Genomic DNA, 70,901 nt, shown 5'->3' with positions numbered 1-70,901 from the left:
GAGTCGGTCGTTCAGCTGAGAATATCGATTTGGTAAGCCAGAACGTGGTAGATGATCCAAACCTGTCTGTTTCACGGCGTTCACAACAACTCTTGACTTTCACAGATGACAACATGGCGAATTTTGCACAGATTACGAAACTACCTGCAAGCAGAAAGTAAAAATTATTGAATAAAAAACTTCTTCTATAAAATATATGGTCTACCAATTTGAACATCAGATCTTTAAAATTAGATAGAATGAAAACCACCCGTGATAATGACATATATTTTTTATTTTATTTTGAAGAGCAAACAATGGCATTATGTTATGAACAATATGTCGTTCAAATGTCCAACTCTGCTTCAGTGGGTGAAATGGATTCTGAATGTCCAATGTTTGACATAACCCCATAGAAAATAATCCAGGGGGGTTAGGTCACACGATCTTGGTGGCCAGTTCACGTCACCCTTTCTGGACAGAACTCGTCCGGGGGACTTTTCCTACAATAATTCCATTGTTTGGCGAGCTGTGTGGCAAGTTGCACTGTCCTGTTGGAAAAACACATTGTTGATGTCAAGATTTGCCAGTTTAGGCCACAAACACTGCACCACCATATTCCTGTATCACTCCCCATTGACAGTCACTTGATTTCCATGTTGGTCCTGAAAAAAATAAGGCCCAATCATGCCATTGGCCCAAAAACCACACCACACAGTCACTTTCTTAGCATGAAGGGGTACATTCAGAATCACTTGTGGATTTTCATCTGCTCAAATCCTACAGTTTTGTTTATTAAAGTAGCCATGAAGAAAAAAAAGTGCTTGATCGGAAAAGATGATTTTACGGCCAAAATCTGGATCGCCATCCAACTGCTGTGGAGCCCAATTAGCGAAATCCCGACACAGACGATGATCATTAGGCTTAAGTTCTTGAGTCAGTTGCACTTTATAAGCTTTTAGGTGAAGGTCGTGATGCAAAATTCGCCATGTTGTCATCTGTGAAAGTCAAGAGTTGTTGTGAACGCCGTGAAACAGACAGGTTTGGATCATCTACCACGTTCTGGCTTACCAAATCGATATTCTCAGCTGAACGACCGACTCGACGATGGACAGAAGTTGGCTTGTTTACTATTGAGCCTGTTCGCTCAAATTTCTCTATGAGGTAGTAAATATAGCGTTCTGTCGGTTAAGCATAAATTCCTCTCAATGCATGAAATGTCTGTCGAACTGAACACGAATTTTGATAATAAATTTAAATAATTTCCATGCATTGTTGCATTGTGTATCTCTCCATGATAACTTGCCACAGACTACTGCACATAGATGTCACAGTTCCATCACGCCAATCCAGTCAGTGTTGCCATAACACTCTTTCAAAGTTCTGACGTTCAAATTGGTAGACCCTTTATATGCATGAAACATGTGATACCTAGAGGTACAATGTACATGACTGGCAAACTGGTCTACACAAAGAAACTTCCTAGCCTCTTACCAAATTGTATTTCTGGTAATATCATGGCCACGGATTGTGGTTCTTTTCAGTTTTAGCAAATAATGAAAACAAGCAGCAGCAGCTAATCTGATCGTAACCATGGAGGAAGAAGAGGTTTTGTCCAGAATTTTCCATTTGAGACATGGATTTCAAGGAGACGTAAAATTGTTGCCAAAATGAACATAAAATAGACTTGAGCATGCAATATTAATTGGACGTTATCCATTATCTGGTACTTTTAACTATATTTAACCTAACAGTACATTTCGATTGATTAACTGAATTAGGATATTTTGTCGCTTTTCTGTCACTTTGATTTTAACTCCATGGCATCCTCCAAAATTCTGTACTAACTTTTTCTATTCTAATTTTGGGGGTCATTGTGGAGCAGTTGTTTAGCGCAAATTAACATTGTGTAATATCTACCTGTCAGTTTACAGAGTACTTTAACCACTGTGTCTATTCTGCACTTTCTCCATGTTGCCAACAGTCCCACGCACAGAATAGATTCTCAGGAACTTGCATGTATATGGGTATAAAAACTCCTCTCACATAACCATATGCACTATGAGAGTGGTTCCCAAAGTGTGTGCAAAATGTTCCAATATTTTCACTGAAATGACCTTCCTTGTTAGTCTACACAAGGTTTTAGATATGATTGTTCCAAATATGTGCTTATTTAGTACTTTTTACACAAAATGTTTCTGAATTTGAAATATGCGTTAATTTTGAATGTAAGGTAAGGCACCTAACCACACTAACTGAGCATTGCAAGTGTTAGATAGGCCTACATTCTGTCTTGGATGCCACGGAAAACTCTTTAAACCCTAAGGCTGCCGTGAAACAAGAAAGATTGGGAACCCCTGCACAATGACATTACCATTTAGTGCCATTAATCAAACTTACACAAGTTGGTTACCTCACCGATGGTGGTCTTGTCGGTAGGGTGTCTACCTGCCATGCAGGAGACCCGGATTTGATTCCCCGCATAGGCGATCCTTGTACCCCACATCAAGTGGCTCCGTGGCCCACCCAGCCTCAAATTAATGGGTACCTTGAGTGTAAAGGTGACTGGGACATGGTGCTGATCTCGATCACCTCTAAAATAGCACAAGATCAAGAATGTGTGGGGCCCCACTCCACATCCCCTAAATGTCCCTTTACCTTTTACCCCCTCTTGAGGGTCTGAGCTGTTAATACTGGTTCTATTTACACGCGCAAGTAGGATTTCAAAGACATGTAAATGCATTAATTTTGTCCATCTACATTGCACTGAAATTCTAACAGTTGGGCTGAAAAGTTCGTAGGCTAACATAGTAAAAAATATTTTTTTGACAAAATTCGATTTTATTATTCAATATAGTTGCCTTCGAGGGCGATACAACGATTATAGCGGTCATACAATTTTTCGATGCCATTTTTATAGTACGATTTCTCTTTAGCCTCAAAATAGGCCTCAGTTTCGGCGATTACCTCTTCATCAGTGCTAAATTTCTTTCCAGCGAGCATTCTTTTAAGGTCTGCAAACAGGAAAAAGTCACTGGGGGCCAGATCTGGAGAATATGGTGGATGGGGAAGCAATTCGTAGTCTAATTCATATAATTTTGCCATCGTTTTCATTGATTTGTGACACGGTGCATTGTCGATTGTGAGCACGCGCGGCACCCATTTTGCACACAGCTTTCGCATGTTCAAATATTCATGCACAATATGTCCAACACGTTCCTTTGATATTTTTAAAGTCTCAGCTATCTCGATCAACTTCACTTTACGATCATTTAAAATTATTTTGTGGACTTTTTTGATGTTTTCGTCGGTAACAGCCTCTTTGGGGCGTCCACTGCGTGCATCGTCTTCGATGCTCATTTCGCCTCGTTTAAATTTAGCAAACCACTTCTCAACGGTTGATTTTCCTGGTGCAGAGTCCGAATAATGTTTATCAAGCCAAGCCTTGGCTTCAACAGTATTTTTTTTCGCCAAAAAGCAATGCTTTATTAACACACGAAATTCTTTTTTATCCATTTTTTCACAATAACAAAAGCAGCTTCACTCACAATGCTATATCTCACGAACTAATTATCCGGCAGCTGTGAAATTTATACACGTATCTTTTGAAGGTTAGTACTAAGTAAAAATCACATGGATTTAATTCTAGTAACGCCATCTATGAGTCAGCCTACGAACTTTTCAGCCCAACTGTTAATTCAAGTAAACGATGAGCAGATTTTTACATGATTTAGAAGTTGAATTTCAAGTCAATAGTGTTTAACTAGGTTTTTTTTCCAGACATAAAAGCTCCAAAAAACGATTACAACAGTTTATACTTCTTAAGAACTCATTGAGTCCCGAACTCACCTAGTCCCTGTTAATTATCAAACACGTGTACAGTGGGATACACAAGTATTGCTCAGCAGATTGTCCACTACTTCTTAAGGAATAGATTTTGAAGAATACTGATGCAGAGGCATAGGCGGAGTTCTGGAGGGGGCAGGAGGGGGGGGGGGGGATTGGATAGGACTACATTATGACTTGGACGCCGCAGGAAAATCTTGAAACACTAAGGGCGCTGTGAAATGAAAAGTTTGGGAACCCCCTGACGTATGCATTAACTTCGAAAATTAAAGATCATATTACTCGTAACTCTTTTTATACTCAAAAAGGAAGTGATAGGATAGTTGATTGAAAAGCCTAACTTAACTCACTGCTAATGTAAATGAAGTCTCGAAAAGATGGGAAATTTTGAAACAGGGGTATGGAGAAGAGAATAAATAGTTGCAAGATATTTAAGGTGAATAGTGAGAGTTTCACATCAGATATAAGTTTATTTCAATATTGTCAAAATGGGTACTGTCACTAGAAAAAAAAAGTATGAGGGAGTATGAATTTCTCCCCATTTTGCAACTGAAAGCAAGTTTGTTATTAAGCTAGATACAAAAATATAATGAATAATTATTTACAGACTTCCATGTATTAACTAAAAATTCAAGTTATAGCCAATCAAACGGAAGTTTAGACTTTTCGGAAGTAAAATAAAAAACTTGTAAGCCTAATTTTAAGTTTTCTCCGCCTACTACAACCATCCAGCACACAGACCTCTTTCCTCAGCTTGCCGCAGGAAATGGTTGGTGGGGGACAAGCAGTTCAGGGTCCTTGTACTTGGCTGGACATGGAAACTGTTCCTAGTGCTCTTAATCATGGAAATGAATAGTGGAGAGGATGTCATACCACTGAAGAGATAGGTAGGTATATGACGATGTCCAGTAGATGATGACCTTCTCTAAGCAACCATTCCTGCAGTCATCGAGAGAGAACCTGCATAGCCCAGTGTAACATGTTCACAGGAATCTGGGCGATTTCTTCACAGATCCTGCTACAACTGAAAAATCGCTCAGATTATGCATGTTATATATGGAACTGCGATATTTTTCTTCATTACAATTACATCAGAAAGATTTGAAAATGGATATTAAGTTATTGTGTTTTCTTAACACCTTTTTGTCCTTTTACTTTAAATTAATCGCAAACAAAATGTAACACCCATGACCAGTGGTCTTAAGTAGCACCCTACTTGTAGCATCGCTACTGTAGCTAGCTTCAAAATTTGTAGCTGTAGTGGTGCTACATTTTGAAAATTGTAGCTGTAGCGAAGCTACAAAATTTCTGTAGTTGTAGCGAAAATTTCACTACAGCTACATTTCTTCTCAGCATTTTGAGATAAGTTTTGAATGGAACAGAGGTAAAATAATAATAAACGCTTACTTTTGCAGGAGACTCCTAAAGACAAAGTCTATTACATGGAAACACAGATAAACTACGAGGTGCATGTAAATATATATCAGTGGTCAGAAGTAGCGAGCTACTTGTAGCGTCGCTACTGTAGCTAGCTACAAAATTTGTAGCTGTAGCGACGCTACATTTTGAAAATTGTAGTTGTAGCGGTAGCGAAGCTACAAAATTCCTGTAGTTGTAGCGAAAATTTCGCTACAGCTACATTTTTCTCAGCATTTTGAGGTGAATTTTGAATGTGGCAACAGCGTCAGAAAAAAATCGACAATAACCCTTAATTTTGCAGGAGGTTCATAAAGACAGTCTATTACATGGAAATACAGATTATCTAGATTGTAGATTAAAGATATCTGCTTAATTTATTTAATTAGTATCTGAATAATTCAGATATCCAGATAACTAACTGACATATATGAATATATTCCTGCTAACAGCTACGTTTTTTTAGCTGCATCGCTATTTTGGGGAGAAACATGCCTCGCTAGCTGCACCACTGGAAAAAAGTGCCTCGTTTGCGTCACCCCCTGAACAAATCCTGTGGATATTCATGGTGTAAGAGACACCAAATTGTCATTAATTGCTGTGTAAGACGCAACTTGCAGTGCAAACACGAGCGATGGATATTCCACTGACCTGACAAGGGAATAGTGCCAGCAATAAATGGCTCAGTACGTTAACAGCATTGATCATCGTCAGTATATAGGATCTCGCCAGCAAGATATTATTGTTACAAGAATGATAGAGTTTCTGGAATTACAATTATTTTCGCGATAGTATTTGTTCACAAATTTTAAAATTCCAATACGTTTAGAACACTCAGGTTTACACGACAGTTTCCTCAATAATTTCATCATATTGCAGAAAGTATGTACGATTTATTGACTTTCCTGCAGAAACGACAATTTTCTTTAGTTAATATACATAGTTTTCAAATTTATGTATTTCTCCTACTTTTGCGTTCCTTTTCTGTAACTTTTGCTAATCATGACATCATTATCATCATCCTTTGCTGTTTCCTGCCTCTGACTGGGTCGGCATAGAAGTCTAGCCTCTCCATTTTTTCCTGGTCTTCCACCACTCCTCTCTTTCCAAGGTGTTCCAATCTTGTCCTCTTCTCCTAACACTCTCTGCTATCTGCTCTTTCCACCCACATCTTGGTCTCCCCCTTGGCCTTATTCCCACTCCTTGTGCATTGTAAGCTCTTACTGGTAGTCTTTCTGCATCAATCATCTTCATGTGTCCGAACCATCTCATCTGTGCCTTATCTATTGTGTCCTGAAGCTTCACTACACCCACTGTCTGTCGGATCTCCTCATTCCTTATTCTATCCCTCCTAGTCTTCCCCAATATACTCCTTAAAAAATTTATCTCCACTGCCTGCATCTTTCTTTCATCTCTCTCTGTCATTGTCAAAGTCTGATCCTTACGTAATTATTGGCACATAGTATGTGTTTCATAGGTACATCCCTGTTCCATATTAATCTTCGAACGCTTTGATATAGTCCACCACCCATTTGTCCTACCTCCTCATCTATTCTTCCACTTCTCTCAATCATGACAATGAGGATGAATGGTTTATTTAAATATTATATTATCTATACTCGCTTTCTGCCACTTTCGGCTAATTGTTAGAACGAGGAAGAATGATGAATGATGAGCAGAGTGGGGAATGGAGGAGCAGGAGAATCTCATCCTCCTAACTTGGCATCTTTCCTAGTTTTTGTTTTGAGTCCATTTTATGCATAGATAAGCTGATCGAGACTGGATCCTAACCACTATGTGTCTCCGTTGGGTATCGAACCTGGGGCCCTTTTGTAGTCAAAGGGCTCCAGGTACTTTTCATTCAAAATGCTGACTTCATATGAGTCTATAAAAAATGAAATATTTATTCTCAAGAAAAATATGTTGATGTGAACATAAATATTTAATCCTACCAAATTTTATTTGTGTATAGTTGTAATAATTAATTTGTGTAACACCCTAATTGCAATATTCATTATCAAATTTGAATTGATATGGCACTTGCATAGGTATGGTATTCTCAAAAACTATAGTAAAAATAAGTAACTGAAGTAACACTGCTATCAAAATTATGGAATGACTGGAATCATGATAATTAATAACAGAATCTATTTACCAGCAGTAGGGGATTTTTTTAATACCCATATGGTTGTTTTCATTTTTTATATGCAGAAGTAGCGCAAAAAGTAGCGAAGTAGCGAGTAGCGAACAGGAGTAGCGTAGCGAGCTACTTTTTGGTAAATGTAGCTGTAGCTGTAGCGAAGCTACATTTTGGAAGAGTAGCTGTAGCTATAGCGAAGCTACTTTTAAAATGTAGCGTTCTGATCACTGATATATATATATATATATTACACGGGGTTGGCAACACTGATGAAGTTGAGCATGCTCTTGCAACAGAGATATAATCGTCAGAGTGGGGTTGCGTATGTGCGAGTAGCAGTAAGCTGAAATGGCTGCCGTAATACAAAATCCCGCCAAATGTGAAGTGAGATCTGTCATACGATTTCTGAATGCCAAAGGGCAGAATGCAGCTGACATCCATCAGGAATTGTGTGCCATTTATGTGAAGGGAAGGTCAGGCAATGGTGCAGAGTTTCGGGAAGGGTGTTCAAATGTCCATGACAATGAGCGTAGTGGAAGGCCTAGTGTTCAGACGGCCGATCTGGTGGAACGCATTAACGAGAAAGTGTGTTCCAATCGCCGTTTCACAATATCTGAACTCTCCAAAGAATTTCCAGAAGTGTCTGCAAAAACGGTGCATCGAATTGTGACTGACAACCTGGGGTATCACAAACTGTGTGCGAGGTGGGTACCAAAGATCAAAGAAGGACAGCTGCACGTGATTTTTTGGCCCGTTGGGGGAGGATGTGGATGACCTCTTTTCACACATAGAGAGGGGGGATGAAACGTGGATATCGTACGCCACTGGGAAGTCGAAGCAGCAGTCAATGCAATGGCGGCACTCTGGTTCTCCTAAAGCGAAGAAATTCAAACACCATCAGTTCACAAAATCATGGCAACCGTGTTTTGGGACCAAAAGGGTGTGATTTTTGTGGAATTCTTGGAACCAGGACAAACAATTACACCAGAGGTGTATTGCAAAACACTGAATAATCTGTGACGTGCCATCCAAAATCGGCGGAGCGGAATGCTACGCTCTGAATTTTTTCTGATCCATGACAATGCCCGCCCACACACAGCTGCTCATACTGTAGAGACAATTCAAAGATTTCGATGGGAACTACAGTCCAGCCAAGGGAAACGAAACTAGCTGGAAAGTACGATTCCAAATGCGAGAGGGGAAGCAGGTAGAACACTCACCAAACGTGGCATTTTGCTTGTATTGGTACGCTTATTGTGTTCATTACTGTTTGCTGTGTTGTGTGTGTGATGTCTCTTATAATTTGTAACAAACAGTTTCGAAGTGGAACAAAGAAAACTGTGTCGTAGGTCCCTGTTGCACATTCTACAAAACGCCATCGATATAATACACAATGCCACAAAGCATTCAGTTACTACATTTTCTTTATTATATTTATAATACTATGTATAATACATACTATTATTAGTGAATACTATCCTGATTACTGCTGTGTACATTTGTGCAAATTATAATATTTACTAAGGAGATCAATTTAATTGAATGATCTATAATACAGCTACTGGTCTACAATTTTACAAACAAGTTTATCTACTAATGTGACGTGATGAATACTTTCCTGATATATTGTGTTTGCTTATATAGTATATGGATGGCTATTTTTTCCATCCTGTACCCTTACATAATTCGTAAACATATCTACGTATTTTGGCGGATGTTAGTACATTTGAAACTTCATTGTTGTTTCCACAGCAGACCATTTTCACGGAACCCGCTTCCTGACCCAAGTGCCATCACCCCTATTTTGCCAATGAACACGTCCAGTTGGCGCATGCGCACTTCCGTCCATGGTCTCAGCTAAGGCAGCCAGACAGTATTCAATCATCCCCCTTACACCAGCAATTTTTTTTTCTTCACCTGAAAAAGTGGCTTGCATCGAAGCGTTTCAACGACAGTGATGTACTCAAGACATCAGTTCTGGACTGGCTGCACTCTCAGGTGGCAGATTTTATATGCATAGGGTATACGGAAGCTTGTGCCACACTATCAGAAATGTCTGGAGGTTAATGGTGACTATGTCGAAAAATAGCCAAGGTATGTACTTGTTTATCAATCACAATAAATTTCATTTCCTATCATTTTCTTGTTTTTTAAAAAATATCGGCCATTTTTTTTTTTTACATGCGCCTCATAGATTGTAAATATCCTGATATCGCAGATTATAGATATCCACGTAATTTATTTCATTAGTGTCTGAATAATTCTAATATCCAGATAACTGACATATACGAATATATTCCAACTAACAGCTACATTGTTTTCAGTTGCATCACTATTTTGCGGCACCTCTGGGAAAAAATGCCTCATGGATCCTGTGAATATCCATTGTTAAGGGTCAGCAAAATGTCATTAATTATTGTAAAATACAACTTTCAGTGCAAAAACAAGAGATCCACTTTCCACTACAATGACAAGCAATAGTGCCAGCCAGTGGCTGCGATTTTGCCACTTTTGCCCTTGCACTGTGCTAAACCTTATCTACGAGGGAAAGTAAACTGTCAGATTTTGAGGATTGGCTTATTAACTCCACTAAATGTACCCTCAGAGTTAGTGGTTAGCTCAGAAATCAAACTTACCCATTTGTTTTCTTATCCATTTCTTCTGAATTTTAAGTATAAAAACCTGCATGAAAACTTGAAAAATTGTTAACTACTTGTTCATAAAAGATTAATGATAAAAACACAGTAAGAATTCAAAGTGATTTATGTTTTAACAACGTGATACAATGATAAACATTGAAGTCAAACCTCTTTCACATCTTTCCCTTTTTAACACCCTTCTTCATTTTCCGTTTCTTAATGTCCTTCTGTAAGTTCTTTTTCCACTTCTCAGTTTTCAAAATTGTATCTGTTCTTGCTTCTGCCTTCTTCTCACCATGTTCCTTGTCATACCACTTTCCCCCCACTGCATTTTTCTGTGCCTGCTTCTCAGTAACCTTCTCCACTCGACCTGCCATTTTCATATGCATTTTCTCCTTCCGCTCATTGAGTTTTTGTAAGATTTTCTGTGGATTCTTTATACCCCTCTTTATGCCAAACTTCGTGGGTTTTCCACTATCAGAATCTAATTTGCCTTCACTATTGAACACTGGCTTCAAACGTTGCTCCTTAACTTCTGTCCTCGAGGATTCCTGAATGGTTTCTTTCTTCGCCTTCTTTAACAACACTTTCAGAAGATCTGCTTCTTTCTTTTTCCGTTTCTTCTTTTCCACTCTTTCTCCATGTACCAGTCTTCTAGCTGGAAAGATACGTCAAGTGTGCAAAATAGAAATTATTAATATTTATGTTTGAGTAGGGTTAGCAGATGACAAACTTGAAAAAATATGACATTTTAAGATTCACAAAAGATTTTACAAAAGTGTTATACTACATTATATATGCATATAAATAATGATTTCTGATGTCATGAAACTCAAATCATAGGAAGCTGCGGAGTTTCGCATATTCTTACCTATTGTTAGAAATTTGCAGCTTGGTATGTATCACCAATGCTTTGAAATAAACCTCACGCAGCATGGTGGTGACAACAGAAGAGGCGCAAAGTCAACAAATTTTCTTTGTTTGAAGAAAAGTTTCTTGTCTTTGTGCTTGCAACTGAGAGGGTTGCATTTCCTTACTTTGAAATTGAACACAGACAATATTAACAAATAAAAATATAAAATTTTGTTACGAATCTTGAAGTTCAAGCAGTTGTCTATACCCCAAAAAGAGGAAATTTTCCTAAAAACCTACCAGGACCATTTTTAGGACCATTTTTAGGACCCAAAAAAGAAGACATGTCCAGGTAAAAGAGGATGTCTGGTATGACCTATGTTTAAGGGCATGCAACCAATGAACTATATACACTGGAAAGCACAGCACCATACTGTTTTATTGGGACAAGGAAGGGTGTGAATTATGAAGGAAAGTGTAAATTCAATTAATTATATAGCCGGCCCCCCATGGCAGAATGGTTAGCACATCGTGCTACAATGCCAGGGGTCCCGGGTTTGAATCCTGGCCTGGCCATGGATGTTTGCGAGTGTCCATTCATCAATTTCATCATATCATCACTCATCCCCATCTTCGCAAATTAGCCAAAAGTGGCACAACAAGTGAAGTAAAATAAAGCAAATCAATCAATGAATTTATGTGCAAGTGCACATGTTCATTTATTAATGCTGCATTTTCAGAAATGTCATGCACCCAAATGTAGCAGTGGTACATAAATGGTGCCAAACATACTGAATAGAAGTTGCAGATTTAAAAGAGAAAAATGGCACACACTACATTCTCTGTTTACAGTGAAGAATCTACCCAATATTGACATTGGAACAGATTCTTATGCACCTGGGTATACAAGTGGTACAGTATGATTATTTTTTTATAGATGTATTGGGTTGGTGCGAATGAAATGTCCGCTTTGACGTCTGGTGGGAAACTCACCTCAACAACACAACACAGGGATTGACTGAGGTCACGGGTCTAACGTCATAAACTCTGTATACGTCCAGCAAACAGGCTGGAGCACCCAGACAGTCAGGAGGCAGTGTGTTGATGGACAGGGTAGTCTGAAAGTGCGCCATGGAGAACACACAATTGCGAGTGATTTGTCTTTACGAATTCAAACTGGGACATTCTGCTCAGCAAACTGCCAAAACACTAACAGTGCATTTGGGCCAGGAATGGTAAATGATCGCACCATTCGCCGCTGGTTTGTCAAATTTCGTTCCGGTGACACAGCATTGCAAAATGAACCCCGTGGCCATCGACCAACATCATGCTCGGATGTGCTCCTCAGAAACCCCGTGGAAGCGGACCCTCGGAAAAGTGTTTGTGCCATTGCAGACGAGTTAGGCATACACCATACCACTGTCGTTCGGCGGCTCCGTGCGATCAGTAAAGTGAAAAAGTTAGACTCATGGGTACCACATGATTTGACACCGGCCAACAAGACTCGCCGTCTGAAGGTGTGCAGTTCTCTGAGTGTAAGGAATAACCGGGATGGTTTCCTGCATCGGATTGTCACTTCAGATGAAAAATGGATCTGCTATGACAATCGTAAACGATCAGGACAATGGTTGGATCGTGGTCAACGTCCAGAGCGGTTTCCAAAACCACCTCTCCACCCACGGAAGGTGTTGTGGCTGGGATGGTGTTCTATGGTGAGTGTGATCCATCTTTTCTTTCTCAGGCGAGGTGAAACCATCAATGCAGATCGTTACAGTGCTGAACTCTATGAAATGCACTGGAAACTTCCCCGCAAGCATCCAGCAATGGTCCACAGACATGGTGTCCTCATGTTGCACGATAATGCTTGCCCACATGTTGCGAAAAGGACGGTGCAGGCTCTCCATGAGTTGCAATATGAAACCCTTCCTCATCCAGCATATTCTCCCAATCTCTCTCCCACTGACTACCATCTCTTCCGGCAGCTCGATCAATTCCTGACAGGGAAGACCTTTGCAGATGATCTGGCGGTTCAACATGCCGTTGAGGAGTTCTTTGCGTCGCAGACTCCAGACTTCTTTCGCCATGGAATCCAATTGTTGGCTGAGCGATGACAAAAGTGTGTGGCTGCAGACGGTGATTATTTTGATTAACCAGGTATTGTAGTTTTGATTTTTTTGGCCTTTGGCAATGACGCACCTGGGCCGGACATTTCATTCGCTCCAACCCAATATTCTTTCAGCAAAGAAAGTCAACTGCTTTGTGCAATTTTCTTTTGCAGATCATGTGCACAAACAGGAGCAGAAAAAACAAAATAATTCAGGCACCAGACCATTTTTTTCAGAACCCAGTTTTGTTGTAAATACACAACAAGGAAGCTATGAATTCGACTGAAAAAAGATATGAAATGCGATATATAAACATTTAATTTATTAATACAAGATTAGATTAAAACCAATCATTTCTTGAGCCTTCCTAAAGACAACTCAACTGGTAACAGCAATACATTCTAATATGTGGCCAATTCTACCATATCCCTGCAGATTTTAAAAATCAGCTAGCACCAGTGCAAACATTTATAATGGCATGTTTATTTAATGACACACGTGCCACAGAAAACATACAAACGTTAGTAAAAAACACATTAAGAAAAAAAAGAATGGAAAATTTTCACAACGAACTTGAAATATTAAAAAAAAATATTTAGAACTAAATTTAAAAATTCAGGCACCATGGTGACTGGATGCTCTGTATTTTTCTAACCTCATGCACAACTACATTATAATTGCAGAGTTGGTAATTACCTGGGAACACGATATTTAAAAACGTTTGTGTGCTTTTCCTCTATAAGTGCAAAATATTAAGCATTACAGTAGCTTACATAATAATACTCTAAAAAAGTAATTCAACCAAATGACCACAGGGAGATAAGACTGAACAAACCTAACAGTCACACACTACATAATTTTTATTCTTATATTACTTCAGTTTTCTACTTCTTGGGGTAATCTGTGTAGACAATGAACAAGAAATTAGGGATAAAAATAAGTTTTAAAGTGCCATCTACTTCCTGCAATTAAAAGCCAGAACTCCTGTCTTTGCAGGGCAGAGGCAAGCTACCAAATACGCAAAACTGACACTGTGTTAGGGAACCAAAATAGTAGAATTTCTTTTGAAAAGTTACTTTGCTTGTGCATGATTATGAAGCACAATTACTTATTTCTAGGGGCATGAAGTTTTCGATTTATTTTCCCCTAAATTTCGATGTTATTTTTAGTGATTTAGGGCAAAATTCAGTGTTATTAATTTTAAATCAATGCTATTTTTACATGCATTTTTGCTGTTTCTTCTACACTTAAGATTTTCACATTGTTTCAGTTTTGAAAAATTGACACAAAGATTAGTTTTAATGACAAAAAAAATAAGGTTCCCTTTGTGGGAAATTACCAAATTTCTTGCATTTTCAAAACTATTTAATTTCATCGACCACTAAATATGGAATAAAAACTAAACTGCAATAAATTAAGCATGACAATCCCTTTTGAACCGAACTTTCACCAGCTAGGCTAGAAATAACAGAACCCATACTGCTCCTTGAACAGAAGAAACATTATCCCCAGTTATATTTCAAATTCCGCGGTGTGTTTCACGTGAAAGTGCAAAATTCGGTGTTATTCTGAAAAATGGCATAATTCGCATAATCAAAAACACTGAAAATTTGTCTCCTTAACCTACCCAAATACATTTTAAACACTTCATTACACTTTCCTCGACTTTTCAGTGTCATCGTTAAAACAGAAACTTCACGTCCCTACTTATTTCATGCATAACCATGCAAAATGACATTGTATGTGAGATCATGTCAAAAGAAAAAAACTAAAAATTAAGTAAAGAACTACAGAAAGCCATTTTCATTTTTAAATCAATCAATTCAACTCACTGGTGCAGTATGTAACATATAGCTTACTTTCAAATATTATAGTACAAAGTGTTGAAAATAACTATTTGTACAGTCACGGACACTCTTGGGTTGTAACGATCACATTGAAAGTCAACAGAGTTCTCCGTGACTGTACATAATCTTGATAACACCATTAAGCCTTGTTTCCATGATTATGAAAAACTAAATATGATGACCAAGGCAGTAATTTATTGAAACAACATAGGGATGATGTACGACTTAAGAGCGAGAGAAATGCGATATTTAAACACACAAGAGAAACAGGACATGACATAGAGTGGGATGAGGCTAATGTTTGTGTATATATATAATGCCCTGTTTTTGTATCTTGTTACATTTGTACTTGATACAGTGTCTGAAGAAGACCTTGCTAGAAGGTTGAAAGGTTACGTTTTAGTTTATGTTTTTAATAAAATTAATTACTGCCTTGGTCAGCATATTTAGTTTTTCATAATCTTGATATACATAGTACATAAATTGAAACACAATTTCTAAGGTTCAAAAAATAATACGAAGGATATCCACAAAGTTAGTTGAGTTTGCAAATATTGCTACTGAGGCACTGTGGTACTGTGGTAACCTTGGCACTCAAGGTTGCCAAGACATGGATGGATGCCATTTGTTTGATTTGTTAACTTTTCTGTCACTTTTGACTAATCTCGCCGATGAGGGTGAGTGATGAAATTGATGAAAGGAGTCACAAAGAAAACCCACGTCCAGGTTGGAATTCAAACCACGGCCCCTGGCATTGTAGCATGCTGTGCTAACCATTCTACTACAGTCCCGTGCGAATTAATCGGAACAAGATATTTTTATGCATGATAGCGTCTCAAACTTGACTATGATTTCATGATGATGAATCTATGACAAATCGTGTAATACAAATTATATAACAGAAAGAAGAACATATTAGCTATTAAGAAATATTACGAATATGTAATTTATTGTTTCTGAACAGTTTAAGTGATGAATTAGGGTATAAGTACAAAAAAATACATAGTGTGTGTATTTATTGTCGTATTTCAATTAATTCGCATGGGACTGTACATATTTGTGAATTTGCCCACTAATAAATATATGAACATTGAGAAAATATTTCAAATAAAGTAGGCCAATCAGAAATGATGCCTACAGTCCCGTGCGAATTAATTGAAATACGACAATAACTACACACACTATGTATTTTTTTGTACTTATACTGTTCAGAAACAATAAATTACATATTCGTAATATTTCTTAATAGCTAATATGTTCTTCTTTCTGTTACATAATTTGTATTACACGATTTGTCATAGATTCATCATCATGAAACCATAGTCACGTTTGAGACTCCATCATGCATAAAAATATCTTGTTCCGATTAATTCGCACGAGACTGTGTGAAAGTAAACTGGACAACATTTGCAGACATTCTAATAGAATTTTAACGAAATTTATGCACTGTACCTCACAATAATGAAATTAAAGGGAGAAGAAGGTAATTTAATTTTTTAAAAAAAATGGTATTCGTCATGCTCCTGTGAAGCTGTAATAATATAAGGAAAGCAATGTTGCCACCTTAAAGAAGAAAAATTCTGGAAAATTGCGTTTAGCGTCAGCCCTATGGATGTTGTATGGACCAAATTTGCAGGTAAGCACAACAAAAGAAGAGACTCTGAGAACAACAAAAGAAGACTACTCTCTGAGGACAAGTAATGCATGTCCTCCAATTTTGAAAAAGAAAAAAAAAAGCTGAAAATAGGCACAACTTCAGAAAATCATAATTTCTGGCAATTTTAAAAATTGGACATTTCTCGCTAGACCTCCAATTGTCACAAGCTGAGAACAAGTTTTTTTCATTATTATTACACACAGAAATAAAGTATATGATCAAAAAGCAGTGTTTGAAGAGTGATAAGTTCTATCCCATACCTACATTTGTTAATAATAATAATAACAAATATATTGTTTTGCAATTCAAGTATGTCATGCCTTCATAGTATAATGTATAAATGATATATAAAAAAAAGAGAGAGAACTGAAATTATTGTGTAGTTTTGAAGAAATAATGTGTTTAATTAATGCCACATGGTGTTTCATCTGAAGTACAATACATGTGGCAGGACATACAGTATTGGCCAAATTAATGGACTCGTAAAAAAAAAAGCATATTTCCTTCTTTTGGAAGTGTTCTAACTAAAAATATTTGATTATCGTTATAACTTTTTATGGGATTAAACTGTTTGCTTCAGTATAATCTTGTTTCCCACAATCCTTTCTTTTACTGTGTCCCAAGAATAGGTGGCAACACGATTCTTTACATATTCCCAAAAATGCCTGGAACAATACATATATTGTTTACGGTGTTATTTATGCTATTTTTTGTTATAACAAAGGAAATAATATTAATTCTGTTGATGTAAGAGTGTTCTTTATTTGTATCTTCGGAGCAACGCATAATTTCATAAACCAAGTGGTTTGAAGTTTAGAAAAAAAAAGTAACAAGAAATTGTACACAAACGGTGATTAAAATGGGCTCAAAAAGAGTCAAAGGTGGTCATACGAAGTACTGACAGTACTTGTAGTGTGTATAACATAAATCTGTCAAATTTCTCTACATAAAGTGAGTTAATCTGTGTTCCATTTCTTCAACTAATGAGTCCAATAATATGGCCAATACTGTATATCCTATTCGTCCATTGACGTTAAAGCACACTAACACAGAAAACAGGCTCTAAAGATCAACCAAAATAGGCAATTTTAAGCAGTGTGAAATTTACACAAATTGTTTGTTATACACTGAAAAATGATTAGTATATATTTCAATTTTTCTATATTGAGGGCAAGGTTCAGGCTATAGCTGTTCTCCCACCTAACCCAGTATATACATTTAACTTGTGCACATAAATCAATTTAAAAAAAGAAGAAAAATTCTTACAATGAAAGGAACAGACAAAAAAATGAAGAATACACACAAATCAAGAAAATTGAAAAACACACATGATACTAGACATTTCTGAGTAGGAGATTCAGACAAGGATATTGAAATTAATGTAAATAATTAAGCTTTTTTTTAGGCAAGAGAACAATGCATAGATAATATTACAACATTGTTAAAGATATGTCAAGGATTGGCAAGGCTGAAAATCTATGAATTTTTCACTAACAAAATAGACAATTAGGGTAATATCCAGGCTCTACTGGATGCAAAACAAGAACGATGAAAAAAATGTGTTTCAATTCCCATGCCATGTATACATTATGTAAATAACTTGGCATTATTATCAATATTTTATTGGATCAGAACTTAAATCATTGCAGATTTTTCATATTGTCACATTCGTAGTAGCCTTAATTACTTCTGTACTTCTTTTCATTTGGTGACTAAACCTTTTTATCTCTCAACATTTCAACACAGTTTCACATGTGTCATTTTCAAAAACATGAAGTGCAATTCATTCAATTTCAAGTCAGGCAGGTAAGCTGCACATGTGTAACATGACCACCAAAGATTTCACTGAAAAATGTCTGTGACTGGGTGTTCAGACATAAATTAACGGCTGAAATAGTTCTTTAGTGTAGTATCGGATAACAAAGTTGAAGATTTGTAAAGAAGTGAGGAAAAGTGTGTATCTTTGAAATCATATGAAAAATTCTGCACTGATCGGAAACAATATATTAGTTGTTCAGTTTGATTTTGCAGAAAACTGGTCAGTTGTCCTACCAGACAAAATTAGAGCTACCACTCGCAAAATTCCCCAGCATCCATATTTACATGTGTGGCCCATTTTCATGGAGAAACAATATTTTTGACATGAAATCAGCTCTGTGATTAATGATGACTTGCTCCATGATAGTGCACATGCTCGAAGAAGTACACCTCATTTACTACTTGATATTACAATAATATGGGGCTGCCTCACATTTCAAAAATAAATGTCAAATGTATGAACTTGATCAAATATCCCACACAATATCACATGAAAATAAATATTTTCTGCAACTGGCCATAGTAAAAGTGCATGTAATAGAAAGGGAGGTTTATGTAAACATTATGCAATAATTAAGAGCAGGGTGGGTAAAAATCACAATTTTTAATTTAAAAAAAAAACATTTTAATGGATTTTATATTTAAATCAAGATTATTTTTAATTAAATAGATTTTTAAAAATGCATAAAATTGCCAGTATGGTTTTTGGCACCACACACATAGAAATATGTTTATGTTTTTATAGAAAGGCTTTTTCTTAGTAAACAACCCTGTAAAATATTTGAACAGTTTGATTAAAGCAATTATAAAATTATATACATTTTTATGTTTCTGATACTGTATATATGAACCTATTATGAAAATTTCTGTTGAGTATGTTAATGAAACTATAACCATTTCAACAACTTTTCTTTCAGTGAAAATGAAACATTCTGGATGTACTCTAACACCATAACTTAAAATATCTTTTATAGTCTTTCTAGACGAATTTTGACAATTTTGTAATGATAGTTTGCAAAATATCAGCTGCCATATTTATTTACAGTTTAATGATAATGACACTATTAAACGGTTTAACATTAATATTTTGTATTATTTTTGCCTATAAAAATTTTAAAAAGACATGCAAAATTTCACTTATTCCCCAAATTTTTCCAGAATCTCACACTACTCCTAAAATTCTTTTTTGTTATTCTCATGTGTATGTTTCAAATAATAAAACTGCAAGTATTTTTCTCTTAATTCCTTTGCAGCATAATTTTGAAGAAAATATGTTTTCATAATTGCACACTTTTCCATCTCATCTTTACAGACCTATAATTTGGTTATCACGTACAACAGGGAAAAACACTATTTCAGCTTTTAAGAGCCATTATTTTCAAATTCAAACAAAGTGAGATAGTTGTATTTTTTGATCTCCGTGATTTTTTATATGTTGAAGTAGGTCATGAAAAATTAATATTGTGCAATTTTCAGATGCTGAAAAAAAAATTCCCTGCCCTGTAGAAAATGTCCTAAAAGGCAAACTGTTCATTTTTCATGAAAAGTGAAACATGAGTAAGTTTGGAATGCTGTATCTTTGGAAAGCAAACAACACCCCAAACTTTTGTTTTTTTGATATACTGTTAGTATAGGACAGTTTGCTTGTATACATTCAATTGTTTTGAGTGCTATTGCTGCTTGCCATTGTTATGCGGCAACAAAGAAGGTCCAAAATGCAGTTTTTGCCTGTTTTCGGCCCTTAATATCTTGGTTAAGCAACAATACCCCAAAATTTTGTTTACTGGGCATTGAAGCTCACTATTAGGACAAGCTACCTGATATAGCACATTACTTAGATATTGACGCTGTTAGCAGATATAACCATTTAAACACTCAAAAAGTGCAACATCAGCAACTTTAGAATTAGGCTCATCTCAAAACAGCAGAAGGGTAGAAAAACTTACTATGCCATCTTGTAGCTGAATATATGTACTAACACATGGAAATAAAAAATCATTGGGGCCTCGTCCTACTTGAGAAAAAAAATCAAAATGTTAAGAAATGCCAATGTAAATTATCACACTTCCTCCCCTACTTTCTTTGTTCCAAATGGAACAGTCCGTGTCTTTAAAAGTTGTGGGACAGTTTTAGTTTTTATTTCTTTGATGGATAGTGTAGTGGTAATGTCACCTCCTTGTAATCAAAGGGTCCATTTTTGATGCAAGGTGGAGGTACAAGTGGTACGGAATCCACTTTAAACTGCAAGTGCCCTTCATGTGCATAAAAACAAAACTCTACATAGAGTGATGTACCATGGACTTTCGAAATTGGGGAAGGGGGGGGTAACCTATAATTTTTGTAATAGTCAGCCATCATTTCGCCACCTTTTCTTGCCTTTGACATTCTTTTTACTGGGCCGAAGGGGGGGATTATGATCCCCTCCTCTTCCAATTTTTGGCATGCCACTATATATTTATTTTGGAATTTGTGCAATAAGATAATGTTTGTAAAAGATTCTGTATTATTGTATTCCCAAAAATAAAACAATTTTTCAATTCAGGTAGGCTTAGGAGCAGACCTTCGTGGCAAAGTTGTTACCACAACACAGTACGCCACCAGGGGTCCTGGGTTCGAATCCCTGTCATGTGATGATTGTTCTTTGTGAGTCTCCCTTCATCAATTTCATAATATCATCACTCATCCTCATAGTCACAATTAGCCAAAAATTGCAGAAAAAAGTGTAAAATAACCTATCAAGCTATCAATCTCAAATAGGCCTAGGAAAAGCAGGTTTATGATATTTCCATCATATTTAATATTGTTACTGCAAATTATCAATGTGATTTTGTCATAATCAAGGCCATTGCTTGAATGAAATGTTAAAACATCAGACAATTTATATTTTCGGGTGCTTTACCTTGCAAGTATAATGGCATACTCCAGATGTGCTTGGTTTGCTTTGGATTGTGGTGTGGAGAAGCAAACTGTCTTATACTAACAGTATATCAAAACAAAAGTAAGGGTTTGGGTTTGAGTTGGTGTTTTAAGTCCACTTTATGCACAGTAAGGCTAATCGGGGCTGGACTTACGGTTTAAAGTGGGATCCAAACCACTGTGCCATGTGCCTCCACCGGGTATCGAACCTGGGACCCCTTGATTACAAGGCGATCCTGCGCTATCAGGGAGGCCAAAACAAATGTTTGGGGTGTTGTTGCTTTCCAAAGATACACCACTCCAAACGTACTCATGATTCACGTTTCATGAAAATGGACAGTTTGACTTTGAACTTTGACATTTTCTACAGGGCAGGGAAAATTTTTTCAGGGTCTGAATATTCATTTTTCATGACCTACTTCAACATATAAAAAAATCACAGAGATCACAAAATACAACTATCCAAATATCACTTTTTTTGTCCGAATTTCAAAATAATGGCTCTTAAAGCATATGGGGGCATTCCAGCATTACATGTGTGACATTTTTCACACAGAATGTAAGGATGGATGAGATTGGATTAAAATATTCACAATAAACTGATTTCTTAGAATAATGAAGTACCTTTTGGTGTCTCCTAACAAACTAAAAAAAAAAAGAACTTGAGCCTGATGACAGACTGAATACATGACACTTTAAAAATGTGGAAAAATTTGACTTCATTTGTTTGTGAAGCATATAGGCTCCAGATGAAATACGTAAATTACATTCACAAGCATTTAAACCTTAATGCAACTACAAACAATAATAATTTCCAGATTAATTCATTTTGTTATTTACATGGAGTAGTATCACTTTCCGTAGAATGCATCACATGTGCAAATCCTGTCCCATTTTTTCAGGGGAATTCATGACGGTCAAGAGGCATGTGCTGCCTGATTTGAAATAGAATGAGCCAATAATTAAATACTAACAGTAATATTGTCATTAGCAATACATGGTCAAAGGCTGTTGCAATGTTAAATACGAATTTAAATTTTAAAGTAGAAAAAGTAGTAACAATTGGTATTTCTTTGATCATTATCACTAGTAATATAAACATCAAATATGAGATGCACATACCTTGCTTCTTTTCTTTGATGCTTTTAACTTGGATAACAGTTTCTTCTGAAAGAAAAAGGATTACATGTTTACTTCAATATGTCCATTTTAAAATGACAATACAACCACACACACATATTTCTTCATAAAGTTTACTGTCAGCATTAGTTCATATTTTAAAAACTCTGAGACACACAAAATATAGCTGAACTTAAAGTCATCACAATATATTACGAGATATGTTCACGCAATTTTCTCTAACTTTTTATATTGTAATAAGTAATGAGACGTATCCGCCAGTGGAGGGGTCTTCCCTACATTCCACCGCGTGACAAGAACCACCAACTAATATTTCAACCTTGCCCGAAACTCCCAACTAAATTCCTAAACCATTCAATGTGTTCTCGTACGTCTCGCCAGTAGCGCTAGAAGCTATGACTGGAGGGCCACAAGTTAAACTTATGTTCGTATAATGTGATTCCAAATAAATTTAATAAACTTCCCACGGAAACAACCTTTCGTTGTCGAATAAACGCTCGTTACAGGTAATGTGGAGCCTAACTTCCACAATAAATCACAAAGTCTTTTATTTATTAATTAATAAACTATACCTTTCCTTTAGGTACACCCTGTACGTTAAGTTAAGCCAAACCTGATTAAGTCTTCAAGTTGGTAGTTATCAAATTACATAACACTATCCAACTTTCTCATTTAACTAAAATGTACCCCCTTTTTAGGCACACCCTGTATGCAGAATTAGACCTAACTCAAATTAACCTTCTGATTATTCATACGAATCTCGTGCTTCGAAATTTCATTTCTCAAAGTGACAGGTTATACTAAACTGGTATGCCACCTGGGATTTAAACCACTGACAATTCCCGCGAGAGATGAAACTAGAACTTTACTTAAGGCCTATGCCACCATACTAGATTCCCTTGAAATTACCATGGAACTATCATTCCGATGATTGAGAACACCATTTCAATGTAGTACTGGTTAACAACTTAACAGTAATGTATGCCCCTAGATATCCTCATGATTCAATTATTACTGACAAATCTCAGGATGAAAAGTGGGAGGTGGGCTTCCCCCCTTCTGGAAAGAAACTGGTATTAGTACACAAAATGCTAATATGTTCTACACACTGAGGTACCCTTTGGGTTAAATTGCAACACCGCGAGTTAACAATAGGAACTTTATTCACCAATTAACATGATAAAGAATTCGTATATTAAGGTTCACAATTATTAATTAACGCTGAACAAAGGCCATATGTTAATAACAAATACTACGTTTTTACTCGTGTCGGTATGAAACAATTAAATTGACCCTGCTCAAAACTTTCTGGAAGTACACCGATCTGTGACAGACAACACTTTAATATCACTCAAAGGATGGCGGTGTACCTTTTATTCAATCTTTCCCGACTTTATGCATCTCTTACAGATATGGATGCGTAATAAAATAAAAATAAAAAAAAAATCAGCCGGAGTTCAAAATGAACATATCATAAGACTTTTGTTTTTAAATGAGACGTTGGTTACATAAACAACGAATTTTACTGAGACATCAACATCTACTTTGATAAGAGCTAAATCATATGATATCATGCGTCACGTGACCTTGACCTAATTACGCCTTTGCGCTACATACAAGCCAATGAATGAAAAATCAATACTCTTTTACAGTCAATATGAATAGATTACCTATGTTGTTCATAAATGTTTATTATGACTAGTCAACGATATTCTTTCACGTAGCTATTCTTAGAATCCTTTGTTACCGACCACGTTATGCGGTATTGCGTTAACGCGAATATGTTATGGCCATAACCCGTTGCACACGAATGCTAGCATAATACAGAATGCGATGATTGGTGGTTATCTCAATTATCCTTACATCAGCATCTGGTAGTCACTTAGATAAAAGAATTTTACGTACTTACATAGTCCCTGTGCATATCAACCATCAATTCCTGTAAGCCGAAAAGAAAATTCACTTATCCTTCGTAAAAGCGTCCATCGGCTTCATATTATCATCAAATCGGCAAACATCATCTTTCGTGCTCCAATCTTTCTATTTAGATCAACTCGTACGTTTATGATTGAGCGGATATCCCTCGATTTCCATCATCATGTCCAATTTACTCGTCCATTTCGTTCTCCATCTTCCCTCCAGAATCCTTTCGTTCCGTCCTTTTTTCCGGGTTTTCCAAACACTCCGATCCTGCCGTACTCTCCACCTCAGATCATATGCACATTCATTCTTCCCAAGATGAATGCATAAGTCCCAGATGATTTCGTATTAATAGTACAATTTGCATAATGTCATTACTTAATTAAATTATAATTCACAGAAGTATTTTTATAACAAGCGACTAAAAAAAAATTAAGAAAGAAGACTATTTCTTTACAAAGTGTCAACCGAGGACATCTATTGAGTACAAATGGTATTACTAAAGAACTTCAAATGTATTACCGCCTGATGCTGCCATCTCACGTGCAAACAATAAATTAGGTAACTTGTTACGCTAAATAAGCAATTTGAGGTTGGCAGTCCTGAATTAAATATCTTACAAATACTCACTTGAGTATATGGCAAATTAATTCACAGCAGAATGTCGCTTATGACAAAGTTTGTCATAAATGGCGCCCAACAAGGGCTGAACCCATTACACTAACATCCCTTCTTGAAATTCAACACCTTACAAACATCTCACTTCAAAGTACACACATAGACATTAGACATACTGCACAAGATTTACATAATAGCTAATTATGAATTATAATATACATTATTTACACGAATCTGATCTTGCTACAAGATAAAGTTGCATGCCTTCTACCAAAGAGTAAGAAGCCCAAGCTCGCACTTGTCACCCTTTCCTGAAGTACCTCAATATAGATACTGACTCCTGAATAACCCCTTCAGTCATATGTTGACCTGTCGTAAGATTATGCCCACTTGACAAGACTGTCCGCCGCTGGCATAAACTCACATGGCCGTCGCAATCACGAACCTTCCTTCGCCACTAACCCTTACAACTGAACTACATCTTTATTAGAATAATCAGTTTTGCACAAGTCTAAAAGATTAGGCTTAATATCTGTAATAATATCCAATCCCATAGCCATAACCTTCTGCAACCAATATTTTAATTTCTCCTCAGTGCAACTCCACACTTTACAATTTTCAATGGAATGATTTTCCAATATATCTCCAGTTAAGCAATCTACCAAATTCAACGTAGAATCATTGGTGTTTTTTATACATAAGTACGGTCCTAAGTAAAGTTCACAATACTTTTTTATAACCTTGTCACTCAAGTTGCCAAGTTGATGGTTTTTAACAAAGACTAAATTCCCCATTTTAATAGCTGGTCTGTTGAATCTTCTCTTATTGATTTGATTCAGCTTATTTCGTCTTTTAGAAGAACTCGACCAACTTGCCATCAGCAATTTTGAATTCCAAGTGCCATTCCCAACATCGTTAAGTATAGAATGAAAATCTACAAGTTTTCTACTCACATTCAGTCTCAGTTCAGCAGGAGTGAAACCTGTTTGCGATGATACTGAATTATTCAAAAGGAAGAGAGCTTGCTCAATTCTCTCAGGCCATTTCGCATGATTATCGAAACATAAGACCCTCATAAGCCTATTTAGTTCACTATGGTAACGTTCTACCATATTTGAGGAAGGATGATATGTTGGAGTATATGCAACCTTTACTCCCCGCTTTTCCATCGCCTCCTGAAACAACTTTGACCTAAATTGTGGTCCGTTATCTGTAAATACCTGCATAGGTATGCTAAGATGTACAAAATAAATTTTTATCAATTTCGCGATGACAGTTTGAGCATTACTATTTACAACTGGATAAGCAACTAAGTATCTGGATGCGGCATCCAAAACCGTGAACAAGAATCTTTCCTTTTTAGGCCCCGACGCGAACGGTCCTTGTAAGTCCAAAAACAAAGTTCCACCTGGTCTATCAATTATATGAGACCTTGAAACAAATTTTGACGGATGCTTATTGGGTTTCGTTCTTTCGCAAACATCACAGTCCCTGACAAAATCTTTGATGTCATTCTTCATGTTCTTCCAATGAAAACTTTTGAAAATCAGAGCGAGAGTTTTAGCTACGCCGAAATGTCCCGAGTTATCATGACAATGTATTAAGATCCTACCGATCAAATTTATTGGTACACAAATCCTCAATTTACTCGGATCATGAAAATCCTTGATATATAAAATTTCGTCCTCTACAACATAAGTTTGGCCCCAAGACCTTGAGCGAGACACACTGGACTGTACCTCTCCCAATACGTGACAGATAATTTCTTTCAGGTAGGGATCTTCCCTTTGCGCCGAAACCAATTCCTCCTTGGTTAAGTTTAAGCTACCTAAGGACTGAGCACCTGAACAATTAACGTTAAACTCTGAGAGGGTCACACCAGGAAAACTACGACTAAGAGTATCAGCCACAACGTTTTCTGATCCCTTACAGTACTGCACCACAAAAGAATATTCTTGTATCTGTATAAACCATCGGGTGAGTCTGGCGTTCCAGGTATGAGCGGTCTCGAGCCAGGTAAGCGCCTTGTGGTCCGTGATTACTATAAACTGCCTTCCTTTGAGAAAGGAGGAGAATTTTGATATCGTAAAGAGTATTGCTAAAACTTCTATCTCAGTCGAAGTATAAGATTTTTCGTACGATTTCAGCAACCTGCTTACAAACCCCAAGGGTCTGATATGTTCGTCTACCATCTGATAGCAGAAACCGCCTATGACCATCAAAGACGCATCGGTCTGAATGTAAAATTTTTTCTCAAAGTCCGGATAAAACAAAGTAACCTCCCTTTTGACTACCTCTTTTAATTCTTTAAAAGCAACATCTGCTACAACACTCCATTTCCACTTACTTTTCTGTTTGAGAAGTTCATAAAGGGGGTATGCCAACATTGAATAGTTACGAATATACTTGCTCAACCAATTGAAGCAACCCAGAACCCTCTGTAATTGTTTTAGGTTCGCCGGCTTTGGTAATTGTTCTATGCTTACCACATAGGCTGGATCTTTATGATAGCCTTGAGTGGATATGACATGGCCAAGAAACTTTAACTCTTGTACCACAAATTTGCACTTTTCCACTTTCAATGTAAATCCTGCACGTTTCAACCTGGACAGCACTAACCTTACATGTTCAAGATGGGACTCGAAATCTTGGGATTTAATGATTATGTCATCGACATATACAACAGTGAAGTCGCTAAAGGATCCAAGAACACGGTTCATCACATCGACAAACACTGAAGTCCCATTAACTGACCCAAATACCACTCTCTTGAACTGGTATAATATCCCATCAAACGAAAAGGCCGTAAATTTTCTACTGTCTGGATCGAGAGGAACCTGCCAATAGGCATTTCCCAGATCAAGGGATGTGAAGTATTTGCACCCTTGGAATGATGTCAGTAACTCGTTAATCTTCAGCGGTGCAAGTTGCTTGAGTTTGACATGCTGATTGATCTTTTTTAGATCAACACATAACCTGATAGCACCATCGGGTTTTGGAACAACCAGCAAAGGTGAATGGTATTCTGAATCAGAAAGTTCTATTACGTTCCATTCAAGCATCTGATTCAGCTGTTCCTTTACCTTTGCACGATACGCATATGGAATGGGATAGTTTTTTCGTACAATGGGTTCGTTCGTGTCTAGCTCCATCCTATGCACATATTCCTTGCATAAACCCGGTACTTCGGTAAACATGTCTTGAAACTCTTGTAACATTGCAATTAATTGCGAAGAATGAGATTCGTCTAGAACTAAGGATCGTTTAATTTGGTCGCCGAATTCAGAAAAACATTTGCTCGAGGAGTCTTGTGAACAACGAACTTCTCTTATACTTAAATCTTGAGGACTTGGATCGACCTGTTCTAGTGGAGTAAACCTCAGGAAAACCTTACCATTGGGTGTATTATAAAAAAAGGCATTTAAATCAAAATTTAGCTCACCGTGAATTTTGTAGATAACATCTAAACCCAACAACAAAGGTACACTTAAACTCCTTACCACCACTAATTGAACAAATACGTCATGCCCACCTAAACTAATCATTAACTTAGTGAGTCCATCTACTGCTTTTGATTTGGTTCCAGTATAATCAAACAACCTGATGTGTGAAGCAGGCTCCAATCTTGGCCTAGAAATAATGGAAGACAATTCTTTCCACGCATCATAGGACAGCAAGCTCAGTTCAGCCCCACTATCACAGAGTGCGGTAAATTCCCTATCAAGAATTTTTACTTTTATCAGGGCAGAACCTTTATCATGAAAATCTACATTAATCGGTATTTTAGAACTAATCTGATCACAAAAATCTGAATCAGAATCACTATTGTACATATTTACAAATCGAATGGCAGGAATGGTTACTGTACTCCCGCCCCCTGCGCATGGACGAAAGTTCCCCTGACGTTTTCCGAACCTCTACTAACAACTGACTCCCGGGATTGCACACCCTCATACTGGACACCTGACTCCACTACGCGTTGAGCTTCACGATTAGGTTGATTCCTACCTAAATTCTGTAAGACCCCTACTTGTCTCAGATACTCCAGCGCTAGTAACATGCCATATCGGTTCCAGTGCACTTTATCTATTCTCCTATGAGGAGGATTGCCTAAGAAACTTTCAAACAGCTCCTCACGAATATTAGCATTATCTATCAGAAACAACGAACTCAGGTCATGTACCTTGACAATATCACCCTCCTTAAGAGAGCGAATGAACTCGTTAATTTCGTGCCATTTCCGCCAGACAATACTATCTTTGGATTTCATAACTTTCGGAATGGGTGGAAGACAAAGAAGCGTAATATCCTTAACTCTTTCCTTTAAAAGATCAACAATCTCCTTCAAATTTCTTTTAATTTCATCACCAGGCCTAAATTTTAATATATCATTTGTGCCCACCATGACCACAACAGAATCAGCCAATCTAGGAGCAGACCTTATACGTGCTTTTAATTGTTCGGAAGTTTGACCACTCACTGACAAACCGATTCGACGGTTACCGTCCTCATCAATACTGACTTGATGATCACCAAACTTTTGTGCTAATCTGACCAACATGCTGTCACCAATGAACTGTTTGTCTTCCAACATGGGTCCAGACAAGTCAATCCCAGAACCCCTCGCACCCCTATTTACGGACGAGCTGGTATTTACAGGAGGATTACTTTTATGATCACCCACATCACCCCCTACGATGTGAGATCTGCTTCGTTTCCCTGCCACGAGTTCTCAGGAATGAAGGTAGTACTAGATCGAAACATTTTTGACTTTGGACTAGTCCTCCCATCTTTCCTGACCGCCAACGGTGACCTTTTCTGAATTTCAGATTCACACTTAAGAGAAGCATCAGCATCCTGAGAATTTATAGACACCTTATTTACCCCTACCTTGTTGCTCTTTGGCTTGGAGAAAGGATTCGGCTCCCTTTTCAAATTTACCTCTTTTAAGGATTCGAAATTCTCGATTGCATGGATCGCATCAGAGAATGAAGAAAGGTCAGCCATTACAAAGTGTTCTCTCAATTTGTACGGTAACAACGTACTGAGCTGAGCAATGATTTGTGTCTCCTCTGCATTAGGTTGAATTGATCTAAGTAATTTATAGTTCTTAGAGAAGAATTGCAAGACACTCTCCTCTGAAGAACGAACATAAGGGGAATTCAAGATCTTAGCTAGGCAAGAGCTACGCCATCTCGAACTTTCATAATGGCCAATAAACTCCTCCTTAAAGTGCTTGTATGAAAGAAGGTCAGCCTTTCTTCCATTGTACCATACTTTAGCACTATCTAGCAATAATTTTGGGACATAATTAAGATACTCATTTTCGTCTAAATTGTACAAACTCAAAAGTTCCTCAACCTTTTCTAAGAACTCGGTTGGAGTGACATCTGTGATAATACCATTGAATTTAGGAAACTTCAGTAAGTCTTGCGGCTTAACCTGAACTACATTCCTGGGTGACGAACGACAAACCTCTCGAACACCTGAATTATCATGATCACCACCCTCTCCTAGGTCTACCTTATCCTTATGCTTCAAAGATTTTCTGTAGCGGGATTTCATGGATCTCCTTTTACTACTAGAAGAAGCCCCTTCCCCTATTTCCACGTTACTACTCGAAGAATCTCTACTTGTTGCCCCCCTCGCTTGGTGAGAGCCAAGTTTGAACATAATATGGTTAACCTCAGCATCCGAATCCTCCGTCGAAGTTGCCTTATCAACCCCACGTTTTCGGGAGATCAAACCCCCTTTCAAAAGATACCTTTCATTTTCCACTGTATCATGATTCGTCCCCAAAGAACGTCTATCTTCTAAACAAGTGATCATATGATTGAATTTTCCCATCGACATATCTAATGATTTGAGGGTAGAAAGTATTTCTGTTGACACCATGTCATCACCCAGATTACTTTTCACCCCACACTGGGTTGCAGCTTCCTGTACAAACAATTGAGATGAAGAAGGTTCGACCCTCTCAGACTTCACGCGATCTACTAGCTTTTCAACCTCTTCCCGCGTTTGTAGCGCCACCGGTACTATTTCCCCTTTACTATCCTGTACTCTATCTCTGAACTTCTCATCTATCTGACCCTTAAAGATCTCAAACTGTTCCATCTGCCCTATTTTCATTCGATCCAAAACTTCATGAACACCCTGTAACTCATCATCTAGTCTGCTAGATAATGCATCATATTTTTTGTCTACCGCCTCTGCCCTGGTCATACACTCCACGCGATACTGGGATACGCAACGCCGAAGTTCTTCAGTTTCAGATTTCAGCTTTGAAATATGATCCGCGGTATCTCTTTGCATTTGAGCCAGGTCTGATCTGAGTAGCTCTGTAGTCTTTTCATGACTCGCTTGTAACTCAGACCTGAGCGATTCGTTTGATTTTTCAAAGTTCTCTTGAGTCTCTTTCTTGCTCTGCATAACTAGAGCAAAGAGGGCTTCAAGAGTTACTGGTTCCTTCTCAGTACCCATTTTACTAGTCAAAGAAAATTATATAAAAAAAAATCCAATTTTTTTTTTTTTAAGTTACAACTGTAGCCACTCAGCCACTGAGTCTCATAATCTTATATGAGACGTATCCGCCAGTGGAGGGGTCTTCCCTACATTCCACCGCGTGACAAGAACCACCAACTAATATTTCAACCTTGCCCGAAACTCCCAACTAAATTCCTAAACCATTCAATGTGTTCTCGTACGTCTCGCCAGTAGCGCTAGAAGCTATGACTGGAGGGCCACAAGTTAAACTTATGTTCGTATAATGTGATTCCAAATAAATTTAATAAACTTCCCACGGAAACAACCTTTCGTTGTCGAATAAACGCTCGTTACAGGTAATGTGGAGCCTAACTTCCACAATAAATCACAAAGTCTTTTATTTATTAATTAATAAACTATACCTTTCCTTTAGGTACACCCTGTACGTTAAGTTAAGCCAAACCTGATTAAGTCTTCAAGTTGGTAGTTATCAAATTACATAACACTATCCAACTTTCTCATTTAACTAAAATGTACCCCCTTTTTAGGCACACCCTGTATGCAGAATTAGACCTAACTCAAATTAACCTTCTGATTATTCATACGAATCTCGTGCTTCGAAATTTCATTTCTCAAAGTGACAGGTTATACTAAACTGGTATGCCACCTGGGATTTAAACCACTGACAATTCCCGCGAGAGATGAAACTAGAACTTTACTTAAGGCCTATGCCACCATACTAGATTCCCTTGAAATTACCATGGAACTATCATTCCGATGATTGAGAACACCATTTCAATGTAGTACTGGTTAACAACTTAACAGTAATGTATGCCCCTAGATATCCTCATGATTCAATTATTACTGACAAATCTCAGGATGAAAAGTGGGAGGTGGGCTTCCCCCCTTCTGGAAAGAAACTGGTATTAGTACACAAAATGCTAATATGTTCTACACACTGAGGTACCCTTTGGGTTAAATTGCAACACCGCGAGTTAACAATAGGAACTTTATTCACCAATTAACATGATAAAGAATTCGTATATTAAGGTTCACAATTATTAATTAACGCTGAACAAAGGCCATATGTTAATAACAAATACTACGTTTTTACTCGTGTCGGTATGAAACAATTAAATTGACCCTGCTCAAAACTTTCTGGAAGTACACCGATCTGTGACAGACAACACTTTAATATCACTCAAAGGATGGCGGTGTACCTTTTATTCAATCTTTCCCGACTTTATGCATCTCTTACAGATATGGATGCGTAATAAAATAAAAATAAAAAAAAAATCAGCCGGAGTTCAAAATGAACATATCATAAGACTTTTGTTTTTAAATGAGACGTTGGTTACATAAACAACGAATTTTACTGAGACATCAACATCTACTTTGATAAGAGCTAAATCATATGATATCATGCGTCACGTGACCTTGACCTAATTACGCCTTTGCGCTACATACAAGCCAATGAATGAAAAATCAATACTCTTTTACAGTCAATATGAATAGATTACCTATGTTGTTCATAAATGTTTATTATGACTAGTCAACGATATTCTTTCACGTAGCTATTCTTAGAATCCTTTGTTACCGACCACGTTATGCGGTATTGCGTTAACGCGAATATGTTATGGCCATAACCCGTTGCACACGAATGCTAGCATAATACAGAATGCGATGATTGGTGGTTATCTCAATTATCCTTACATCAGCATCTGGTAGTCACTTAGATAAAAGAATTTTACGTACTTACATAGTCCCTGTGCATATCAACCATCAATTCCTGTAAGCCGAAAAGAAAATTCACTTATCCTTCGTAAAAGCGTCCATCGGCTTCATATTATCATCAAATCGGCAAACATCATCTTTCGTGCTCCAATCTTTCTATTTAGATCAACTCGTACGTTTATGATTGAGCGGATATCCCTCGATTTCCATCATCATGTCCAATTTACTCGTCCATTTCGTTCTCCATCTTCCCTCCAGAATCCTTTCGTTCCGTCCTTTTTTCCGGGTTTTCCAAACACTCCGATCCTGCCGTACTCTCCACCTCAGATCATATGCACATTCATTCTTCCCAAGATGAATGCATAAGTCCCAGATGATTTCGTATTAATAGTACAATTTGCATAATGTCATTACTTAATTAAATTATAATTCACAGAAGTATTTTTATAACAAGCGACTAAAAAAAAATTAAGAAAGAAGACTATTTCTTTACAAAGTGTCAACCGAGGACATCTATTGAGTACAAATGGTATTACTAAAGAACTTCAAATGTATTACCGCCTGATGCTGCCATCTCACGTGCAAACAATAAATTAGGTAACTTGTTACGCTAAATAAGCAATTTGAGGTTGGCAGTCCTGAATTAAATATCTTACAAATACTCACTTGAGTATATGGCAAATTAATTCACAGCAGAATGTCGCTTATGACAAAGTTTGTCATAGTAAGGAGTGGATTTTTAAGTACACTCCTCACAAAAAGTTTGGAATATTGTTATATTAGGCATTGGGTGATATGCACAGGCTTGGAATGCAACAACGCATGGTATCTGTCTGTCTGCTGGAGGTTCTTGTGTTTTCGCCAACATATGCCACCATGCCTATCACTGTTGCCTAATATAGCAATATTTCAAACTTGTGCCAAATATAACAATATTCCCAACATTATTTTCTTGCTTCAGAAGTCAACCATACTCGGTAGAAGTGTGGACCATATGGATGCAATGTGAAGTCTTATGTCACATAAAAATGCATCATTTAGCACATAAAATGCCTATTCCTGGAGAAAAAAACAAAAAAATGTACATACTTTAGATATTCCAAACAAAAAAAAAGTTTCTGAATTCTTTGTGTAAACACAATTTGAAGTTAATGCTTAATATAGATAAAATACTTTGTGATAATTCAAGATTTATCGAAAGATGGATGTTTAGAAAACAATTTGGGGTTTTTGTATGCATTTTGTGTGGTGTAATATAAAAACTGGAAACCTCTACACAACTGCTGTGCGACACAGTAATAGGAAATTGAACTGTCTATCAGAGGCATGCATGCAAGCGCTTCAAGACAAATCTGTTCGAAAAAACATGGGGTACCGAAAACTGTGTAAAGTTTCTCATGATCTGGAGAGTGAACATGTAGATTAAATTGATGTTAAGTGTGCAAAGGCATTCCACATTTCAAATATGCACACCTGCCTACGTGTGTAGTTTTCGTAAGACATTGTTCAGATATAATCTGCTCAGTGGATAATTTGGAATTGTGCTTTGTTGTTCATTGTAATCAACAAAATACAACAAGCAAGTAAGTCCTGCTGTCACTGGTGAGTACTTATTTATTCGTTTGGTAATGAAAAATATTTCCACAGTTTTTAGAACAAAAATATTTATCAGTTTTTTAGCACCTAAAAATCCGCTCCTTAAAAATAAGTCTGAAAGGGGTGTAGAACTAAACTATAACTGTTACTTTCAAATCTTCATTAGGAACGTTTCACACCAAAGTGACAAGCGACATGCAATAGGCGATACTTGGAGATGAACCTTCAGAAATAATGCAGCCTTTCATACTCCAGGAGCGAAACAAACTGCAAATGCTGCTAGTCGTTTACATGCCACTCAGACTGGGCCATTTGCTCAATAGCATCATGTCATCTTGGTCTGTCGATACCACATGCGAAATGAATACTAAAGGGTTCAACTTGTTGCTTGTTACATCAATATGAAACCCATGTGTTGTATTGTAAACAAGCAACAGGAACAGAAAATATATTAGCAGTAAATCTTGTACACACTGTGCAATGAGCAATATGACAAGAAAGTTTGCAAGGTTCAGAAATGTCTCCATTTTCAGCTTTGACAGGCTGGCCACCGAGTCTAATACTGTGGAAAACAGGTTGACGTCTAAGGGTTAAAAAAAACTGCTAGTCCTCTTGGAAGGCAAACAATTAGAGTTCGTAACCATTCTTTAATTATGGCAATCAAACCTGTCTCACCTAAAAACATTTTTCGGAATTAAGAACGAAGTAACTATATTGAGTGTCAAGAGTGAAAAAGATTTCAGTTTCTACCAGGCTGAATAAAAATTATGATTTTTATTTAAAAAAATCATTTTTGATGATTTTTTCATTTAAATAGATTTTTTAAAAACACGCTTAAATTGCTTGATTGTTTTTTTGGCAGTATACATATAGCAGGGCGCGAAATTTCCGGTCGCGGCTGGCGACTAAAATTTTGTTGTTTCAAATGTGTGTCAAACATGTCCGAACATCTCAATCCAATGTTCGTACATGGCTTTGGAAAGCGAGCCGATTGAAAACCCCGTGTCCACTCAACGCCAACCCCATCTTACAAATTTATTTAATGTAGCATACTATGTAGCTAAACATGAGAAGCCATTTAAAGACTTTGCAGATCTGCTGTGTTGGGCAGGAACATTAAGTGTGAGTGTTCTACCTAAGTATGGCAATAAAAAGCAATGCAGAGAATTTATTCATTTCATAGCTGAAACTTTGAAGTTAGATCTAGTGGAGAAAATAAAGAAAAGTACATACATCAGCCTTCTTATTGATGGATCCACAGATAGATAGTCAGTCGAGCATGCAAATGTGTATGTTCGATACATGGATGCAATTGATGGTCACATCAAAGAGGACATTTTAGGAGTAATAGAGCTACCAAACACTACTTCTGCTGGTCACTTCACAGCCATAACTGATTATTTAGTATTCAGATTGCGCAATAGGTTCAAATAAATACAGAAACTAGTATTACATTGTAGGCTTGGGTACGGATGGTGCAGCAAATATGTTCTGGCACAAATCAGGATTGGGTGTGCAAATGAAAGATATTTGTAATAAAATTATAAATATTCACTGCCTTGCACACCGTTTGCAGTTAGCTGTGTTGGAGTTAAATATCTTAAGAGCATTTGATTCCGTGATTAGGAATATTTTTCAGTTTTATCATGGCCACCTTTTGAGAGAAACGGCAGAAGTTATAGGAGAAGAAATTCTAAACTGAGTGATATCCACACTATTAGGTGGTTAGCCAGCAAAGAAAGTGATGTAAGGGATCTCTTCCAATCATGAAGCTGTTGTGATCATGAAAGTACTAAACCTAAGGGTTTCCTGAAAAGTTTGAAGCAATTTAAATTTGTTAAGCTTCTGTACTTCCTTTTGGATTTTTAGAGGAAACTGAACCCTTTAAGCGTGGCACTACAAAATAAGAGTATTTTGATTTCATCTCTGAAAATAAGAATTGAACACTGTATTTCAGTTTTGGCTGACCTGGAATCTAATGTTGGACCAAGCGAACAAGATTTCTTGGATCATATATTCATTTCAGGAAAGATCAGGGATGTGCAGCTCACAAACATTCAAAATAGAGAGCAAGAGTTTCAGACTGTTAGAGGAAACTTAATTAACAATGAGAAGGTGTACATCACAGAAAGATTGCAATCTATATCAACAGATGTGATTGCATCTCTGATTGTTTTCGACACCTTGGGTTGGCCTCCCAAAGAAAATATTCTTCAGTTTGGGATAGAAGACATAAAGAAGCTCTACATGTACTTGAACCCGAGTCTTTATAATCAGAAAATAGATGTTCTCTTAGCAGAGTGGACATAATACAAACTTTTGTTTCCTTCTCTGACTTTGAATCAGATGCTGGAGAAGATTCACAGTGAGGAGTGTTCAGCAAGATTCCCCAATTTGCTCCAGATTTTGACATTTGTGCTGTTTACCAGTGTACACAGCTTCATGTGTGAGAGGTTTCAGCTGTTACAACAGACTCAAGACTATTTACAGGAACTCTCTAAAGACTGAGACACTGGATGATTTGCTCAGAGTTTCCGTAAATAACCACCCCGTCAGTGTTTGACCCAGCAGTTGCGATTGTTAAGTGGTACTTCAGTGCAGAACGACAGCGCTACATAAACATTAATTCCTAAGGTATGTTCTTTTTAATAATTGCTCATATTTTTATTATTTATCAATAAAAAATAGTGGCGACCAAAGATTTTAGTCCGGCGACTGACTTCAAACTTGAAATTTCATGCCCTGACATATAGATTTATGATTTTTTATAGAAAGGATTTTTGTCGTAAACGGCCCTGTAATATATTTCAACAGTTTTATTACAGCAAATATATACACACACACACACATACATACATGTTTCTGCTTCGGATACTGTATATATGAACCTACTATGGAAATGTCTGTCGAGTGTGTTAATGAAACAATAATAATTTAACGACACTATTCATAGTTTTACATGGTTAGTAATTTGTATATTATTCTACAAAATTCACCTGGACGCACTCCCCCAACCAGATCACCTTCCTAGATGTGGACGTGCACATCAAGGGAGGACACCTGACTACCTCCATCCACATAAAACCCACCAACCACATGCAGTACCTACACTTCTCCAGCTCCCACCCGTTCCACACCAAAAAAGCCATTCCATTCTCTCTGGCCCTCAGGGGACAGCGCCTGAACACTTCACCCACCTCCCGCCAGAATTATAACCTCCGCCTACACCAGGCCCTGGTTAACCGTGGATATCCCTCCATCCTTGTCACCAAGCAAATATCCCGAGCTGCCTCACACACCACTACCACCAAGAAACCTGCTGCCACCAACCCACCTGCACTCATCACCCAATACCATCCCCACCTCAACAAAATCAGGCACACACTGCACTCTCTTCTCCCAATTCTCCACAGTGATCCTGAAACCAAAAGCATATTTCCCGACAAACCCAGGGTGGTTTTCAAACACCCCCCCAACCTCCAAAACATCCTGGTCCACAACACTCCTTCACCACACATCCAACACCCCCCTGCCCATAAATGCAACCGCCCCAGGTGCAAGACCTGCCCCATCCTCATCACTTCTCACACCCTCCAGGTGCACACGGCCACTGGCAAATTTACCCTTCATCCCAAACGGACCTGCCATGCCTCAAACCTTATCTACATCCTCACCTGCAACATCTGTGGTGATTTTTACCTGGGGGAAACATCAACGGCCCTCAACCTCCGCATCAATAACCACCGCTCCTCCACCCACAACCTGGACTTCACTGTCGCCGTCCACACCAACCACCACAACATCAGTTTCAACGACTGCTTCCGGGTAGCGATCATCCATCTCCTACCCAAACCAGCCAACACCTCTGTTCGCAAAAGATGGGAAAGGGCCTATATATCAGCCATGAGTGCAACCACTCCACCTGGCCTGAACAAGGCCACCCAGTAATACCCATCCCTCACCCACCTTCCCCCCCAAACCATCCCGTCCGTCCCTCCCGCCCTCCCAACTCTCCCTACACACTCACAGTTTACGACGAGCCTGGTGACGAAACAGTGATTTTTTCGTTCTACGCACCGCTTCTTCTTCGATGGGGACCTGGCAACTCTGCAGTGCCCCAACTTCCGGTTCTGTCTATTTCTTCTCACACCATTGATGCTATAAATTAGCGAAAATTTTGAATCTTTCTACTGTCCGGTGAGTGTTTCCTTTTACCTTCTTTGATTTTTACTTAGCCCTTTTGGCCCTCCTTGCTTTTATCCATTATATATATATATATATATATATATATATATATAGTTTCCTTTGTTTTCCTCTAATAAACACCATTAAATGATTACGAGACCAATGCATTTTAAACAAAAGTGATTCTGATATCTACAAATTCCTTATGTACATTATTCTATATATTATTTCATTACAGTAATGAATTCAATTCATCTTGGTTTCTACAGTGGAACAAATACAATAAAATTAACTTGAAAAATTATTAGCTAAATCAATGTGCGAAACACAAAAATTAAACACAATAGTTGTATTTTGAATTGCAGTTTAACCTTTAGTGGATGGGGCGTTGTGAATAAGCTCTCCAGATGAGGCTTTTCACACTTGCCGCGATGTACAAAATATATTGTAGCTTGGGAACTAATTGTTGTAGAAAGATAAAATTGGTTTTGACATGGCTTTTATCAGAGATGGAATTTATACATTGTACCTAACAATAATGGAAGTTAAAGGTTGAAGTTAGAGTCCATGCAGAACAATCTATCTGACATGCATGAAATTATTGCAAGTTGACATCTATAAGTTGATTAGGTAAATTTGAGTTTGAAATTATTATACAGTATGACCCCCAAAAAAGGGCCCCAACTTTCGATAGGCTTCATGTCTTAATTTTTGGTCAGAATTAAACGCAACTTCAGTTATAACTATTTTATTGTGTTTAGAACATCAAATTAAAACATGAAAGTCTTTGGCCTTTTCTTCTTCATACTAGAGCATGTGTTCCTAGATGACCTCCATTTAGCTCCATGCATTTTTTGAGGTGCAGCACAAAGTTGCCCAAGACGTCCTTACAAACAGAACGAGGATGGCTCTTATCTCCTCCCTGGTGGTTTCCTTGAGTTCAGTGATAGTCCTGGGTCTCCCTGCGTACACTCGGTCCTTCAGATAGCCCTGAAGGAAGAAATCTTGGGGGGGGGGGGGGGGGTAAGATCTGGCCTATGAGGTGCCCACTCAAAATCAGTCTTGAGACTGATCACATGGCCTCCAAAGTTCTCTTTCAGCCAATCTTGGGACAGGTTTGAGGTGTGAGAGCTTGCTCCATCTTGCTGGAACCAGAACTTTCGTTTACTAGTAGTTTCACAGGATATAAAGAGGGAATGACTTCGCTTGCGCGCAGAGCATCTCGGACTTTGCTGAACTGATTCTCTCACGCTGTCGACCAGCTCAGCTGTACGCTTCCTGGGACGTCCTGAGTAGCTTGGACGGTTGTCACTTGCTGCATTGAGGTTCTCCAAGGACCCATATTGCTCAAAGTGGTCCACCCAGATCTGTATTCCACTTTTGGAGGGGCCTTCTCCCATTCGAACTGATGGATGAAAGTCTCCTGGATCTTCTTGAACGAGCCTGTCTTGTAGTAATGTTTCACGCAGTACATTCTTTGCTCGAGCTTCCATTGAGGTGTAGCTGTGTTCACAGGCGCTGCTGCTGCCATGTCCTCCAAAATAAGGGTGATTAGTGAATGGATGTAGGAGATGTCACAAAATGTGCACGCGGGGCCCATTTTTATTGAGTCACCCTGTACAATTGACAATTTTTCTAGATTAGTGTATCCCATAACATTTGTGACTTGTGTTTGTAGATGTATTTCGAGTGTGAGTATGTGAAGTGGCAAATGTAAACACCACACCTAAATTGAATATTTTAAATAGTATGTATACAGTTTAATTGAATTGAATTAGAAATTTTGGATACATTGAAATCACACAGACCTTTTATACTGTAAATATATATGTGTGTGGGTGGTGAGAGGCGGTAATACATAAGGTTGAAACAGAGAAAACATCTGCTTGTTCCCTTGAATTTTTTGCAAGTTCACCTTGAAAACTGGGAATTATACTTGAATTTTATCATGATCCTAGAGTGGCCACTCTGATTTTGCATGATTGTTTTGCTGCAATGATTGGGTTCGTTGACCCAAATCTCAGAGCTGATTTCAGGTCGAAGTGAGGTTAAGGGCGATTATATATTTGTCGGCTGGTTATTGTCCTTACTGAGAGATCCAAATATGTGTTTCGTTTGCACATTATTTTCAATCGCATTGTAAAGGAAACACTGTGCGGGGGAAAAAAGTACTTGTGTTTATGACGTACTTGAGATGAAACTTTGAGTTCAATTGTCACATAAATGTGTAGAGTAAATGGAAAGAAAGAAATTCTAACAGTGGACAAAGTGGATGCGGCAATTGATTGTGATCCCGACTTTCCTACCACAAGCACATCAACAATATGTGTATTTTGCACGGCTTGGGTTTTGTATATAAGATAAGGAAGTGTTCGTAGATCACATTGTTGCTTGGTTCCACCAATATCTGCACCATTAAAGCAATATTGGATCGCTGTGGAAAAAAAATCTTCATTACATGGACGAGACATGAGTTAATGTCAGCCATTCTGTAAACAAAACTTGGGAGGGCACAACAGTTGTTTTGTTTCATATCGGCATGAGATCAGCCTTAGGCGAAAAGGAAGGTTCATTGTTGCATACACATAGGAAGCGAAGTTGGTTTTCTGGAAGTGCTTGCTTGTTGTTTAGTTTGAAAAAATCATAAGACAGCATTTTGAGATGTGGTTTGCCGATATTCTAGCCAGACTTCAAGCAAGTAGCTTAATTGTCATACGTAATGCTCCGTATCATTCTGTTCACATTGAGAATGTAAAAAACAATGCTTTCAAAAAAAATTACATTAAGGGGGAGAGGGACAATTTCCCTTAGGTCCTTCTCTCTGAGGCAGCTGGAAGCACTGTTGCCAACTTAACTCTTTTGAGGCCAGATCTGGCTCTTTCGTGCACTCGCTTGGCTGTGAACTGTGGCACCCGCCCCCTGCCCCACTATATATCACTAGCCCTGAACACGGACCAACTTTTGCCATGTATACACATTTTGCACATGACATGATATTATTATATTGGCTGCGTCGTCTCAACCCCCACCCCTCCCTCTTACCTCCCCAGCTACTTTTATATAGCGCCTTGACTGAGGTGAAGATGACAATATTGTTATCCGGTAATCGATTATTTTCGATTCATACAACCATCGATCGATTTTTAAGATGGGTGATGCCGTCAGATCTAGAAGGTGAAAACTAAGACTAGATTGTTATCACTTTAAAGTTACCGGTAATAGCAGTGCCCCTCCCCACCCTCTTGACAATTAAAATTACCATGGGAGGCACTTTATAGAGCCTTCGTAAATCTAGCTCCTTGAAAGTCAACTTAGCTCAATTTAAGGTGAAATTTAGCTCTTCTATGAACATCAGGTTTGGCAACACTGCCAGGATGGCTGTAGGAGGCAAGGAGAAATGCATTACGCTTATAGGAAAATTATTTTACTTGTTTTCTTGGAGATATCACACTTCAGATTGCGGAAAAAAATATATGATCGGGTAAAGGATCCATTGAAGATGATATTTGCGTTAGAAATAGTCGAAACTCCCATTTGTTTAGCCGTAACCTCAATTTGAAGTTGTCTCTCCATAAGGAATACATGGGATTCTGTAAATACGTATTCATCACATTTTTCAAACATGGTATCTAGCTTAATAATCAACTTTAAAACCCATTTCCACTTGCAACATGGGGAGAAATTCATACTCTCAAATTATGCGTGGATTTTCTTTGGTAGCAGCGTCCATTCAGACTTTATTTAAATAAATGCATGCCTGGTGCGAAATTGTCCCTCCTCACCTTAACCGTGGCTTTCGTGGAAGACTGGCAAAAACAAAGTCATATGAAATTGAAAGCTTCTTCACTCGAGCGAATAACACTTGTACAGGCAAAATGTGTGGTATACGCTCGGAGCCAGTATCATATGTATAATTGTAATTTGTCCATGGTAGTGGGCCCTCAAATGTGGATCCTGAAGTGAAAGATGCAGTGAAATGGAAACTTAAGTGAACATAGTCGTCATCCCCATTTTAAAATGTAGTTTAGAGGCTGATGACCGATCCTACACCCTTGATAATTCAAACTTTTTCTTTCCAATCCACACATTTCGATGTCTTAAGGTGCCTGAAAGTGATTTTAGCATGCTGAAACCACAAATAAGCGTGGTACCATTGGTCTGAACCTGGGGTTCCTCTCGTACTAACCAGGATTACCTTGGCCGCGTTCTAAACGCCAGGAGGATAAAACTAACCTGTGACAAACGTGTTTGGTAGCACACTTTCCACTTGCGATGTTCACTTCAACGATGTTTATGCTAAGAGAACCAAACCTAACAAGATAGGTATTCCTCCTGTGCATGACATCATAAATCGTTACCTCATAAAATTGCCAATAACTCGCTTATAACGCATTTCCCACGTGGTAAAAACAACAAGGAACATTCATATGAATAGCAATCTTTCCAACCCACTAAAAATATTCAAGTTTCTTGCGGGGGTATGAAGGGTCACCATCACCATAGTTTAGTCATCTTACAAATACAATGACTTGTGAACATTGAATACATACCTGTTTTGATGGTAGCATGATTTTTCTTTGTATATTTGTGACAAAAACACATGCAATTAAGCATGCAACCCATGAGGTTCAAAGATGTTAACGTAACGAGCACCTGTTTCTCAAATTTCTTTATCAGCTTCGGAAACTGTCTCAGCGAAGCTTGTTGGTATCTTGTAGAATAACACAATGTGATTGGTAATATATTCAAAGATGATTCCTCCAGTCTTATATCTCATATTATGACATTTGATTCAAGTTTCTCAATCTGTATTTGTTCTAAATGAGTGTTTCTATGCTTAAGGACTACCCTGTATTACTAATTCATCTTACCTTTTTCCATGTCATCTTCTGAACTGTCTTCATCTGCAAAAAAGATAAGAAATGTTGAAAGATTATTTTTAATGATCAAATCAAAAATAAACACATTAAATTAGTTAAATGAAACCGAGCTTTAAAAATTGGGTTTGGCTATTTTCACCAAGCGGTGGAAGGTGTATATTTCCTTGACTTATGGTGTTTAACCCTTAGCTGGTGAGGTGGGGTGAGACAAACCCCGAAGAAAAAAAATGTCCTCACAAAGGAATGGTTGTGAATATAGTTCAAAAAAATAAAGTAATGAATGAAGTTGATTTTAATTAACATAACTACGTCACATATTTAGACAAAACATTACAGAAAATACACATAAATGATATTTTCTTTCAAAATGCAAAACGAAAAGCAAAAAATTAACACATCTTCACATTTTTTTAAATTTTTGCAGCTCATAAAGAAGGAAAAATTTAAATTCTAACAAAATATTGATTATTAGGACATAGATATAAAGAATACTAAAAAAACTCTACAATCAGATTACACTGATGCATTTTTTCATGCAGTTTATATTTACTCCACCGCACTCTGTATATGAAATAATATTTCATCGGACTGTTTGAACCATGGAGCTAAGAAAAGAGAAGGAGAAGCATCGTGCGATTTTTCTGAAGCTGGGTCACGTGACAGAACCGGAGAAGTCAGACCAAAACATTCGAAAATGCCGTAAGAAAGCATGTAATTTTGTGTACTTTTGAATAAGATTTGGGAAGCAATGGTGCCTGCTCAACACACGGCTGTACAAACTGAAGCGACAGGAAACCTGAAGGAATAATATTCCATATGCAAATAAAGCTAGTTATAGTTTGTTTTCTAGTATTTAAGTGTAAAGTAAACCTCGAGCTTGCGTTTGTAGTTGGAGCCTACTTCCATGCTCCTTCCAGCCCACGTGCACTTGCAGCAGCCGATGCAATGTTCTTCTGTCAGCGAAGTCATTGGTTGAAGTAGATGCGGGCGGCAGCATACGGCCATCTTACTCAGACCGTAAGTTCCGCCCACTGGCTTCAAAACTAAAGCAAGAAGTCATACGAGACTGCAGGCACCTGGTTTGAACAGGTCAACACAACCTCATCCTCACACAGCTGCTAGAGAACTGACTGAAAGGTACTTAAGGATTCCAGGTATCAGATGTGACTAATATGTAAATACAGTCACTTCAAAATATTGGGCGTTACCCCCACACCCCCTATACGCCTTCATGGCATGGTGCTAAGCACAGGGGAACACTTTACCTTTATCAAAATATTCGTGGGGTAACTCAAAACTCACCTCACCAGTTAAGGGTTAATATTAGCTTTGCCGTAAACTTGCTGAAGCAAGTTATAACTAGAAATTGAACCATGAACAAAATGTCTGTTGCCCAGGATGACATCAGAATTAACAATCAGAACTTGGGCCATTTCTTTATTGTCTTCTTGCATACAGGCTGTTGTTGCAGCTACATAGTGAGGTGCAAAGGGTACATATTAGGTTAGGTGGGTAAGGTTTAGGGATGTCAGCATTAAAATACTACTTGCTAGTCAAATCACAACTTCTCCAGTAAATAACAGATGATGAGGCTCTTAAATGTATTAATGTAGTGTCCCATTTAATCTACTGCCATGAGAATATAAAGGCATGAATAAAATTCTACTCATTTAGAAACTGTGGAAGTACAATACAACAGGGTGTACAGGCTATTTTTCATTTCCAGACACGTTAAAAATGTTGAATAATACAAACTATTTCCCCTTCAATGTAATGTTTTTTTGCAATTTTGGAATAAAAACTGTTAATTTCAAGAAATTTTAGACACGTAGCGAAGAAAACATCTGGAATTAACCACTCTTTAATACAATTAAATGGGCAAGAGGATCGCAGAGAGTCGAAATTAGTTTTTCCAAATCCCGATACAGGCTTCTTGAGATCACGCACAGCTCTAGCGTACAATGAGGGTTTATGCAGGATTTTATCTTGGGGGGTGGGGGGGGTTGGAAACTTTTGGGGGGTGTAAGTTTGGGGATGTTAAGCACATATTTTGGACCGTTTTTATAACGTTTGCCCTAATTCAATTTGTTCATAGATGTTTCCAGAGATAAACACCCCCTCCCTTCCGTTCACATAACATTCCAGAAGAAAAAAATATGTCAAATGCAGGAAAAGATGGAAAATATATTTTTGTGATAATGTTAACATTTCAGTCTAATGTTTCGAATATTGCTAAAACACAACAGATGACATTCAAAAACACAAAGTTCAAACATATTATTACCAGGAATCATTTCATGCAATTCTTAAGCTAGTTATACATAAATTAGAAACATTTGCGCAATATTTTTTATTTTTATTTGTATGGTTCTTGTCGTAGGTGTAACTCTCGAGTTCATTTTGGGGGGTTCCCAATTCATCGATGCGTGCGCGCTTGCATGTCTCAAGTATTAACAATAAGTACAGATATAATATGACTCTTGAATAAAAGATCGTACTGCGAGCAAAACGAGCAAGCAAATGTTTAGAACTATTTCCTTGCAAACTGATTATGCATATTATTAATTAAACATAGCGACAGTATTCCGCAATGTTTACTCTTTACAATCTTGCTTTGTTCGTTCGGCGTCATCTTTACCTCAGCACATGCCCCCTGCCCCCTCCTTGTTCTAGCTTCAGTTACAAATTATGCATATATATATAATTTTAATAGTTCTATGTAGAGAGTGGGTTCCAAATTCTGCTGGTGTTTTCAAACTTCTGTTTAAACAATGATTCACAAACTGAAATAAAGTAATGAAACTCTATATATTTAGAGCATGGAAATGAAGACTTTAAAATATAGTGGGAAGTTGTGATGCATGCTTGATAGATGATACCTGGTATTGCTTTTGAACGAAATCGGTCAAGGAATTTTATATTGAAGTCTACCCTTACAAAACTCTCCACGTTTTCCACAAGGCAGTGGCAAGCGCCATCATGAACAAACTGGTGTGTGCACATGTGGTCAGATGTAAATTTGGGACTTAACATAAATTAAATTTCTTTTTTTATTTAATTACTTATACTTCTTTTGCTTCTTCTGAAAAGTTGGAAAAAATTAAATATGCCATCATGTCAGGGAACTGACTAGATAACAAGAGGAAGTCAATTTTTACTAAATCTATATCTTTGCAAACTGTAAATAACTTTAATCTAATAGGGTACCAGTAATTTCAAAGGGCACTACGACGTTAACACTTTTCTATTTTTATTTTAAAAATTTACTATCCGTTCAACACCTATAACTTCTTAGTTTCGTCAATTTTTGACATTTGTACTTACCTATCTGCTTCACGGAACATAGCTTAAGGTGTATTGACATTTTTTTGATCAAAGTAATTGCAATTTTTCACATTACAAGTACTTCATTCTCGTAGTATTTCGCTTGCCTGAAACACAATATGGCACGTACACCTTCCTACATAATTCCGCATCGTGCTTGTGTTTTGTCAATTTTCATTTGTTATGCAGTGTTTCAACCTTCTGAACCCAAGAAATACCTGTGAACAAAGCTCATCTGATCAAATTTTTTAAAAAAACTTTTTCGCATTGTTTTACGAACAAAATTGTAATGTTTCGTGGTGCTATCCTTGAATGGTTTTTGGGGCTATCCGTCCCGGAATCGGTGGGAAATTTAAACTAAAAAAATTATTTTCGTTTGAAACTTTTGAGTCCAAATTTCCCACCGATTCCGGACTCAGCCCCTGGGGTAATTGAGCTACCGCCCGCTACACTCCGGCTACCTGGCTTTCTCTATAGAGTCCCTGTTAAAGGCATGTTAGAAATTGGTAGGAGCCAAATGCCCCCAAACTTTTAAATTTGAAGAAATCAGTTTCCAGGATACGGGAAACTTACCTGAATTTCACCACGCATACACGACATGCCACAGCCAATTCCTTCTAACGAGTAGCTTACATTCACTGCTACATTTTCGACATTCCTTTCCTTTCTTCACGATCCCGTGTTCAATTAAATTAAAAAATCCACTGGATCTTCCACACCCGGTACGAATTTCACCATGCATCCACGACACGTCATGTTTCTAACTTTCGTTGCAAACACAGACAGTTCGAAACACTGGATACCCAATGAACATGAACAAAACACAATCACGACGCGTGATGATGTACGAAGGTGTACGCGCCAATGGCTATTGTCTGTCGGAGAATTAATTTTCAACAAAGAACATGAATTTCCACTATCACACAAAATACCTTCCAGATGTTAGACAATGCTACAGGAAGTTATTACCGTTAAGTAGTTTCTTGTGTAAAAAATGAAGAAATCTGTCCGATGTATAATAAATTAGTACCTTATTTTTTATGTTTTGCTTATTCGGCACCCCATTTATCCTTAGCGGCCAGGCAACCACCCCACGCAGACCCCCACCCCCTTCACAACTCTCTTTCTAATCTAATATATAATTTATTTTACAAAGGTAAGAAATCTTAGAGCCACAAAAATGGTCACATACATCAACTATAGACGTGAATGAATCACTTAGGGTCTTCATGAAATAATTGTGATTTTATATTGAATACTCAGCGAGTAAATTTTATGTTGGTACTTTATAAATATCGTTGAAAGAAATTATACCTACATATAGTGTCACTGCTTTTCTACTCACCACTTTTGGTTTCATTTTATCTACCTACTTCAGCCAGTTTTGCAGTAAGTTTAAGTTTCAGACATTGTTACACTAAGCAGAATGACAACACACGAACTGAGATGCTACACTGAGACTGGCCTAAGGGATTTGACTGTTCTTTTCTCCACCACTGTAAAATCATCCATCTCGCCCAAGTTACAGAAAGTTAGTGTTGATACCCACAGTAACAGAATTCACTGTAAGGAGTTAAACCTGTATCTTTCAATTTCTTCCCTTACTTTTATGGTACATTTTTCACATGAAAGAATCGAAATGAAAATGCAACAAAATTTAAATTTCATTGAACTCAGGGGTTAAATTTACGGTAACGGTTCCGATTGTTTTATGATTTCTCCTAGCACAAACACTAATTATCGTAGAATTTTGGAAATCATTGTCACACAAAATTTGAACCTTCCTTAAAGTAATGAGCGCTGTTTGGACTCGAAAAAATGTTATTTATGCTGACAAAAAAAACTTGAAAATTACCTTACGCACTTCTCATGGACAAGGTATTCTCCGTCGACAAGTGACAGTAAATATCGTAGAAGCGTGGGAATGAATGTAGAAGTAAATCGGAACCTTAGTATAATGCATTTAGGGACTTTATTTTAATGCTAAGGGAACCAAACCTAATCTGCCTAACCTAACCACGAAAGCATATATTGAACAAAACCTTAAGTAATTGCTAAAACTCCGCAGTATGTGTTAACAGACGTACATCGAAATCGAATCATGTAAAAATTGCATTTGTAGCATGATGAAATCGTAATAAAACAAAAGGAACTTGGGCCCTACCACGACACCAAATTTTAACTATGTTTGCCAAACCTAACCACACGTCAATGGTTCGTGGGGCTAGCGTTCAATGGTTCGCAATTTCTAGATCCTGATACTACCACGATACAAAATTTTAACTATGTTTGCCTAACCTAACCACACGTCAATTGTTCGTGGGCCTAGCGTCAATGGTTCGCAATTATTTTGCAATTTCTAGACGTATCCGACAAATTTTAAGGAGCGAATTGACAATATAGAGAAAGTCTCCAATTTTGTTAATTTTCGGTATACTAACTACTATTGGCCTCCTAATCACGAATCTGTTGTAAAAAACCAGGGGTAACGTGTGGAAATTTGAAAAAAAAAGCTGATTGACTTTTTAAATATATAGGCTATAGGTGTATATGCATAGTTTTACGAACGAAAATGTAATCTCCTGTCATTGTTTCCAACCACGCCGTTGTTTCACACGAAAATGTTTATGATGTACAATTTCAGTACGAACTTTATTTTTTTGAAGAATTTAGGGGTGAAATGAGTGCTAATGGAACCTAACCTAGCAGGCCTAACCTAACCTCATGTGAATGATTCGTGGGGCTACCCGTGGATGGTTTGTGGGGCTACCTGTGGATGGTTTTTGGGGCTAACGAACAATGTTTCATCAAAATGTACAATTTCCAGACGTGACCTCTGGTTTTTTACAACAGATTCGGGATTAGGAGGCCAAAATTAGGGCTAGACTCTACTTTACGTCCTTATCTGCACATTGATTGCTTCTTTGCGATCGCGGTGCGCGTTCGTGGTGCGGCAGCCAGCATCTCTTCGGGTAACTACCTTTTTCTTTTTACACTTTCTGTTCACGATAGCCGCACTAACCATTCACAGGGACGAGATATGCCTACGAGGTTAGGTTAGGTTCAATTAGCACTCACTTGACCCCTAAATATGTGCTTAATCATCGAAAAAATTCCTCAGTAAGTTCAATTACGCATATCCGGACAACATCGGTTTTTGTCGATTTACTCCTCCAGGAAATTTTTCCTCGCTTTGGGATTTACGTTGTTCAATTCCTTATAAAATAAGCTATCCAACGATATATGACACGTATTCCTTAGGAAAAGGACGTAAATTAGAGTCTTACCAAAATTAACAAAATTACAGACTTTCTGGTAACAGTAGTATAAGCCGGAGACGGATTTCTTAAAATTTACAGGAGAAAAGACGAGAAAGTACTTACGGAATTGCGTTCTTAAGGATTTTCTGAAGCCGGGGAAATTGTTTTTTAGAATCGTGCAACGTATTTTGCCTGTAAATAAGGTATTTTTCGTGAATCATGCATCTCCGTTGTACGATAGCTCGTGCCGCCATTACCGCAGACTACGTGAATCAAATGTTCCGTGTGTTCGGTTATGTAACCCCCTCACAGTGTAGCAACCACGCGGAAGTTTGACAAGATGACGTGTGAGCGGGTTTTTTTTTTTTCCAATGTAAGGTAAGACTCTAGTTTACGTCCTTTTCCTAAGAAATACGAGTCATATATCGTTGGAAAGCTTATTTTATAAGGAATTCAACAACGTAAATCCCAAAGCGAGCAAAAATTTCCTGAACGAGTAAATCGAGAAAAACCGATGTTGTCCGGATATGCGCAATTGAACGTACTGAGGAATTTTTTAGATGATGAAGCACATATTTAGGGGTGAAATGAGTGCTAATGGAACCTAACCTAACAGGCCTAACCTAACCTCGCAGGCATACCTCGACCCCGTGAATAGATAGTGGGGCTATCGTGAACAGAAAGTGTAAAAAGAAAAAGGTACTTAACCGAAGAGATGCCGGGTGCCGCACCACGATCGCGCACCGCGAACGCAAAGAAGCAATCACCATGCAGATAAGGAAGTAAAGTAGAGTCCAGCCTCAATTTTCGCTTAAAAACCTTTTGTGAATAGTTTGTGCGGCATTTATCGGTTCATAAGTTTTGAAACACTGCACATCAGCTGACGATAGACAACGTGAGTCAAAATTTGCCCGCCGAATTAGCAACGACCAATAAACGATTATAATGTTAAAAATAACGCTTTTTTCATGGGAAAAAAAGTGATCCCCAGCTTGAAAAATATTCCGCTATGCATATGAGGTAAGTAGCAATGATTTTTATTTGAAAACAAACGAGTTTAATGTGTCTCCGGCTTATACTACTGTTACCGAAAATCGGAGAGGGGTCCAGTCATCTTAAGTCATACCAAGTATTGTCATTCTATTGTTAATATAAAAATCCACATATACACCCCCCCCCCACAGGGGGGTGTTCCACTTTTCTGCTTGGGGGTGATCGTCAAAATTTGGGAGGGCATTGGGGGGTTGTTAGGGGTGTGTGGATAAATCACTGACAATGATGATATTAGAATTATATATATTATATCTAAAACCAGTATAGAAAAATAAATCTTACCATCATCAGGTATGTCGTTTTCTTCGCTTGGAAGAAAAAACCGTAACCTTTCTATGAACTTATACTCAGCAATTATTTGATCTCTAACTTTATGTTTTTGAATTCTCATCGTGCCTCATCTGCTGTAATATCACACCAAACAAGACGAGAAAACAAATTACTACACGCCGATGACTATTGTTGCAGACTTACTTCAAACATTATAAAATATATAGAAAATTAAATAACATGCGCTTGCCATCACAGACTAGTTGCACATGCTACTAACCTTGGTTATATGTCACCGATTCGTTCATTCAACTTCTTCTTCTTCTATCTGACCTAACCCAGCCTACTGCGTCACTAACGACGTAGAGAAGAAGTAACTGTAACTTTGGTGGGGGCAGAACCAAAAAAGCTTTTCATTCTATAAAATAGCGTACAGGATTATTTGCTAAATATGTGTCAATGGTTCGTGGGGCTATGCGTCAATGGTTCGTGGGGCTATGCGAGAATGGTGTGTGGGGCTATGCATATTTTTTTCAAAACCAATTTTTAACTATTGGAACCTATAGTGACCCTACCTAACCTAACCTTACCGGGAATGGTTCGTGGGGCTATGTATGAATGGTTCGTGGGGCTATGCATCAATGGTTTGTGGGGCTATGTAGGTATTTTTAGGTGCAGTGGGGTGGAAACACTGCATGCCGAGTACGGTAGTGAAACTGTGACCGCCATTTTGCATGTTACCGAAGGCAAAAAGAAACGAAGAAAACTTACTCGATATGTCGCAAATAGAGCTTATTTCCGTGAAATAAGCGAAATGCCACCTTCAGCAATGTTTCTCAATGCAGAATACGTAAGTACGAATATTCAAATTAAATGAACTAGCAAATTTCAGCCGTTTGTCCGATACGAGAAATTTACCACAGTGGTATCACTGGAGTCTCCCTTATCACACAACGCGAGAGCAACATTGAGTTCTGACGTCACCGCGAAATGCTTCGATTGTTATGCTAAATGCCTAAGTTGTTATGTTGCATAAATAATACATTTGCTATCTATTTATGCTAACAGAACCAAACCTATAGCCTGACAAGTTAAGTCCCGATATGCGCAGATCGCTGCGGAGCACTCCCTATTACGTCATCCTCCCCACCACTCTTCTACTCACTCGTCTGGCGTTGAGAGTACCAGTGGTGCCAACTCAGCAAAATTAAGCTAAAACAAATATGACGATTTTCATGGTACAGTGGCTCTCAGCGACAGACAAACCTGCAAACGAAACTGAAATCGATGCGGAGAATAGAGTGAAAGCATTGTGAACAATAAACAAAAGGAAATTGTACTTAAAAATTCAAAGTGTACCTTATTTGACACAGTATGCGATTGACACGAAATTTAGAAACGCGGGGCACACCATAATACGACTTCCGCCTTACCACGCAGACTTAAATCCCATTGAACTTGTGTGTGTGTGGGGGGGGGGGAATCAAGGGTAAGGCAAGGGAATTCATTTCGGATTCACTGGACGCAAAGAAAGATTTGCTTGGAAAATTATTTAGTAAATATTCTGTACAGAAATGGATTAAATGTTGTGAACACGTGAAAAAATTGAAGATTCTTATTTTGAAAGAGATGGACTTATGGACGAGCGTGTAGATGAACTGATAATTAGACTTGGTGAAGCCGATTCAGACACGGACACAGATTCATCGGTAGACACAGACTCGGATGAGTGGGAGAGTGAAACTGAAGAAGGAGAACAGGAAAACATTTAGAAGGTGAGCTCAGTTCTATCGTTTATATATTTTTCATTTTTCTATCATTTTATTTGTTACATTTCTTATGCTGGTAAGAAATATCCCTAATATAACTTAATTCATTTAAGGTTTAAAGGGAAAATATCAAAATGTATTTAGAATTTAGCGTAATCAATAGGTAGCGTAGGTGAGGGGATACTAATTCATGTCTTTCACATTCAAATTTCGTTGAAAATTCTCAGACGATTCGTCTCCCTCCAGGTTTGCAACACTGCGAACGAACGTCGCCGCAGACAATGGGGTGGGGAAATGTGATGCGAGGTGCGCAAACAATGGATTGCAGCGTCTTGTTTTTAAACTTGTCAAGTTATAACAACGTAGGCTTTCCTCGCCTGACTTCAGAGCAGGAAGTTGCTCTCGCATTCTGCAATAAAGGAGATCCTTATTACGTTTGCTCATCAGGGACCAAAAATTAAAAGGTAGTGTCTGCTACCACGTTCTTTCTCTGCTGTAACCTCAAAAGAGACATGCGCGTGGCAGCAGACTCGGTCTTTGGCTCTGTCCGAAAGGTACAAAGTGCAGACTGGGGCCGTGTCCGGATTGGCAAGCGCTCCGTCCCGTTTCCTCCCGTTGCTCTCGCGTGGCGTCGAAGTCACGTCCAAGTCGTCCGAATCTACATGTCCCCTTGTAGTACGGTTGTCACCTTTCCCGCCAGGTGTCAGCCCGAACTTCACCCACCGCGCTTTGGGGCGCAGGCGCATTGCACGGAAGCAGAAGGCAGACGCCAAACAAACATGACAATGATTTCCACCTATTTACTACTCATATTAAAAATGTAACACGCTATTTCATCATTTACAATTTTTCTACATTCAGTATTATCGATAAAATGTTAAAGTATAACTGAGTTTTACATCCTCCAATCAGTAAATGTTGTCTGTACAAGGTGAAAGTTAGAATATGGCTGCCAAGCGCAGCGTCACAGCGTGTTCAAGCGTGCATCTGTCGCGCCTCTCTGCTCTCCCCTCCGACTCCACGTCTGCCGCGAATTCGGACAACGGAGGTTGGCTGAGTCCCCGGATGGAACGGTGCTCTAGGTGACATCAGCAGGGCGATTCACGAAAATGACTACAAAATCGAGTCTACAACGAAGTAGTAGTTTTTAGTAGTAAAAGATGTAGTAAAGTGCGATTCACGAAACCGTCTACTAAGAATCGACTACATCTTTAATTGTCTACAGCGCACGGCTACAAGGAAAGTGGTGAACTTGGCGAAACTAAGCAATATCTATGGAAATAATCGATATTTTAATCGATTGTTGTGCTATTTCCTTGACATTATCGATGCATGTCGTACTTCGAGATTCCGAGAGTTGTTTGTTTACGCATAATGAACAGAAAACTAGTTTAGTTTGTTAAAACTGCGAAGTAATCGTAATGTACGCGTAACCGCAAAGTAATTTGTATAAAGTGAAAATACTCGTTGAATTAAAGCAATTGTGTGTAAATACACGAAATTTAATAACAGATGCTATGTTTTACCTTACCTTCTACTGTATGTCACTGTTGAAACATATGCGGCAGAACTAAGGAATACTATTTTTCTTATGTGTTGCAAATGAATGGTGCAAAATGTAAAGGCAGCTGATTTTTCATGATTGATTGATTTAGTTTATTGGTAACACTTTACTATACCGGAGACGGAGTTCTTCAAATTTACACGAGAAAGTACTTACGCAAATCATTTTCTGTAGCGTTGTTGATGTTCGGGAATGTAGTTTTGGTCCATTTTAATGCGAAAGCATGTGGTTTTCTATTGCTGCTGCCGCCATTTGCTTTCTGCACGAGAGCACAATACCCTCTCGTATTTTCCGTATATGCTAAATTGAACGAAAGGAGTGCTAATGGAAACTAACCTAACCTAGTAGGCATACCTCGTCCCCGTGATGGTTCGTGAGGCTATCGTGAATTTTGGGGGCTGCCCGTGAAAGTTTGTGGGAAATAAGGAACAACAGTAAGTACTCGTTATTGTAAGAAATAGACATTATTTTCGTTAGAAATTCATTATTTCACCTAAAGAAATGTTCCGCAATGCAGCATAGTACGTTAGCAATGTAAAAAATTGCGAAATAAAACATTGATAGGTGTCTCCTGTATAGTGACGTAGTACCAGTTTATTTTACTTCGCGTTTTGTGCCTCTTGGCTAATTTGCGAAGATGGGATGATTGATGAAATAGATGAATGGACATTCACAAACAACCAAGCCCGACCGGGATTCGAACCCGGGACCCTTGGCGTCGCAGCGCGATGTGCTAACCACTCGGCCACAGGATCGGGCAGCTGATTTTTCATGCTTTGCCATTATTATCTATAATGCAGGGAGTAAGAAACCATTAAATTATCCACCCATTGAATATCTCGTGAAAACTCAATTTTCTTCTTTTTACAAATGTCAAATTTTTAGTTGTTTGGAATTACATTTTCTTAAGTTAGTCGTTCGTAGCAGGAACGTCTACGTTTTCTTAACCTGTTCAAACCCATTAAGATTAACATTGCCAGTTTCGTACGAACTGTTTCTCTTTACTCAACTTTATGCACAAATAGCCCTGCTGAGCAGCCATCATCTTATGCTAAGCACATTATCTACACATTAAAAATAATACTAAAGAAATGATTTACACTTTTAGTGTCTCTTCTGTACTGTTTTCAGTACATCAACAGGTGTTTTGAAACATCTACTGTGTGTAGATTTTCAAGCAGATATGAAAACAAATCGTTTATCATGAGGAATGACAATTTATATTTTCAGCCAATATGTTAAAGAAATGGTAGGCGAGTTGTCCATAACAGTTTTTATTTGGTCTGTTCTACACAATGTGAAATTTAAATGAAAATGTAAAAAAAGTGGAGGACAATATGTGCTTCACTTCAACAGAATTCCATTCTTTAAAGCAACATATGATGTGGAATGAAAAAAATGAAAAGATATGAACTATTTGCCTATTATTTTTTCTCTTTCCTGTACATTAGATCTACTGTAGGTGTTTGGTAGAAAACCATTCAGTTTCAGTAGATTTCCAAGAAAACAGTAGAGTACAATTGATAACAGTTGTAAATAGAAATTCCCAGCTAATCGGGCCACTATGTACCTCCACTGAGTATCGAACCTAGTAAAGTAGAATCTGAACAATTGGAATCACTAGCGAAAATTAAGTTCAAGGTTCACGGATTACAAATGTCACTAATTATTAGAACAAACTTTTGAATGTTTTTGTGCTCAAAAATTGTTCATGCCTTGAACTTGACCAAACTTTTAATTGATGAATAAAATATTGTCATGTTACATGCTACATTTGTACATATGAATTTGATTTCTGACTGAATGCACATACTACGGAAACATAAAAGATAGGCCTACATGTTACTTCTTTTTTCTTTAAGGACGATTTTCATGTCCCATGTTATACTGTATGGAATTCTCAGCAGACAGTCATTCATTGTTTGTTGCCAAGAAGATGGACTAGTACTGCCACCACCTGGCAAAAAAACAACAACATACATTTGCATTATCTAAAAGCAGCTAGTGACAGCAACTTGGAGTATGGTAAAAGCACCAAACCGTGACCTACCTAACCTACTCACACCTGCATCTGAGATCAGAAATAAATCAAACATAACCACCCTAACCTTTTCAGATGTTTGTTTTTGCTATCAGATGCATATGCTAGTAGGTTTGGTGTTTTTAGCATGTAACACCAAGCTGCTGTTAGCTGCTCATGTAATATCTATGTATAAGACAACCACTCACATCACATTTGCTTACACCTCAAATTTACAGAAATTTCATTCAATGAGAATTTCAAGAAATTCTTAAAAGTTACACACATCACAATTTGATACACTCCAGAATATACCTTGCATTCCTGTTGATAACAAAAAAGAAATGTTGACATTTGTAACAATTTGGATTAGAAATCACGGAACGACTTGAGATGACCGGACCCCTCTCCGATTTTCTTCACATTTGGCATACTCACTAATTGAGGCCTCCTAATCATGAATCTGAAGTCAAAATTTGTCGGAAACGTCTAGAAATTGCAAAATAAGCGAAAATAAGGTGTTAGTTTTCGGAATGGAAACTGTCGATTTTCGAGAATTTTTTTGTTTCACAAACAAATATATATATATGCCTGATACTACCACCACACCAAATTTTAACTATGTTTGCCTAACCTAACAGAACTAACCTAACCACGTGCCAATGGTTCGCAATTATTTCCAATTTCTAGATCCTGATACTACCACGACACCAAATTTTAACTATGTTTGCCTATTATTTTCTTGTAGTTTATGGTTATTACAAGCATAAGAAAACAGTTTTTCTTTGTGACGTTTCAGGAGAACGCACGCTCCTTTCATCAGACATTTATTATTCATGAAAATAAATGTCTGATGAAAGGAGCGTGTGTTCTCCTGAAACGTCACAAAGAAAAACTGTTTTCTTATGCTTGTAATAAACGTAAACTACAAGAAAATAATTCTATAATGCAAGCAATGCGTACATACAAGAAAAACTATTATGTTTGCCTAACCTAACCTAATCACGTGCCAATGGATCGTGAGGCTAGCGTCAATGGTTCGCAATTTCTAGACGTGACCGACAAATTTTAGCTTCAGATTCGTGTTTAGGAGGCCTCAATTAGTGAGTATGTCAAATATGAAGAAAATCGGAGAGGGGTCCGGTCATCTCAAGTCATACCTAAAATCACACAATAATGAAAGGACCAACTATATGGGATTATAGATTTAAAATAAAAATGCTCTGTTCACATATTTTTTTAACCTATTTATTGATTTATTTATTGCATTGGTCTTCTGCTACTTTTGGCTAATCATGAAGATGGGGATGAGGAATGACACGTTTAAATTGACGAAAGGACACTCACAATAACATCCATGTCCTGGGAAGGATTTGAACCCTTAACTCCTGGCATCATAGCAAACTTTGCTAACCTCGATAACAGTTCGTTATATCGGAGACGCATTTCTTCGTTTTTACAGAAGAAACTACTTACAACGTTCATCGAGGTATTTTCTTTCATCCTGGAATCTATTTGACCGGGAAATCATGTATTTTTCAAGAGAAACATCTCAGCAACGCACAAGTGCCATTGCTTTCGCTACGTGAACTGGATGCTACATACGTTTGATGATGTAACCCCGTCAGTTTCCAACCCCCCCTTTTTTTTTTAACTATGCTTGCCTAACCTAACCTAACCTAACCTTATCAGAAATGGTTTGTGGGGCTATCCGTCAGCTACCCATGCATAATATACAATTTGCACACGTGACAAACATGATAGTAGGTATTTTTCGGTAAAGAAGGTTGGAAACACTGCATACCTACAACAGTAGTCAACCTCTGCCCACCATATTGTTACGGAAGCGAAAAAAGGAATAATAAAAACTACTCTCTATATGAAAAATTGTGTTTGTTTTTGTGTAAAAAGCATAATGGCACCTTGAACTATGTTTCACAATACACAATTGGTAAGTACGGACCATGCGAAACACAAAATATCCAATTTTAATGTCTCTCCGATATAACGAACTGTTACCCTAAACTCTTTACGTATTTACACTAGAATGCTTTGGTGCACCAAATTAATTTTTAAAAAATCATGTTCTAATGCAATTTCCTCTCATTGTTTAAAAAATTACTAACCATTGTTATAACTGTATCTTTAGTCAAAACAAAAATAAATGTCTGATGAAAGGAGCGTGTGTTCTCCTGAAACGTCACAAAGAAAAACTGTTTCCTTATGCTTTTCATAACCGTAAACTACAGGAAAATATTTCCTCTCATGTATTAACTACTTTGAAAGTTATGTTGTTTTACAATAATTGCTACCACAATTTTTTAACCATTAAAAGATAAGTAGTGTTACATAATTAAACATGAATGTGCTGAGGGGTTGCCAATAGAGGAAATATAGTGCTTCTTGTTTATAATAGTGATATCCCTAATATTTTATATGCATCGAAAGATATTTTATGCTGGCTGATACAGGATTTGAACTGAGAAGTTTATGTACAATACACTTCCCAAGCACAAATCCCATACCGTGCCTTGCATTAATGCTCCTGAGTCTGGATCCCAGGGAAGCCAGAATGAACTTGGAACCTGAGAAAAATAAAAAAAAATATATATATAGTTTGCACATGGTAATGAACACATAATCGTCACAACAAACTCTAAATGTTTACATGTGTTTGTGTCAGTACAGTGTACTGTTTTGTTCTAGCAGATAATATGTGCTCTATCTACACTATGCCCTAAGTATACAACATGCTCTATCTACACTATGTCCTAAGTATACAATGTGTAAATAAAACCTGCTGTAAAGTACAATTTTTATCCACATCCAATTTTTAAATGACATATGTTTCAACAATTTGTATTAATGCATGATCATTATAAAAATTATTTCATAATAAATGCATAATTATTGTGCTGTGAATTTTATTTATAAATTAAGTAAATGCTTAATAAATTTATGTAAAACTATATTTCACACAAATCTTGAGCACTGCACAAAGAAGAAAAATAGCTCTCATGGGACTTCATTGAAGCCCATGTTAACAATTGAGACGGTTAGGTTGATTTGATTTGATTTGCTTTATTTTGCTTCACTTTTGGCTAATTTGCGAAGATGGGAATGAGGGATGATATGATGAAATTGATGGATGGACACTCAGAAACAGCCATGCCCAGGTCAGGATTCGAACCCGGGACCCCTAGCATCATAGCACGATGATGTGCTAACCACATCGCTGGCAATTGAGAAGGCGAATGGAATGGCATGGATAAATAACAATAATAAAAACAACATCACAACGATTGTACATAACTGGCAAAAATATAGGCTGCTATGATAAGTGGTGTGTGTACTGTGAACATTTTCGATGCATGCGTTTGTATGATTTAGCAACCTTAAGTAGCCTATCAAGAGTTTTCATTTCTTTTCAGAAATGTTTTCACTATTTACTTTTGTCCTGTTACAGCCATCGATAACCTATGCACATTTTTTTTTCACTTAAGTTTGTGCTGCTTCTTCTCATCCGTCTGCCTGCAAGCACGTTCGTACAAAACCAAACTGCATACTGTTGGGGCTTGACTTCCGTATAATTACGATTTTGGCATGGCTTATGGGATGCATAAAATTCAAAATGAGTGGTTATTATTTATGGTCTGTAGAAGATGAAATTGCTGTTTTTAAATCGCATGAAATCCTAGGTAACAGTTCCGAATGTTTCATGATTTTTCACAAATTTTATAGGAGTATTAGGAAGTGTTTACAAAACTGGAAATGATTGTGGGAGTAAGTTAGAAACTTGGAGAAACTAATTAGTACAGTTAAAAGTTGCACAAAGTATTAATTACAAGATAAATTATGTTTTGAAATGTATTGTGCACGAGCAGGAATGCTTGCAAAGAGAGGTGCTAACAAATTATACCTACCAAACTTAATCTGCTCGTGGAAGTGTATTTTCATATAAATTAGTGCAAGATATGGATAATTATTATTATTACTAACTTGGATTACAGGAGGTTGAGAGAAACAATCCTTTTGTTGGGAAAATGAGGTTCCACAATTTTGATCAATCCGGCACCTCCTGTTCAGTGACAAATTACTATGAAGATATTTTCGAAACAGAAAAAGGATTTCCGATATCTCTAAGATGTGTTTTAAGTACACGCAAATGCCCACTGTCATTTCCTTCTGCTTTTCGAAAACGTGAAAACACAGATTATGGGCCATTTTGGTAGCTCTATTTTCTTCTTTGAAGTTGGATGTCATACACAAACACAGAATATGACGAATGTAGTTCGCTGTAGCCCGCTCTAGGAGGGTTAAAAAGGGTCCTACAAGAACTGTCTACAACTGTAGCCCGATATGTAGTCGACTGTAGCCTGTAGACCGCTGTAGACAGTTTCAAGAATCGCAAATTCAGGAAATGACTACAAATTTGACCACAAGCCTGACGCGGCTACATATTAGACTACATATCGGACTACTAACAGTTCGTGAATCGCGCCGCTGCTGCCGATTCGGAAGCGGCAAGTATTGTCTTGGCGGAAGTGACGTCACCTAGTACAGTTCGAAAGCGCCAAGAACAGAAGGACGCAACAGGGACGGCGACAGGGGTGGGCACGGGTGGGCAAGCGCCCACCCAAAAATTCCTGTGCCCACCCGATTGCCCACCCTATCAAATTAAATAAATATATACAATTAGGAAATGTAATTTCTGTCAATTGGCGAAATGTCTAATAAGTAAGTTTACAAAGATTAGAGAAAATATCTTGTTGAACGAAATTAATTTAAGCTTTTCTTTCTACTTCCTTAATTTTGTCATTGGAAAGCTAAAGGCACTATCAGAACTCTTGTTTTAAAAATAAACACTGCTATGATTAGAACCAATGAACAGGCTTAGTAAGTTTTATTGGATATTCACAATTATGAGGTATGCTATGTGATCAAGAGTTAATCAGGATTTAGAAGGATTTGGAGGGTTGCAGCTCCCTGCCTTCAATGGGGGAAAATGGCTTTGAATTCAGCCATATATTGAAGAAGAAGGATATTAGGAATGTGGAAGTACAAAAAGTATGACTTTTTGTCATGACTTGGGCTAAAGGTTATAGACTAACTGAAGCTGTGCATAGATGCGAGCAGGGCCGTATCAAAGTTTATGGAGGCCCCTGGTAAAATTATTTGGAGGAGCCCCCCATTTTTATATTTTTTTACTAGGAGTTTTTTTAGCTCAATACATTAACCACAAGTTTTCATCAGTTGAAATGGTAGACCTGATTTTAGAGTCAGTAGTCATTCACAATCGAACGTATCACAGATAGGTTTGCAGGGAGAATAGCGCAGTAAAATAAAGTTACGGGACGAAAAGTGTAGCGCTATAGCAGCAGTAAATTTCTGCGTCTAAATGTCTACAGTATATTATGAAGAGTGAACATCATAGTTACAATATATAGTAAATACTAAGGGGGTTCAGACGGAAACAGAGAACTGAGCAGTAGACCCAGTGCGGTTCACAAAAGCACTGCTTAAAGTTAGGTGTCCCGTAGTTCATTGATGCACCGAGAGAGAGCGCTAGGATCTCCACTTTTTTTTCCCCTAGAAAAAATTCACAGTTCTAATATGACGTTAACGAAAGAAAGTTTTGTACTTCGTAGGATTATTTATTATATTAATCGTATCCACACCACTGTCAAATCATCCATGGTATAAAGTATACTGAGCTTCAGATATCTACAAACAGATGGACTGAGAGCTGTGCTACAATTGGATCCAGAAGAGTGTAGACATACTACAATATTGAAGTTTTTTTATTTTAAAAATACAACTGCTTATGCAATTTCTCACAAGCATAGCCAGCCGGTTAAAATATTTTTTGGGTGGAGGCTCTTCACAGCTTTCTTTTGGTGGGGGCCCCGGGGCAATTGCCCCAACCACCAGTTGCCCATAGGTTAATCCGGCCCTGGATGGGAGTGAGTTCTTGATGTTGTCAGCACCGGACCTATACATAAAACTCGGCCTGGGTAATAAACAATAAACAAATAAAAACATCTTATTTGCCTTGATTGCAATGATGAGTATGAATGATAATGATGAAAGTGATGAAGGGACACCCATGCTCAGACCGGGATTTGAACCCGAAATCCCTGGCATCATAACACACTGCGATAACCATTCCGTGGGTAATTTGATGTGTCACTTTCTTTATTCTATCACATTTTTTTTACAATACTGTCATCTTCAAATAATGCAATGTTTCTAAATTACAATTTTTAATTAGTTCTAATTAATAACGAGTAAACACAATCACTACCTGCCAAATTTTAATGTAACAGTTCTGTAGGTTTAGAAAGGATGTATAGTACGTATTACTGAACTGATGTAATTAGTGGCTAGCACTATTTACAAGTTCTCTTCCAACATACTATAAATTTTCACTATCAGTTATGCAGTTCTTATGATTAACTTGCATGAATTTCAAAGAAGATGAAGAAAGGGGTGGAAAGAAACCTTGACTCGAGGGTGTCAGAAACCTATAATGAGGCAGCTAAATTAAATAAGAAAATAAATAAACAGGATAATAATCCAGGAGTGATTTTTTAAAAAGGTCCACATGCTCAAATAGGCTAATTGTCACTAGATCTTCATTTTAAGCTGTGGTCCTAACGAGTGTGCATTGGGCTTCCACTGGGGATTGAACCCAGGATTCGTTAATTATAAGACGAGAGCATTATGCGATGGGAGAGACGATATACAGAAATAACTCCGTCAACCGTATAATTTAACATAACATAAGATGCGTCCATTTAGGAGGTGGATTACACTATTAATATGATTGTCCCATCGACGTCCGCAGCATTTTTTCCAGCGAGGGGCAAGCATGATAATTTGTTGAAGGGGAGGGAAACTACACATATTCCCCCGACAATAGTGCTGCCCCCTAAAAAAAGACACTTACTAAATTGAAGCTATCATGATCCATAAGCATCCTTCCAATAATTAACATAAATTACTGTGAATAAATGCCACTTGCACCCCATCCTTCCGGACACCCATGGATTGGCCTGAGATTTAAACTACTTCTTTCACGTAGGGACAAAAATATTTGAGATTTAAGATTTAGATAAAACCACGTCGTTGCTCGTCGAGTTATCTGTTTTGATAAAAAATGAAGCATTGTGGAGTTGAAATAACTACCTCAACTTTCGATGTGCTATGAAATATTGATAATCTATTTGTGGAAAGTAATCAAGATTGATTGACTCATTGTTTTATTTCAAGTCGATTTTCTGCTAATTTTGACCAATGGTGACGGTGAGGTGGAATGGTAATTAGATGAACGTCATGAAGGGACGAACACAAACATGCAAGGAGACAAAAAACACCAAGATGATCATCTTGACTGCGGTTGCAGGCACCAGAGACTCATTTGCCTACAAGAATACAGTTTTCAGGGTGTACTATTCAGGAGAGAGGTTGGCATTTGAGTGTGTTCGAAAAGGTCACACTTACAGCCAGGCACGTATTTAGAAATGTATTTCGGGGGGGGGGAGGGTTCGGACCAACTGGCTCAGACATAATAATAATATAAACATTTAAATTGAAATAATTATATTAAATTAAAATAATAATAATTAATATAATTTTAATATTGCATTGCTATTATTACATTAATAGCCTATGTAAAAGACGATGTAAGAATAGAGAAATAAGATCATGTATTCATTATCTAGCGTGTAGTTAAGATCGCCAAAATTTGTATTAAACCAACTGCTCTGGCAAGGAAAACAGTGCCAAATAGATAAAGAATTGAATATTTGTTAAATAACAAGAAAGAATATTAGACCCAATTGAATATTGAAGTTCGAGATTAATATCTTTGGTACTGTCATTCAAAGTTCGGCGGAAATAAATATCTCTCGATTATACAGCGTATTCTAAACAAGTATATTTTCATTGTTTATTGTTAGTAGGCTACTTGGTGTCTTTCGGGGAGGAGGGGGGGGGGGTCCGGAACCTTGGGCTTCGCCTCTAAATCGTCCTTGAGAGTGCGGTAGGATAGTTTAGTGTCAAGCGTCTTCCAATTAAATAATTATGTTGTTGTAATGCAACCAAAGACTCATTGTACTACGACAGCTTTTGCTTAGACACACACATCAAATTAATGTTATACAAAGAAATATAAGAACTAAATATTTACTGCCTTCAAAAAATTGAAGCAAATAACCCCTCGATTATACAACGACTGTTAAACAATGCATGTTTATATTATTTAGTTTTTGTACTTGGTAAGTCTTTCGGGGGGGGGGGTTCGGACCCCCTGGACCCTCCCTCTAAATACATCCTTGCTTACAGCCAAATAATCTGTAAAAAAGATACGAATTACTGGCTACGATGATTAGGTTTGATGAATTCCTTGTGTCCAAATCGCTTTGTACACGAGGTAAGAGGGAAATCTGGAGTGAGAGAGGGAGTGGGGAGGGGTGGGGGTAGATACATGTTAGTCAAACTCACCTAATGCCTTACGCTTGTACTGCCCACACCAATTTATTAGTATAGAGCTTCTGCCCACCCGGTCGAAAAATTCTGGCGCCGTCCCTGGGACGCAAGTACACAGCGTGCAGTACAGATGGTTGGTGACTAGGTCACGTGGTTTCCACACTCGTTGTTCATTTGTTTAAAATCACGGAGGTAGAAAGCGAGCAGCACAGGTTGATATACGTTATTGGCCAGCACGTTGTTGGTTATAGTTCTTCTAATGTGTGGAAATGTATGTGTACTATTATTTGAAAATGCTATGTGATTTCTATTGTGAAAAACAACTGTTTAAATGGCGAGGAAAACAACGAGTACTCAGTTTTCTCTCCTGATCGTATTTGGTGGATGCTCGCTTCAAGTACGGTCTTGCACCTTTCGGACATGGCCTTTGTTTTATCGTGATTTCATCATGCTATGTAAGCAATGGGCGCTATTCACCGGATGTTTACATTTCTGTGCTTGCTTGGCGGTGGCGGGGACTGCACTTCCGCATTGAAAACAATAACATTGAATTCAATGGTGTAAAGGCAGTGTCTTCGGAAAAGGCGACAATATTTGTGTGGGTTTTGGCTTCAACATGAGACAGGGAACAAACAATTGTTCTCAGATATCTATGCATCGTTTTCAGACAGACCCGATATTGAAAGATCAGTGGATTTAGGAAGTAAACCGAAAATGTTGGACACAAACACGAGGGAGTAGGCTCTGCAGTCGGGACTTCATCAAATCAAATTAAAATATTTTACGTCTTTCGGAAATTATAATTGTCTAACGCACATGTATTGATTATATTTAAAAGTTGGAACACATAACGCATTTGCCATTTGGTTGTTGATATGCGCTATCTCCATGGGCCTGGAAATTGGCATCCTTGATTTCAAGTTGCAAAAAGCAGGAAGTTTCTTATTCTTATTGTTAATAACAGAAATAAAGTTCACTTGGTTAGTATTCGAACAGAGTAATCAATGTAAAATATGCATTAGTGAAAAATACGGGAGCCAGGATATCTTTTCATATTCTCTACCATTTAATTCAAAGAATAAATTGTTCCATAGTTTTCAGAATTCGAAAAATTATAATTTTAGTTGAGGTCATACAATATAAACTTTGTGAGTATTTTTTCTAACTTCTAAAGTTCTTTCTTGAACGACATTTGCAAAAGTTAATAACAAAATACAACAACTGTGTATTTCAGTATAGTAACTATGAAATGTAAAAGTATCAATGAAAAATAGTTGTGCTGGATATTCACTCATGATAATAACAATAATAACAATAATAAAATTTATTTAATTAGGTAGTGGCGACAATTAGGGGGTGACAGTTGCCCCCACTTTTCGCCACTTTTGCCCCCGCACTATGCTAAACCTTATTTACAAAGGGAAATATACTGTATTTGCCCACCCCCTGTTTAGTCACCTTGCCTCCCCCTCCGGTTTTGGAACCCAATCGCCGCCACTGTTAGGTATTATTAGTGTATAACAATAATGATCGAAGTATTTCAATGTTTATAATTAATGTAAGCTTCATTTCAACCTGGAGAAGTCTTTTAAAAAACGAAAGTGATGGTAGAAGATCAACATTGCCTTGGAAAATATTAGTATTGTCCCTCATATCTGCATCCAAACGATCCAGGAAATTGTCAATCTTTTCTAGGCACCTTTGTTTCTCTACATCACTCAAATATTTCAAGTGATCCATTTTGTTTCAGATCTTCTATAAGAAAATAAGGTCGGTGACGATCTGTATGGGGGTTATTCCTGAGGCTCTGTCCGAAAGGTACAAAGTACAGACTTGAAGTATGGTCTTGTGCGGACTAGTACCAAAGTGCCAAGAACAGAAGCACGCAAGTGCACAGCTCGGAGTGCCGATGGTTGGTGACAAGGTCACGTGGTTTCCGAACGCGTTGTTCATTTGTTTAAAATCACGGAGGTAGAAAGCCAGGGACACAGGTAGATATACATTATGGGCCAGCAAGTTGTTGGTTATAGTTCTTCTAATGTGTTAAAATGTATGTGTACGAACATTTTAAAATGCTATGTGATTTCTATGGTGAAAAATAAGTGTTTAAAACGCGAGGAAAACAAGGAGTACTCAGTTTTACCTACTGATCGTATTTGGCGCTGCAGTCGAAGTGCAATTCGAAAGACGTGTACTTTCAGTCCACGACTTGAAGACCGCACTCCAAGACCATACTCGGAGGATGCTCGCTTTAAGTACGGTCTTGCACCTTTCGGGCACGGCCTTAGTAAACAAAAAATGATCGATCAGACAGTTCGATTATTGATGGCGGGGAAAGAACTTCCGGTTTGGTGGTGAATTTTCCAATGTAAACAAATGGAATACATATCGTCACCGCGCTTATTTTCTTATAAAAGATCGGAAACAAAATGGATCACCAAAAATTTTTGAGTGACATATAGAAACAAAGGTACCTAGAACCTAGAAAAGATTGAACAATTGCCTGGATCCTTTGGATGCAGATATAAGGGACAATACTAATATTTTCCAAGGCAATGTTGATCTACCAAAAGTTTCGTTTTTGAAAAGACTTCTCCAGGTTAAAATGAAGCTTACATTAATTTTAAACATTGAAATACTTCGATTACAACAGTAAAAGAAATAATAATAATTACTACGATTAAAATTATTATTATTATACATAAATAATATATACCTAATTAAATCAATTTTATTATTATTGTTGTTGTTTATTATTATCATGCTATTCGATTCACAAGCCGAGTGAATATCCAGCACAACTATTTTCCATTAATTATTTTACATTTCGTAGTTACTATACTTAAATGCACAATTGTTGTATTTTGTTATTAACTTTTGCAAGTGTCGTTCAAGAAAGAACTTAAAAACTTAGAAAAAAATATTCACCAAGTTTATATTGTATGACCTCATGTAAAATTATAATTTTTCGAATTCTGAAAACTGTGGAACCATTTATTCTTTGTATTAAATAGTAGAATATGAAAATATAGCTTTGTTCCTGTATTTTTCACTCATTTTTTCGATCTAATGCATATTTTACATTGATTACTCTGTTCGAATACTAACCAAGTGAACTTTATTTATGTTATTAACAACAAACTTCCTGCTTTTTTGCAACTTGTAATGAAGGATGCCAGTTTTCTGGGGGGGGGGAGGGGTGCACTGACCTACCGACGCCCATGGAGAGAGCGCTTATCAACAACCAAAAGGCAAATGCGTTATAATATGATTATAAATAGTTCCAACTTTTAAATTTAGTCAACTCATGTGCATCAGACAATTATAATTTTCGAATTTGATTTGATGAAGTGCCGACTGCAGAGCCTACTCCCTCGTGTTTGTGTCCAATATTTTCGCTTTACTTCCTAAATCCACTGATTTTTTCGTATCGGGTCTGTCTGAAAACGATGCATAGATACCTGACAACCAGTGGCGGTCCCTCCATGGAACAGAGGGAACAGGCTGTTCCCTCCTACTTACTGCGCTTTTGGGCTATTTAAATTATTTATATTAACATAATAAGAACACTTCTTTCTCCCGAAATCAACGTTTCCAAAAGTAACACTGAAGAAAATCTTTCACCGTGGCTGGACGTTTGTTGACGTCATCTACCCCCAACGCATCATGGTTCTCACCCAATGCTCTACCATGGTCTCTTAGTATCATGCCCTCTACTGTCTGAAGCCGAGTATTTCCGACCACGCGCGAAGGTAAACGATCCCCACGGTACCACGGAAGCCGAACACTCTAGCTGTTCCCTCAGAGAGATATTGCGGATTCACTTTTCTTCCAGTTTTTGCTTTGTGCTGAAGTTTAATCGCGTCACAAGTGATACTTTTGAGTGTAGAAAGTCCATAACTTCCTAATCTCGTTGAGAACTTGCGTCTGACATTCATAACGAACTGAAAAAATCTTCTACAGTCTAAGCGTCTGCTAAATGCCTTGGCTAAACGCTGCGAAATAGCTTCCGAGGGAACAGCTCACATCCACCTGTTCCACCAACCCCAAGACAAAAGTTTCAAGGCACGCAGCGGCAGGACAAGAAAGCGAATGTTACGAGTGTTGTATGATCGACCGGCTGAGTACGAAAGCTTGTAGTTCTTTGAACTTTGCAGAAAATACAACAAACCAACACACATCCTAACTGAATTAAAAACTAAAACGAAATCATACACAAGGCATTTTCAAACGAGTTACTAAAACTCTGTAAAATGATTAACTGGATATTCTTCCAGAGGCAAATTATATTGTTGTCCTTGTTTAATCCTGAGAAGGGAGTCTGGAACAGGTCGGGTTTTGTCACATTAACAACTTCTACTAACAGGGTGGCTACTCACCGGGAATTTCTTGAATTCCGGGAATATGCGTGAATTATTGGCTCCGGGAATTGTGTGTGAATTCTGCTTGAAATTTTCTCCGTTCACATGAAAAATTGCAACTTTTTAAAATCCCAAATCCATTGAATTTATACATATTTATTAATGACCTGAAACAAGTTTTTCACAGTTTAGATTTTATTTTTATCAAGGAAGAAAAAGAAAGCTGCGTGAAAAATGAAACAGAATTCTCCCAATCCGTTTACTTTGTTAGTATTCTTTGCGGAACAATCCATCTGATGGACGGAAGATTATTGCAAGATAAAATATCTCGAAGTTGATTAGGTAAATTTAAAATTCTTATAGAATTAACAATTTTTCGTAGATTACTATTTCCCGTAACATTTGTGACTTGTGTTTGTAGATGTATTTATATTCCAGTAGACCCAAATAGAGAATTCTGCAACAGAAAATGGGGCTCGGTGGGGCTCGCCTTAATGGTTTGCTCTTGTAAGGCATGAGCCCCATTTTCTCGCAGTGTTGCCAACACCTTACTCGAAAAAATCACCAAGGTTTTTTTCTTGGTCTAACCTAACCTAAAGCAAGGAGCTGGCAACCTTGCTTGAGGCTCGCCTTAATGGTTTGCTTTTGTAAGGCACAAGCCTTATTTTCTCGCAGTGTTGCCAACACCTTATTCGAAAAAATCACCAAGGTTTTTTTCTTGGTCTAACCTAACCTAAAGCAAGGAGCTGGCAACCTTGCTTGAGGCTCGCCTTAATGGTTTGCTCTTGTAAGGCACAAGCCTTATTTTCTCGCAGTGTTGCCAACATTTTACTCGAAAAAATCACCAAGGTTTTTTTTTTATGGTCTAACCTAACCTAAAGCAAGGAGCTGGCAACCTTGCTTGAGGCTTGCCTTACAGTGCATAAAGCAATTTTTGCCAACCTACTGGTACTTTTGCCATAGCTTTTTATAAAAAAGAGAGAGGAGAGAGAGAGAGAGGGGGAAGAGTTAAACAA

General features: G+C 37.7%; 1 protein-coding gene across 1 annotated transcript; it reads right to left on the bottom strand.

The window, feature by feature from the left end:
- Positions 1-10,157: 10,157 nt before the first annotated feature.
- Positions 10,158-51,938, bottom strand: LOC145983130 (uncharacterized). Its single transcript, XM_083116409.1, has 4 exons — positions 51,694-51,938; positions 43,766-43,798; positions 22,338-22,382; positions 10,158-10,678 (listed from the first exon to the last, which is right to left on the bottom strand). The coding sequence occupies exons 1-4, from the start codon at positions 51,800-51,802 to the stop codon at positions 10,194-10,196; spliced, it is 672 nt and encodes a 223-aa protein (XP_082972535.1). The 5' UTR covers positions 51,803-51,938; the 3' UTR covers positions 10,158-10,193.
- Positions 51,939-70,901: the final 18,963 nt, after the last annotated feature.

This window comes from Lepisma saccharinum, unplaced genomic scaffold (assembly GCF_977018435.1).
Source record: "Lepisma saccharinum unplaced genomic scaffold, izLepSacc3.1 HAP1_SCAFFOLD_681, whole genome shotgun sequence".
NCBI classification, from domain to species: Eukaryota; Metazoa; Arthropoda; class Insecta; order Zygentoma; family Lepismatidae; genus Lepisma; species Lepisma saccharinum.
This window is presented reverse-complemented; position numbering and strand designations above follow the sequence as displayed.

What these genes read in the sequence shown, in the direction of transcription:
- LOC145983130 (XM_083116409.1), bottom strand. Translation starts at nt 51,802, where the DNA reads ATGAGAATTCAAAAACATAAAGTTAGAGATCAAATAATTGCTGAGTAT. An exon ending in AAACGACATACCTGATGATG is followed by an intron (nt 43,799 to 51,693) that starts GTAAGATTTATT and finishes TCTTTTTTGCAG; the next exon opens with ATGAAGACAGTTCAGAAGAT. An exon ending in CATCAAAGAAAAGAAGCAAG is followed by an intron (nt 10,679 to 22,337) that starts GTATGTGCATCT and finishes GTATCTTTCCAG; the next exon opens with CTAGAAGACTGGTACATGGA.